General features: G+C 48.1%; 4 protein-coding genes and 1 pseudogene across 7 annotated transcripts; 3 read left to right on the top strand and 2 right to left on the bottom strand.

The window, feature by feature from the left end:
- The window catches only part of LOC136494100 (2-methylpropanoate--CoA ligase CCL4-like), a 2,146-nt pseudogene extending 819 nt beyond the window's left edge, over nucleotides 1–1,327 (top strand).
- An 18,716-nt stretch (nucleotides 1,328–20,043) lies between these two features.
- Nucleotides 20,044–25,831, bottom strand: LOC136492751 (magnesium-chelatase subunit ChlH, chloroplastic). Its single transcript, XM_066488760.1, has 4 exons — nucleotides 24,073–25,831; nucleotides 23,880–23,962; nucleotides 21,331–23,133; nucleotides 20,044–21,211 (listed from the first exon to the last, which is right to left on the bottom strand). Exons 1-4 carry the CDS (start codon nucleotides 25,475–25,477, stop codon nucleotides 20,357–20,359), a joined length of 4,146 nt encoding a protein of 1,381 aa, XP_066344857.1. The 5' UTR covers nucleotides 25,478–25,831; the 3' UTR covers nucleotides 20,044–20,356.
- A 14,243-nt stretch (nucleotides 25,832–40,074) lies between these two features.
- Nucleotides 40,075–40,635, top strand: LOC136494859 (cypmaclein-like). The gene is made up of 2 exons (XM_066491033.1): nucleotides 40,075–40,287; nucleotides 40,413–40,635. The coding sequence occupies exons 1-2, from the start codon at nucleotides 40,143–40,145 to the stop codon at nucleotides 40,592–40,594; spliced, it is 327 nt and encodes a 108-aa protein (XP_066347130.1). The 5' UTR covers nucleotides 40,075–40,142; the 3' UTR covers nucleotides 40,595–40,635.
- Nucleotides 40,636–41,229: 594 nt separating this feature from the next.
- On the top strand, nucleotides 41,230–44,646 carry LOC136494099 (probable metal-nicotianamine transporter YSL10). 2 transcript variants are annotated; one of them, XM_066490246.1, is made up of 6 exons: nucleotides 41,230–41,708; nucleotides 42,024–42,187; nucleotides 42,316–42,413; nucleotides 42,512–42,646; nucleotides 42,725–42,914; nucleotides 43,107–44,646. In XM_066490246.1, the coding sequence occupies exons 1-6, from the start codon at nucleotides 41,351–41,353 to the stop codon at nucleotides 44,145–44,147; spliced, it is 1,986 nt and encodes a 661-aa protein (XP_066346343.1). In that variant the 5' UTR covers nucleotides 41,230–41,350; the 3' UTR covers nucleotides 44,148–44,646. The 2 variants fall into 2 exon arrangements, with proteins under 2 accessions (XP_066346343.1, XP_066346342.1); XM_066490245.1 differs by having other exon boundaries at nucleotides 43,017–44,646.
- Nucleotides 44,647–63,597: 18,951 nt separating this feature from the next.
- Nucleotides 63,598–66,578, bottom strand: LOC136494097 (protein S-acyltransferase 11-like). Of its 3 annotated transcripts, none has more exons than XM_066490242.1 (5): nucleotides 66,384–66,578; nucleotides 65,353–65,587; nucleotides 64,907–65,214; nucleotides 64,319–64,820; nucleotides 63,598–64,236 (listed from the first exon to the last, which is right to left on the bottom strand). In XM_066490242.1, exons 1-4 carry the CDS (start codon nucleotides 66,420–66,422, stop codon nucleotides 64,329–64,331), a joined length of 1,074 nt encoding a protein of 357 aa, XP_066346339.1. In that variant the 5' UTR covers nucleotides 66,423–66,578; the 3' UTR covers nucleotides 63,598–64,236; nucleotides 64,319–64,328. The 3 variants fall into 3 exon arrangements, with proteins under 3 accessions (XP_066346339.1, XP_066346338.1, XP_066346340.1); XM_066490241.1 differs by having other exon boundaries at nucleotides 64,327–64,820; XM_066490243.1 differs by having other exon boundaries at nucleotides 64,327–64,820; nucleotides 64,916–65,214.
- Between the last annotated feature and the right edge of the window lie 4,110 nt (nucleotides 66,579–70,688).

Here is a 70,688-nt window from a genome sequence, read left to right as displayed (position 1 = left end):
CCCGATGATACTGAACTACACCTCCGGCACGACGTCGGCGCCCAAGGGCGTGGTGCACTGCCACCGCGGCATCTTCCTGATCACCGTAGACACGCTGGTGGAATGGGCGGTGCCGAAACAGCCGACGTACCTGTGGACGCTGCCCATGTTCCACGCCAACGGGTGGTGCTTCCCGTGGGGGATGGCGGCGGTGGGCGGCACCAACGTGTGCCTGCGCCGCGTCGACGCCGCCGAGGTGTACGCCACCATCGCGCGGCGCGGGGTGGACCACCTCTGCGGCGCGCCCGTCGTGCTCAACATGCTGGCCAACGCCCCGGACGCCGCGCGGCGGCCGCTCCGGGGGAAGGTGCGCACCCTCACCGCCGGCGCGCCGCCGCCAGCCGCCGTGCTGCACCGCACCGAGTCCATCGGCTTCGAGGTCACCCACGGGTACGGGCTGACGGAGACGGCGGGGCTGGTGGTGAGCTGCGCGTGGAAGGGGGAGTGGAACAAGCTGCCCGCGTCGGAGCGCGCGCGGCTCAAGGCGCGGCAGGGCGTGCGCACGCCCGGCATGACCGAGGTCGACATCGTCGACGGCGAGACCGGCCGCAGCGTGCCCCGCGACGGGTCCACGATGGGCGAGATCGTGCTCCGCAGCGGGTGCGTCATGCTCGGCTACCTCAACGACGACACGGCCACCAGGGCGACGATACGGGACAACGGGTGGTTCTACACTGGGGACGTCGGCGTGATGCACCCGGACGGGTACATGGAGATCCGGGACCGGTCCAAGGACGTGATCATCAGCGGCGGGGAGAACATCAGCAGCGTGGAGGTCGAGTCCGTGCTCTACAACCACCCCGCGGTGAACGAGGCGGCGGTGGTGGCGCGGCCCGACGAGTTCTGGGGCGAGACGCCGTGCGCGTTCGTGAGCCTCAAGGAGGAGGGGTCGGGGTCGCCGGGCGCGGTGACCGCGGCGGATGTCATCGCGTGGTGCCGGGACCGCATGCCGCACTACATGGTGCCCAAGACGGTGGTGCTCCGCGCCGAGCTGCCCAAGACCTCCACCGGGAAGATCCAGAAGTACGTGCTCCGGAACCTTGCCAAGGAGATGGGGCCAACCCGCAAGAGCGCCAGCAGCAGCAGCAGCACAGGCAAAGCCCCCTTACCGATTCTTGGAAAGGGTTTATGATAGTGATACACTGATACTACCGGTACAGCAGATTTGTCTCCATTTCATCTTCTGGTGGTCATTGATACGATGTGAAGCTTATCCGAGTTCAATGTATGAGTATTATGATACTAACATGACCAACAGCTCTTTTGGCTATATAGTTGAAAGATTGGGTCTATGCCCTAATAAAACTCTAAAAATTCAGTACTTCTGTGTCACTATGTGTGTCTTTATGGAGACGAAAGAAAACCCAGATTGTACTATTGAAGTTTAGATTTTATTTTGGATTGAGTTTATATGATGGTAACAGCTCAAAAATCACAATTATAAAAATGGAACATTCAAAAGTCCTCCTCAGATCTTTATCTAAAAAAAAGTCCTCCTCAGATTTTTGAAATGTTGTTTGTCTCTTAATTAATGCCTGTTCTTGATATATTTATTTACTCGTACTTTATTTTTGAATGGAAATCTCCGTCAGGAATTTTTTGACCCAAAGATGCAAAAACCAAATTAGCACACTTGGGCCTGTGTCCTTTCTGCTTGTCCTGGGCAGGAAAAACTCATGCAGTCTATCGTTGTCAGTAGAAATGCTCAACTCCAGATGTACGTACTGTAACATGCAGAGCATACCAAAAAAAGTAAATGCTAGGAGTAGGGAGCAATTATAATACTGCTCCCTCCAGTCATGTTCATAAGACATGCACAAGATTTAAACTTTATAATATCTAACTAATAATTTGGCCTATAATACTTAGGTCTATTTGATCTCATAGTCTAAATTTTGGACCACTTTAGTTCTTGAGGTTTCAAACAAGTGATCTAAATTTCTGTCTAAAGTTTAGACAGTCTCACAAAAAGGGCATTAGTTCATTAGACCACAAAAAAGCTAAAGTAATCTAAAGTTTAGCCCTTAACTTTAACCAAAACTATAAACCATGATATCCAAACAGGATCTAAAACTTTTGACTTATCTATATTGACAAAATAATTGTAAGAACTCAATTTTTATAATAAAGCAATACTATACGTATATAATTCTAAGTGTGGGTAGTTAGTGCAGACCAAAGGTGGATATGACATTCGTGGTCCTTGAGATTCATTTTGTATAAAAATTGATTTTAAGACTTAAATATTAATATCCTTTTGAGAAAAATGAGTTGTTTTGTTACGGAGCAGCCAAGGTTTGTGAACAAGAGTATACACAATTGTTCAGATGCAAGTTAGGAGGCCTTCCATTTAGGTATCTATGTATACCTATGCATCATAAGAAATTATCAAAAAAGGATTGGGTATTCACCGAGTAGAAATTTCAGAAAGAAAAAAACTATGTAGTTGGAAAGAAAAGTTGTTGTCGGTTGGAGGGAGGCTTGCCTTAATTAACTCGATGCTAACTAGTTTAGCCATGTTTAAGTTATCCTTTTTTTATGTTATCAGGTATCGTTATTAGGGATACCCAAAGTAAGGAGGTTAGCATCCACGCTGACTCCCCCAGATGGCTCGAGACGTATTAAAACGTCTCGACCGACCCTAACGCCATGGGCTCCGTCTTGCCAGACCCCTTGGGTTCGTGTTCTGTCTCGCCCGACCCCAAGGACGCAGGTTCCATCTCGTCCGACGGGGACCCATACCGCCGCCAACCATTCTAGGTCCAAGCGTATGGGCCTAGGTCAAAACTCTGACATCAAGAAAAGAGGCTGGCATGCCTCGATGTAACTCGTGGCCATGGACAAGCCATACCTGGCGATTCACATCAAGAACAGTGTTGGGCGTGTCGGTACTGTTCTGCCTAATCCTCGTACGGACGCTGACAGGCGCGTCAGTTCACTACGACGTCCGTCGGGACAGAGTGGAACGCCATGACCGGCAGATGACGCTTGCGCAAGGCGCCAGTGATGAACAGGGCCACGACGTGGAGCCATCCCTATTGACATCTACAGGATCGGCGGGGCCCGGATGAAGGAGAAGAAGGACCCAGCAATCCTAGAAACCTTCTTCTCTCTCTTCTCTCTTGTTCTTCTCCTTTTTCTTCGCTGTAACCCGCGCTTTCCCTTCGCCTATAAAAGGGGAAGCAGGGCGCCCCATGAAAGGGGGCCGGACCATGAGATAAAAATACAAGAGCACGGCACGATGAAGGGTCGAGATGGCGACTAGAGGGGGGTGAATAATCATTTCTAAAACTTAATCGCGTCGGCTAACCAAAACAAGTGCGGAATTAAAACTATCGGTCTAGCGAAGACTACACCTTGCAAAAATCCTAATTAATCAACAAAGGTGCCGGGCTAACTAGAGCTCACCTAACCAATTCTAGGAGCAAGGTCGCACAAACCAATACCACTAGTATTTCAAGCAATGAGGGAGCTCCTACACATGCTAGTAAGCAAAAGCATAAATCCAACTAAGCTCACTAGCAATGCTCAATAACAAGGCAACCAATGCCAAATTAGAGAGCGCAAATACTTAGCTACACAAACTAAATAAAGTGACCAACAAGGTTACACAAACTAAATTAGCCACGCAAGGGAGCTACTTCTATGCTACAAGCAAGAAGGTAACTAGTGAGCTACACAAGCTAACTAATTATAAGAGCAACTACACAAGCATAATGTATATAAAAGTAATAACAAGCTTGTGTAAGGGGATTGCAAACCAACGGAAAGAACAAGGTTGACACGGTGATTTTCTCCTGAGGTTCACGTGCTTGCCAACACGCTACGTCCCCGTTGTGTCGACCGCTCACTTGGTGGTTCGGCGGCTAATTGGCATCACCCGCCAAGCCCGCACGTCGGGCACCACAAGAACCTACCCCAAAAGTGAGGGTAACTCAATGACACGCTCAACTAGAGTTGCTTTCGCGGCTCCCGCGGGGCGAGCACAATGCCCCTCATAAAGCTCTTCTCTAGAGCACCGCACAAGCTTCTTACGGGCTTCGACGGAGACCACCACCAAGCCGTCTAGGAGGTGTCAACCTCCAAGAGTAATAAGCACCATCGGCTTGCAACTCGATCACCTAGTACCACTCGATGCAATCTCACAATGCAACACACTAGAATCACACTCACTCGTAATCGATTCACACTCTTGCAAGCACAAGTGAGTTAGAGGGCATCCCAGCACTCCTGCACAAGCCACATAGGCGTGAGGGTCCTAAGCTGCCAGCCCAAGGCTGGCCATACACTCCTTTTATAGCCCCAAGGGCTAAAATAGCCGTTACCCCTTGACTGGGCAAATCGCACACTGACCGGACGCATAGGTCATAACGACCGAATGCTGAAACCCAGCGTCCGGTCACTTACAGAGAGATTCTAGCGATGTTTTTTAGCGACCGGACGCGTCCGGTCATCACTGACCGGATTCTCCCAGTGTCCGGTCGCTTCTAGACATGCTAAAAATACTGACCGGACACTGTGACCGGACTCGCAGGTGCTGACCGGACGCTAGACCCCAGCGTCCGGTGGTTTTTCGCGCCAGCGTTCAGTCACAGACCTTTCAGCGCTAAAACGGCTATAACTCTTAGCTCCGAACTCCGATTTCGATGATCTTGAACATTTTGGAATGTTTACTCAGAGGGCTACACATCCCACATGCATACTTGATCCAAATCACAATGGATCAAAACAATATTCTAATATAAGAATCATCCTATAATTCGGAGTACACCAAAAACCCTTTTTATCTTCTCTAAGTTGATTCACGACAACTCTAACTTCTTCTCCTTTGTAAATATGCCAACACCACCAAGTGTGCACCACCATCTGTATGTTTGTTAGCTTTTCACAAACATTTTCCAAAGGATTGGCCACTTAACTTGCCACGCTACTCGATCATAGCGATGATGCAAAGTTAGATCACTTGAGTGGCATTAGATTACCGATATGCAAACAAGTTTGCCCCTCTTGATATTACGACCATCTATCCTAAACCCGGTCATCAACTTCTTTATACACCTATGATCGGTGAAATGAAATGCCCTAGGTTATACCTTTGCCTTGCGCATTTCATTCCATCTCCTCCAATGTCGATGCAACACATGCACCAACATGATCAACAATGATATGATCCACTTTATATCATCACGTGATCATATTGGTTCATCGATCTTGACTTCACTTGCTTTTCACCATTGCCTTCGTCCATCGGTGCCAAGTCTTGCTTAAGCTTCACCGCCACGCGGTCCATCGCTCCAAAGCCTCCGACTTGCCCTTCACGCTTGCAACCAGTCCATCAAGTCAAGTCTTGTCTTGATCTTCTCCACTTTGATCACATGACTTAATGTCATGTCTCATGTGCAATAAGCTCCTTCATCATCACATGTGTGAGCTTTGCAATATCTCCAAACCATTTTTACCTTCACGGCATATGTTGCTCACACACATGTACTTATGGACTAATCACCTGTGTATCTCACATAAACACAATTAGTCCACCTAGGGTTATCACTCAATTACCAAAACCACACAAGGATCTTTCAATCTCCCCCTTTTTGGTAATTGATGACAACTCTACAAAGATATAGAAATTAAGCTCTTTTAAATTAATATTGCTTGCCCAAGTAATTTTACCATGTGTAAATGATTTTGGACAAGTAACACAAACCCAAAATGGTAGTATTAGCTCCCCCTACATATGTGCTAGAGTGTTTGTTTTGAAGCTCGCACATATGCATAGATTGAAATTGTGGGTGAGTAATTACTACTAAATGATGTTGAGGTGTATAGAGTAAACCTTTGAAGCGTGATACCAATCAGAGTTGCACCTTTAAGTTCATCCTTAGCACCATGGTTAGCTAGATATCACTTGGAAATAAAATTACTAGATACCTCGTGAGATCAACATTAAAACCAATGTACTAGCATTACTTGAAAAGCATACCAAGTATCTAGCTATTATCCTATGCATGCTAGTTTTCATTTCATCAATCAAATTCTACAACTAGCATACTTCACACAAGCATGCATATTGAATTTAAGAACTTATGCAATGCAAGCAAGCACATGAATATGTATATATTAAATACAATCAATCAAAGTTTATGAGCTTGCTCCCCCTATTTGTGTGCTTCTCTTGTCCAAGAATTTTGATCTATCTCTTTTCTTCAATGTTGCTCCCTCTTTGTCCATGTCCATGTCCAACCTCTACTTCTTTGTTTCAATTTCTCCCAAAGTTTTCATTTCTACAATCTCAATCTTAAAGCTTTCATATCTTTATATAATCTCTCCCTCTTTGTCATCAATTTTCATAAACGGTGTGCTTCTCATTTATGCAAAGGTATCCATTTGGGGTAGATAGTTGAGGCTTGAATCTTGCGTTTTTTATGGACATCACTTGATTGTTGGAATGACATCACTTGAAGATACCACTTTTAACTTATACCGCTTGTATCTTGTGTAGGGTGTAACATCTCTGGTGTTACGAGCTTGTTTAGCACCGCGATTTAGGCCTAGATCAAATTTTTAAAATGAGTTTCTCAGAATTTCTTTTATTTAATATACTTGATGTGATAAGTCAATTGGTGACCTAGTTTTGTGGACTCGAATCAGCGCCCAAGTTAAATTACTCAGTGCATAAAGATATTTAGGAATGTCGAACGACGATGCTAGCGAACGGTTTGTCCTGTTAGATTAAGCATGAAAAACAATTTTTATAAATAAAATAAAATACATTAATAAATAGAACGATATACATATATATAGCTTTTGAATCAAATTTAAATTCGAGCTTTGTTGAAATTTTCCTGTGCCTAGATGTTACAAATTATCTAAATTAGTAAACTGTTAGATATATATACGTTACAACGATAACTCTAAAACAAAGAATTAGAAGAAAGGGCAAACATACTCAACGCTACTGGTAGCGATGGACTGTATAAGTTGACCGACTGCTCCTCGCTCTTTCTGTTCTCCGCTCGTCTACCTGCTGGTTACTGCGGCCGTACTGGATGTTGTTTCCTCGTGACCTCGCGCGCGTGGGCCTGCTGGCCTGGCTTCTTGCTCAATGTGCCACACGTGTTTGTTTCCTTGCGACCTTGCTTGAAGACCACCGAGCCTTCATCGCATCACCCTCTCTGTTGCCTGTCCTGCCTGCCTCTGTGGCTACCCTTGCGTGTCTTGATTAATTCTTCTGAATTGAGTACCGTCTAGATAGCGTCGTGTCGCCGTGGCCCACTCCTCGTGTCCCTCCTTTTCCTCTCCACGGCGCACGCCATGCGCAAGCCACAGCGCTGCCCTCCCTATTTCCTCCTTGTTCTGGAGCCGCCCATCCGAGCAACCAGCCAGGGCTGTGCCCGCCGTCGCCCTATCTCTCCACGTGTGCGCCTGTGCTGCCGCGGCTCCTCCTGTTCCCCTGCGCGTGCGAGCCCTAAGGTCATGCACTAGAGTCCAGTTTTTGCTTGCCCTGCCTCACTGCTCTACCCCCGCGTTGTAGCGTCCCATGCCGCCCGCCCATCCAGCACTGCTGCATGCCGTGGTCGCCATGCCATGGCTACCGCCGTCCGCGTCGGTATAGCTTCGCCGTCGTGGCTGTTTGTCTCGAGCCATGCGTAGCTCCATCGTGCCTCCTCTCCTTCGTGTGTAGCATTGGTGTCCCCTCCCCTTCCTCCCCGCGCCACGTTCCCGTCTGGCGCTCCCATGGCCCGCTGCTCCACGGCGCCCCCCTCCATTCGTGCCACGGCTGCGCCTGACGCCATGCACGCTGTAGCGCCCTGCTGCGGCTAGCCGGTTGCCTAGAGCCGGTGAAGCATCGCCGCGGAGCCGCTTCACCTCAGTTGTGACCCGCACGACACCTCTACATCCGTTGCCCAACGCCGTACACTGCCGCCGTTGTCGGTCACGCTGGGTTTCCGACTCCACAGCTCCAGCACCAACGCACGCACGTCGCCGTAGCCCCGCGTGTCGTCCTGCCATCCTCGCCTAGCCGGCACTACCACTGCCGGCATGCCTGCCTCCTCGGCTCTCATGGGCAGGCTACCTGGGGCTAGCTTGGGCCTTGCCGCGGCAAGGCGTGGTCGCGTGGGCTCCACGTGCAGCTCGCCGGTGGGTGGTCTGTCGCCTCCGTGCCTTTCCCCAGCCTCATCATGCTATTCCCGCCACAGGCAGATTGTTCCCCATCGTCCTCTGCTGTTGAAGATGATGTGAAGGGTATAAATCCAAGCAAAAGTTTTATACAGGGTCCTTATTGCGAAATACTTGACTCGTTAGAATAGTAAGCTTGATTGTAGGTTGATTAGCTAAAAATCGGGGGTCTTTTCTGCATAAACCCGCATTGAGACTGGGCCACGCTACGCTGGGCCGGCCTGCGTTGCCGCTTAGGCCATTGGCGCTGCTGGCGTGGACCTGTTGGACCGCTCGCCGTGCGTCCCGTGATAGCGGCCTGCTCCGCGCCGCGCTGGGCCGTGCATGGGCCTGCTGGCTGGGCAGCAATCGCCGCGCCTTGGCTTTCAGCCGACCTGCTCTTGTGCCACTGGGCCGCGCGAGCGCTGTGCGTCTGCGGTCCATGGGGGCTGCTAGGCCGAAAGGGCGTTGCCGCCGGCCTTTCCATTTTCTAAATGTTTTGCTAACATATGTTTCTAGTTAACTTGTAAAATCGATATAAATTTGTGTAGTTGTTCAAAAATTATAAAACCAATTTTGTTAGGTTTCTAAAATTATGATCTATCTGTTAGTATATTTTGTCCACATAGTTTGATAATATTCTTGGAAGGTATATAATTAATTTAAGGTACTTAATATTATAAAAATATAACTTGTAGGAATTGTTGTGATAAATTGATAACAGTATTGGATCTAAAATTTTTACAGTAGGCTCTTAGCAATATTAGGTACTCACTGTAATTTTTGTAGCTCTGGAATAATTAGTGTGCTAAATAAATAATGATGTCCTATTGCAAATAAAGATTAAATTGATAGAATAGAATAAAGAAACAACCTTGGTTTATATAACTAAAATAATTGTTGGGAAATAACACCTTATCCGACAACATATATATGTAGCCTAAGTACGGACGTCGTTAGAACTAGCTCGTTAGCTTAGTGCGGCATGATCGGGTTTCTAAGCATTCAGCTATCGTTGATTATTTACATCTATGTATTTGCATCAATGCATATCATATAGGTACGATGATGGGTCAACAGATCAAGTGAAGGATGACTGGGAATCTGCAGATGGTGTGATGGTATTATCTCTAGGAGATGATTCGATGGGCTTTCTATTCAGTTGATGGTGGATGATCTGAAGATGCATATACTAACTTTTTAATATATCTTACCTAGGCAAGCCCCGGTGCATAACCCCTACTTTTTTGCAGTTTAAATTATATTTGTGCATTATGTTTTAATATATCCTATGAGTCTTACTAGTATGACATGATCGTGTAGAATGCTATGCTACAGGACTCCGGTAGAAGTCGAGTGATTGTCTGTCACTCGCGAGAGATAGAAAATATATTATTGGATTATTATCACTTGAAAAATATAAAAATGGTGTAAAGGAAAATGGTGACCGGGCAGGGATATGGTTTAGGTATTGGTAGGTGTAAGAGGTTGTGTCGCCGTGGATGCGGGGCATAGCTTAGTTACACTGTTTTTCCTGTCTATGTCGGTTAAGGACCGGTCATTGCATAAGACTCTAGGCAAATCATAGACTTATTATTCTAAGCACATACTTGTGTATGGGCATTTGGAAGACTTGTTGCTCTCTTGTCGTGGGTTCCGGCTCTTTCCGGACCGACTGTCAGGGTGTCTTTTTGGTGGAAGAGGTCCTTGCACCGCACTGAATCCAGGACTTAGGGGCGGGGGCTTGGAGTCCCAGTTTGGACCCTAGGACAGGAGAGTGATGGGTTGGTCCTGCTTGTGCCCGAGGTATAAGCGGGACATGTGTTTTTGGGATACCCAGCTGAGGGCATTGATTCACGAATCATCGGGAAATTCAGTACGGCTTGTCTATGGTCTATCACCGTAGTAAGAACTGAAGATGAAAGATGGAAAAAGGAAACCTGATTGCTTACCACCTGGTTGAAAGTAACACAGGTGCTTATATAGAATGATTAGTTAATGAACCAATGTGGCTATTAATAAAAATCAAATATAAGGACGCACTCTTAGCAATGCTTCCTGCAAATGTAATAAACCCACAAGCCAGATAGCCTTGCATATCCTTGGAGTCTTTTCTTTCCTCCTGTCGGGTAAGTCTTGCTGAGTATAATTGAGTACTCAGGGTTTTATTCCCCCTGTTGCAGGTGGCAGATGGATGCTAGAGCTGACCCTTGTGTGTGGATACCTCCTGGTGGGCTTAGAGAGAATTCCTTTACGCCGCGATCGTAGTTTTTATTTACAACTCTCACCAAATGCTTTTATAAATGAAAGTTTCATAATCTGTTGTCGTAGTTTATTTATCAATGCTTCATCATGCCATGAATAGATGTTTATTTCCGCTGTAACTCTGTCCACATGTTTATATTCTGCTGTTCAAATAAATTGTTCATAAACTCTGATGAGATGATTACATTCTGTTGTTATACAATAACTATTATACTCTGATATTGTACTAAAAGTGATGTAAGAAATGGTTAATCATGATGTAAACTTTATTCTCTCATTTGTGATCCTGATGGAAAAATGTGGAATTTTAGGTTCTCCCCTAGGTTGTGCCAGATGGAACCGAGTAATGTAGTGTCCTCCTTCGAGTGCTTAGTGTCTAATAGAAGACAAGCACTCATGGAAGACATTAGATTAGGCGGTTCTGTCACATAGGGCTTCTTGAGATACCACACATAGAATCTTTGATCTTGATATCAATTTGTGTGACACCTCCCCCTATGTGATAGCATGGGTCATCCATTTGATACACTTGAGCTCTTATGGGTGAGGGGTGCATTCTTCATTTGATGATCACTTAAAGTTGAGGATCACTTGTGGAACCATCGTCTTGCATGATTGATGACATGTATAGATGTGATACCACTTGAAAGAATCTTCTAGTATAGAACCACTTGTTGAATTTATCAATAAAAACCATTTCTTGAACATTTGCTATTTTCATGAGTACCACTTATAGGATATCACTTGTGAGTTGATCTAGACATTACTTGTAGATTTTTGATGAAATACTTGAGTCTAGATACCACTTGTAACAAACAAACTAGATATCCATTTGTATTATTGTCTTATGCTTGTACTATTATCACTATCATGAGCTTCTATGGTTGACTTGAACTAAATTGATTTGCTTAAGCTTTCAAGTCCGGTTTGAACCAATGACAAGCTTCTTCACACCTCTTGTAAGGGTTATCTTGCTAATGTTGTACTTGTCACTTGTTAGCAATCCAAATTAAGTCAAGTAATTGGTTTTACTAGCTCATGAATAAATTCATATACTAACCGCTAGATCAATTTATCATTCAAGCAATAGTGGTAGGCTATGAATTTAAATATTTTATTTGTTATGCATGATCTTATGAAGCATGTACTATATGCACTAACTGCATACTAGTAAGGGATGAAATGATCATGCACATTATAATGATACATTTGCTATGTTGGAGTAGAGGATAGTCACATAGATTCTAATTCATTACTCCAATAGCAACGTGAAGTCCAATTATAAGCTTGGTGAAGACCAATAGACATCATTTTGAATTTCACTCTTTACCCATATGAAATGAATACCACTTATGATCAAGTACACTTTCTTGTTGTGGTTAGCTTGCTTCTTCTTTTCATCTTTACTTACATGAGAGCATCAATTTGAGAATACTACTTGAAATATCATGACTAGCTCTCTTTTGGGTGTTGCTTGCTTTTCTTGATCAACCCTTTTGATTGCTTCAACTAAGCATCTCAAATGTTCCTCAGATCACCACTTCCATGTTAGCCTTCCAAGTACCACACTTGGTTCACCTACACATAGGCGGCAAGCCCCTACACTAGGGAGAAGTGACCTCTCTCCAAGAACCATTCTTGACCCTCACTTAAAATAACTTGATTGATTGATTCAAGTGATGGACTTAACTTGATGAGTAACCTTGATTTCTTCTTTAAGTCCTTTTCTTTCTACTTGTTTAAGTCTTTTTCTTTCTACCAAATGATCTCCAATCATCACTTGAGCTTAAACTTCATCTTTAACTTGAGTTTGATCTTGATTTTCATCTTGAGTACCAAAAGTGTGCAAAGTACACTCCACAATTAAATAACCTTGTACTCATATCTTGTTATGCTTTTGGATCATCTCAAAACCAACAAAGGTACCTCAATTACTCTTAAACATGTTTTCAATTTGAGGACCTTTCAATTAAAGTGACTCTAGATCAATCCAATATTTGTCACTTTTCTGGCAGATTTTGTACCCTTAAAAAAAATAAGCATATCTCCCAAAGTACAAATCTAAATACCACGAAATTTGGTGGAGATGTGATTCACTTAGTTATCTAGCAGCTGTAAAAACTTGAGCTTTATTTGACTTCTAGATTGCTACTAGATTTCAATTATTCCATCAGTGCTATATGCTGAAAACTGCTGCACTATAGCTGATAAGTTTCACTCCAAAACTAAGGCATATCTTATCCAATTCTCATAAAATTTCTACAGAATCTCATAACATAAGTCTAGAGCATGTACACCAATTTTCATGCCAATCCAATAAGTTTTGATCACTCAAACATGGCTAAGATCACAGCTAGCTCAGATTTTCAATATAGGACAGATTTCAATCACTTGAGCTATACTTCATCAAGTATGAATCAAACTTGAAACCAACTTGTTTGAATACTTTCACAAGACATAAATCCATTTAATCCACTTACTAAATGTCATCTCATGAATTTGTCCAACACAAATCAATCCAAACTTGATTACTAAGCAATTATCCATTCAATCAACTTATAGCAAGCAACATTGCATATTTATCCAATTCAATCAACTCATATGCACCCAAATGAAATGATCAACAAGAGATATACCTTGGTTAGCTTATGATCATCCAATTATCAAGTTTCAACTCAAATATTTTTGCAAGCCATCAAATATTCTAATAAATTACCCCAACTTGAATATGACACTTGTATGTTGATAGCACTTGGACTTCACTCAATTTTCACTTAGCATTGGGTTTGGATGTGCACTAGGCTTCATATCTTGACTCAACATATGATGATCAATATGAAATCAATTGAATCAAGTCTCTAATGCCAATGGTACCTACAATCAATCATCTACTTTTTGATGGTACCCAAATAATTTTGGGTCCTCTCAAGTTAAGAGCAACATACTTAGGCATAGCCTTAGTATGAGTATCGGAATATTTTGCAATAAAAACCATAGAGGTACCATTACCATTCTTCCTAAGCATAGAATCATCATCAATTGAAATAATATTAGGAGTGTTACCTAGGGGACATGAATGTGCCATGTGTCCCCTTTCCCGGCATGAGTAGCACTTTCTCTTTGCTTGAGCCTTTTCTTCTTTGCTCATGTTGTGCTTCTCATTGCCTTGCTTGTCCTTATTTACTTGAGCTTTCTTCTCAAGCTTGTTTGGATAACCCGAAGCTAGGTGGCCCAATGTGTCACAACTATAGCATCTCATGTGAGCAATCTTCTCCATTTCCTCTTCTTTGTTCTTGCTCATTTGCTTTGCATCTTGATTCATCCTTGGACGCATTGCTCTTTCTCTTGCTTTTTCACCCCTTCTAGTTTTCTTCTTCTTTATCATCAAATCACCACCATTTTTATGGTTTATCTTGATTTGCTCTTGGGGTGTCTTCTCTTGCTCAACTTGTGGCTTTGGTTGAGGCTCTTTTAGTTGCTTCACCAATTGCTTGGTTGGGCATATTAAGGTAAGATGACTCCAAGTGCGGCACTTGAAGCACTTCACATGCTTGAGCCTCTCTTCTTCTTTTATCTTCTTGAGCTTCTCAATGCTAGGGCAACCATTTGCAAGATGTTCCACTTCATGACACCGGTAGCACATGGTATGAGAGAGCTTTCTTTGTTGTAGCTTCTTCATCTTTCTTTCTCTCTTTCTTTCGCCCTTTGTCATCTTCTTCTTGAAGCCAAGACCACACTTGTCACCATAGTTTCTTTGAGTCTTCAACACGTGCTCAAAGGTGACTTTTGAGTTGTACCACCTCTCTAACTTGTTGCTCAACTTCTTCACTTCACTTTTGAGCTCAATGTTCTCCTTCAAAATGTTAGTCTCACAAGACATAGAAGTAGAACAAGCATCTATATGTGAAGAGCATGGCATATCTAATAAATCATCACAAGAGGTGGATACATGCTTCTTGCCTACATCACAAGGGTTGGCAATATTTTGCAATTTATCATTTGATCCATGTGATGAGCTCTCATTATTTTTAAGTTTCTTTATAAACACTTTAATGAGAGAAGCATGTTGTTCTAATAATTCATCATGAGATGCAAGTAGTGTCTCATGATTCAATTTTAGCTCATCATGTGAAGATTTAAAAGCATCAAGTAATTTCTTACGTTCTTCACAAGAGTTCTTTAGAAATGAGTTTTCATTTTCCAATTTTATTGTTTTAGCTTTCTCATTTTCTAAAGACATGGTCATGCTAGCAAGTCTACTCACAAGCTCATTATATGAATCAACATGATCAACCACATTATTATTTGATACCTTGATGTCACCTTGTGACATGAAACAATGTGGTGATGTAGAAGAGCTTGTAGTAGCATGACAATCATGGCTCGAGCATGAACCATCATCACCAAGATCACCACCAAGTGTGCTTGAGGTAGAATCTTTATGTGCAACACTTATGGCATCATCATCAACCTTGTCAAGTGAACTTATAGTGGATCGATCATCATCATCACTTGACCATGAGGTGGAGCAATCTTCCACAATCACCAAATTGTGATTATGCTCAACACACTCATGTGTCTCCACCTTGTGATCATCCTCCTTCTTGAATTTCCCATCATCACTTAAGGAGGAGTCACCATAGAAGGCTTGGAGTGCCATCCACATATCATGAGCACTTTCCAAGTCCCACACATGTCTAAAAACATCATCATATAAAGCACACATTAGATAATAAAGAGCACGATGATCAAGTTGTAAGCAATCCTCTTACGTTTGGGTTAGGTTGTCCTTATCCAAAGCATCATGAGAAAAACCAACAACAATGATCCACCATGCCTTGGGACCCAATTCACAGAAGTGATTAAGCATGTGACGTTTCTACCGTGCATAGTGTATGCCATCAAAAATATGTGAGTCACAAACAACTTCTTGCCCAAAGTTTGCCATCCTCTCGGATCGGTAAAGACCACAAATGAGAGACCTCGCTCTGATACCACTTGAAGGGTCGAGATGGTGATTAGAGGAGGGGTGAATAGTTATTTCTAAAACTTAATCGCGTCGGCTAACCAAAACAAGTACGGAATTAAAACTATCAGTCTAGCCAAGACTACACCTCTCTATCTATGTTCTCTAGCACCTTACAAAGATCTTAATTAAGCAGCAAAAGTGCTGGGCTAACTAGAGCTCGCCTAACCAATTCTAGGAGCAAGGTCACATAAACCTATGCCACTAGTATTTCAAGCAATGAGGGAGCCCCTACACATGCTAGCAAGCAAAAGCACAAATCCAACTAAGCTCACTAGCAATGCTTAATAACAAGGCAACCAATGCCAAATTAGAGAGCGTAAATACTTAGCTACACAAACTAAGCAAAGTGACTAACAAGGTTACACAAACCAAATTAGTCATGCAAGGGAGCTACTTCTATGCTACACAAGCAAGAAGGTAACTAGTGAGCTACACAAGCTAACTAATTACAAGAGCAACTACACAAGCACAATGTATATAAAAGTAATCACAAGTTTGTGTAAGGGGATTGCAAACCAACGGGAAGAACAAGGTTGACACGATGATTTTCTCCTGAGGTTTATGTGCTTGCCAACACGCTACGTCTCCGTTGTGTCGACCGCTTGCCAACACTTGGTGGTTCGGTGGCTAATTAGCATCACCCGCCAAGACCGCACGTCGGGCACCGCAAGAACCTACCCTAAAAGTGAGGGTAGCTCAATGACACGCTCAACTAGAGTTGCTCTTCACGGCTCCTGCGGGGCGAGCACAATGCCCCTCACAAAGCTCTTCTCCGGAGCACCGCACAAGCTTCTTGCGGGCTTCGATGGAGACCACCACCAAGCCATCTAGGAGGTGGCAACCTCCAAGAGTAACAAGCACCATCAGCTTGCAACTCGATCACCTAGTGCCACTCGATGCAATCTCACAATGCAACGCACTAGAATCACACTCACTCGCAATCGATTCGCACTTTTGCAAGCACAAGTGAGTTAGAGGGTATCCAAGCACTCCTACACAAGCCACATAGGCGTGAGGGTGCTAAGCTGCCAGCCCAAGGTCGGCCACACACTCCTTTTATAGCCCCAAGGGCTAAAATAGCCGTTACCCCTTCACTGGGCAAAGCGCGTACTGACCGGACGCGCAGGTCATAACGACCGGACGCTGAAACCCAGAGTCCAGTCACTTATAGAGAGGTTCCAACGATGTTTTTTAGTGACTGGACACGTCCGGTCATCACTGACCGGACTCTCCCAGCGTCCGATCACTTCTGGACATGCTAAAAACATTGACCGGACATTGTGACCAGACTCGTAGGTGCTGATCGGACGCTGGACCCCAGCGTTCGATCGTTTTTTGCGCCAGCGTCCGGTCACAGATCTTTCAGCGCTAAAACGGCTATAACTCTTAGCTTCGAACTCCGATTTCGATGATCTTGGATATTTTGGAAAGCTTACTAAGAGGGCTACACATGCCACATGCATACTTGATCCAAATCACAATGGATCAAAACAATACTCTAATCCAAGGACCATCCTATAGTTTGGAGTACACCGAAAAACCTTTTTCTCTTCTCTAAGTTGATTCACGACAACTCAAACTTATTCTCCTTTGAAAATGTGCCAACACCACTAAGTGTGCACCACCATGTGTATGTGTGTTAGCTTTTCATAAACATTTTCCTAAGGATTAGCCACTCAACTTGCCACGCCACTCGATCCTAGCGATGATGTAAAGTTAGATCACTCGAGTGGCACTAGATGACCGATATGTAAACAAGTTTACCCCTTTTGATAGTACGACCATCTATCCTAAACCCGGTCATCAACTTCTCTACACACCTATGACCGGTGAAATGAAATGCCCTAGGTTATACCTTTGCCTTGCGCATTTCATTCCATCTCCTCCAATGTCGATGCAACACATGCACCAACATGATCAATAATGATATGATCTACTTCATATCATCACGTGATCATATTGGTTCATCGATCTTGACTTCACTTGCTTTTCACCGTTGCCTTCGTCCATCAGCGTCAAGTCTTGCTCAAGCTTCACCGCCACGCGGTCCATCGCTCCAAAGCCTCCGACTTGCCCTTCACGCTTGCAACCGGTCCATCAAGCCAAGTCTTGTCTTGATCTTCTCCACCTTGATCACATGACTCAATGTCATGTCTCATGTGCAATAAGCTCCTTCATCATCACATGTGTGAGCTTTGCAACATCTCCAAACTATTTTCACCTTCGCGGCATATGTTGCTCACACACATGTACTTGTGGACTAATCACATGTGTATCTCACATAAACACAATTAGTCCACCTAGGGTTGTCACTCAATTACCAAAACCACACAAGGACCTTTCACACGAGCACACGGTTGAGCGGCAATCGAGCTCTCTGCACCCATTCACTCCTTCTACCAGAGACTTGGGATCCTTTTCCTCTCTCGCCTATTTATAACCCCTACTGCAAACCAAGTGCCGGTAACACGAGCAGCAGCGAACTGGATGTAGGGACGTTCCGCGCCGAACCAGTATAAACCCTTGTGTCCTCCGAGCACACCATCCGAGCCAGACGTACAAATACAAATTTACTCGTCAGTGGTTCAAAAACACCGACAGAGGTCCCTAGAGGAATCCTTCAGAAATTAGATTACTGTCACTCGCGTTTCTTCCGGCAACGTGACCAGCACAAAAAGAAATATCGCCTTGCTAGATGGGGTGTTCTTTGTAATATCCTTTTGGGATTAGCGTCATTAACCATCCTAGATCTCACTTTAAACTCTATTGTTGGTTTTGAGCGACATGGTTTAGGTTTAAATGACTATTTATGCCATCGCAGTGCTTAAGACTGCAGTCTATGACATAAAATCATTAGTTTTGATAAATACAAAAGGAGATTTAATAAAAGATGCAATTAGCACAAGAGTTTTAACTAACTTAAGGATATAAAAAGAAATGTAATAATTAATGAGAATAAAATTTGGAAATTAATATATATATTAATGACATTATGAGGCATGGGTTGTAGAAATAGTCATCATAACTGAAGCTAAGGTTAATTCGCAAAACAAAAACAAAAAAAACTGAAGCTAAGCTTTCAACTATAATTATATATTGAAGATATACGAAGGTGCCATGCACAAAGCGAAAAGAAAAACAGTCAGATAGTCACAAAATCCCCAAGCCGATAGGTCGAGGAACATAGCCAAGCTGTTCGGTCTATGGTTTTTGCGGCTGATAAGCCGGCTGATGCTGTTTTATTGTGAGAGAAAAATATTGTACCATAATTGATAAGTTAAAACGAACAGGTCATTGCAAAAGTTTTTTACACTAGGTCGAGGTTCGATGCCATTGACTCTGCTTTTCGACTATAAAAGAACTATGAATATGAATATGGATGGAAAATAATATATATCAATGCTTGATAAGTTTATCATAACCGCATAGAGATTATAGTGTCTAATTTATTTTTATTAGTTATAGTTATTAAACGAAAACATCTGATGCTTATGTTTATGTCTGCTAAGATCGCAGCCAGTACGGGAGGACAGATTAATGGACCAGTACGCAAATCCAACTGCATCGATTAAAGATGATACTGACTTAATGAGAACCTTGGGAAAGATCAGAGAAAAAGCCAATAGCAGCAAATGCATTAGCAGGTTCAGACTTCAGACGTCCTATTCACCTTCATACCAGACAAGGCACCACTATGGAATGATCTTCTTAGATGTACTACTCTAAACAATTAAGCCATCAGCAATAGTACAAAACCGTCTTTCCGGGGGTGTTTGGTTCCACCTCGTGTGCCATGTTCGCTTGGCTGATAAGTCATGGTTAAAAGTATTGTTGATTGATTTTATTGTGAGAGAAAAATACTTAGCTTATTCGGCAGGCTGTATCTGCCTTGGCTTATTAGCCAGTCAACAGTGTTTTCCTCTCACACCAAACCAGCCGGCAGTACTTTCAGCCCATGGCTTATAAGCTAATCCAGCCGAAATGAACAGACTGACTGTTCGTTGACTGAAAAAGTACGGCTTATAAGCCAAGCGAACAGGGCTAAACTTTAGTCATTGTCTCATTGGATATTGGACACATGCATGGAGTATTAAATATAGACTATTTACGAAACTAAATGCACAGATTGAAACTGTTTTGCGAGACGAATTTTTTAAGCATAATTAGTCTATGATTTGACAAGGTGATGCTACAGTAATCATGTGCTAATGACGGATTAATTAGGCTTAATAAATTCGTCTCGCGAATTACTGACGGATTGTGTAATTTGTTTTTTATTAGCATCCGAATACTCCATGCGACACCTCATGTGACACCTTCTAAACTTTAGTCATTGAATCTAAACACCCTCGTAATTGGTTATCGAAAAAGTAGAAAACAATCAAAAGGAGAAGCTGCACAAGTTAGCCTGTTCGCTTGCTCGTAAACGATCGTAAATTTCCAGCCGGAAACAGTGTTTTTCTCTCACACCAAACCAGCCAGCAGTAAATAATCCACGATCGTTTACGGCCTCCCGAACATGCTATCAGCATGTGAACTGAAAGAACAAGTGATATTTCAAAGGCAGGTCATGAGGCTGATATATTCTCATCTCTGTGATTCGGTCTCTGTGAATAAAACAAGTTACAAGTGAGAGAAATAAACCCTCTCTACACAAAACATCATCGCTTTCGCTTCTTCAACTCGTGCTTCTTTCCAATTACCTCCACCCTCTCTGTTAAAGATTGTATCCTCCAGTATTGCATGTTACAAGTTTATATAAAAATCACACACATATTGTACAAGTGTCTCGATGAGACAGACGAGTTCCAAGCTCGTTATTGTTTGAACGCTGGAACCGACCGACCTATCTGGCAAATCAATTTACCTGTCAATCCCCTCAATCTTGTCTTCAACCTCCGAGTAGAGCTCCCGGAGCCTGTCCAGGTTCTCCTCCGATGTCTCCCAGTAGCCTCTGCCACTGGCTTCCAGGAAGGTCTGCACCAGCTTCCTAAACGAATTGGGGTTGGTCTCCATGAGCCTCTTCCTCATCGCCTCGTCTTCGATGAACGTGGAGTTGGCCTCCTCATAGACCCAGTTGTCGACCTGCCCAGACGTCGCGCTCCACCCAACGGTGTTGGTGAGCCGCTTCTCGATCTCCCTGACCCCCTCGTACCCACTCTTCATCATCCCCTCGTACCACTTGGGGTTCAGCAGCTTCGTCCTCGCGTCGAGGCGCACCGTCTCCGACAGCGTCCTCACCTGGGCGTTCGCCGTGGTAGTGTCGGCTATGTACGACGACGGCGCCCGGCCGTCCTTGCGCAGCCCCTGCACGAGCTTCGTCGGGTCCGAGTCGAAGTAATGGCTAACGTCCGTCAGCGAGATCTCCGACGAGTCGAGGTTCTGGAACGTGGCGTCCGCCGTCGCCAGAGCGAGCTCGAACGCCTTGCGCTTCTCCTTCATGCCTGCCCCCGGAGCGTCGCTGTCGAACGCGAACGACTTGCGGCTCAGGTACATGTCCTGGAGCTGCTTCTCGTCGGTCCATGACGCGTTCTCCACAGCCAGGTTCACATTCGACGAGTAGGAGCCTGATGCGTTTGAGAACACCCTTGTCGCCGCCTCTCTCAGCGAGACGCCGAGCTCCTCTGCCTGCTCCTGGGCATGCTTGCGCACGTAGTTCATCTCTGCTGGCTCGTCAAGTTCGGCGACCATCTTCACTGCCCGGTCCAGCAGGTTCATCTGCAGGCATCAAAATGCATTGTTCCATGAGTAAATTATTCGGTTCAATCAGTGCAGTAATGTATCGATGCAAATTGTGTACTGCAAAAGATCAAAGGCAGTGATGTTTGAATTCATACCTGGTTGATGAAAAGGTCTCTGAAGACACCCGAGCAATTGACGACGACGTCGATCCTTGGGCGCCCAAGCTCCTCAAGGCTGACAGGCTCCACACGGTTGACACGGCCGAAGGTGTCGGCAACTGGCCGGACACCAATCATCCACAGCACCTGAGCCAGTGACTCACCATAGGTCTTGATGTTATCAGTGCCCCACAGAACAAGTGCAACTGTCTCAGGGTACTTGCCGCCATTGTCGGCCTTTTGCCTCTCCAGGAGACGGTCCACGACGATCTTGGCGCTCTTCAAGGCAGCTGTGGTTGGGATGGCCTGTGGGTCAAGAGCATGGATGTTCTTCCCTGTCGGGAGCACCTTTGGGTTACGGATCGGGTCACCGCCAGGGCCAGGCTCGACATAGCTTCCCTCGAGGGCGAGCTTCAAGCTGCCCAGCTCATTGTCTTGCACGACGAGCTTCAAGCACTCCCCCAAGAACCCAAACAGAACCCTCAGCTTCTCTCTGTCTGCCCTGATGAACTTGGTCGTGGACAGGTACTGAACCCATGGCTCTGACAGACCAAAGCCAAGTATGTTGCTGAGGTTGTTAGCAACATTGACGACTTGCCCTTTGCTGTTTGTGGTCTTCTCAACAAAGGCGGTGATGGCGCCACGCGAAGCTTCAGTTATCTGCCTCAGAAGCTCGACATCAGCCAGTATGCCCTTGTCACTTCCCCTGTACACATCTTCAATCTCCCTGCCCACTGTAGCAGCAAGTATGCCGGGCAGCGAAGTTATGCCATCCTCCGGGCGGTCGAGGGCAGCTATGTTCACCAGTGTGGCCACTGCCTCGATGGCGCTTGGCGGCTCGCCGATCACATGTAGACCACAGGGAAGGAGCCGTGACTCTATCTCCATGATCTTGGCGTACACCTTTCCAACGACCAGGTCACGTTCATTTGGTGGGAGCTCCTCCCCCTCCTCGGGCAGTGGGACATCCTTGTCAAGGTTGCACTGCTTTGCAGTGCTGATGATTGAGCTCACAATCTGAGTACCACGCCCGGTGTCCTTGAGAGACTGGTAAGAGGAGATGAGCTCTGACAGCTGCTTGAGCCCCTTGTAGAGACCGGCATTCTCAGCCGGTGGGGTCAGGTAGCTGATGGTGTTTGCATAGCTCCGGCGCTTGGCGACCGTAGCCTCTGATGGGTTGTTTGCGGCATAGTAATAGATGTTGGGGATGTTGCCAATGAGACTGTCAGGGTAGCAAGCATCACTCATCCCAACCTGCTTGCCAGGCATGAACTCCAGGGACCCGTGTGTTCCAAAGTGCAGAACAGCATCGGCCTGGAAGATCTTCTCAACAAAGGTGTAGTATGCTGCAAAGCCATGGTGAGGGCTGGCAGACTTTGAGAACAGAAGCCGCATCGGATCACCTTCGTACCCGAAAGTGGGCTGCACTCCGATGAAGACATTGCCATACTGCTTCCCATAGACAAGGAGGTTCTCGCCATCAGAGTTGAGGTGCCCAGGTGGCTTCCCCCAGTTCTCCTCCAGCAAGGAGGCATAGGAGGTGAGTGCCTGGTACTCCCGCACATTCATCCGGTAAGCCACATTCAGGTTGGGGCTGTTGAACTGAGCCTCCTTGTCATGGATCACCTCCTCGATGAGGGCTTCAGGTGTGTCTGGGAGACCCTCAACGTTGTAGCCGTCCTTCTTGAGGTCTGACAGCACAGAGTAGATGGAGTTGAACACATTCAGATATGCTGCAGTCCCCACGTTGCCCTTGTCAGGTGGGAAACTGAAAACAGTGATTGCCAGTTTCTTCTCCTCCTGGAAACAGGCAGACAGACAAAAGAAAAGGTTAATTTTGGAACTTATGCATACAGGGACTGATTGCTCAGTATCAGTATTTTTCAGCTGATGAACAGCATGTCATGAAAGTGCAGAGCTTTTAGTCTTTCACTAATGAAATGGCCACATCGATGGAAACAAGAATTGCGCACCCAAAGTATAGAATTATGCCCTTTTACTATAGATTTTTCATTTTGATGGATTTGGCCTTGAGTAAGTTGGAAGCTATAGATTGTCATCAAGTATAATTTATTAATAATGGGCTGTCTTGAGAATATTATTATCATAGCAAGCTTGTGGCATTCCGTATCTATGAAAAACAAAAACTTCAGTTATGGTTTTCAGCTCAACAACTTCACTATCAAACTGAAATCTATGATATAGTAGCAGGATTGAAGCATTCGTACTATCACCGTTGGTTAATTAACATGTAACCTAGAATGACATTGGTCTAGAGTATAACAAATTCTTCGTTTCCAGTAGCCTTCAGCTTGATTAGTGAAGTAGCAGAGCTAGTATGTTCAGTTAACATGTAATCTACAAGTCATTTGTTTCAGCCCGAATGGTGCACTCAAGAAGTGGGGTGGGTGGGGGGGGGGGGGGGGGGGGGGGGGTGGCAAAATTAGAGCTGTAACATTTCTCTACTCTGTATTACTCCTAGAATTTGCAATCTGTGCAGAACTAATAAGAAGTATACAGTAACTTTATGGGAACCACAGGCACACCTTAGTTTTCCTCTTCAGTTTTGCCCATCTGATGGCTCTAGTGCAGAGCTGCTCCACTCTCTTGTGCAATGCATGTGATTTCCCTGCATCAAGTACATCACAATTCAGCTTAAGTACAGGTGTCCCAGAAATTAGAAAAATACAGACATTCAGGTATGTTGTCAGGGAATGAGAGAAATGGAATGGGGCTTGCCTGTCCTGGGGTCCCGGCCGGCGAATACGATGGGCTCCATCCCACCGTCGAGCTCCGGCAGCGCGACCTGCAGCGCCACCTGAATGGGGTGAAGCCCCAAGGTGCTGTTGAGCCACTCTTCCGTGGTCTGGAACACGAGCGGGAGCGCGACAATGTACGGCACGTCGAGCTTCTGCAACGCGGCAATGGCCTTGGGGTGGTCCTGCCTCGCCGGCCCGCCGACGAGCGCGAACCCGGTGAGAGACACCACGGCGTTCACGAACGACTTGCCGGTGACTGGATCGACCAGGTAGCGCTGGGTGGGCCCGGAGAAGTCGAGGCCGCCGGCGAAGATGGGAATGACCTTGGCGCCCCTGGCCTCGAGCTCCATGATGACGGCGACGTAGTGCCCGTCGTCTCCTGTGACAATGTGGCTCCTCTGCAGGACGAGGCCGATGACGGGCGCGTTGGGGTCCTTGAGCCTGTCGTTGGCGTCCCGGCGCGTGCCGTACCAGTTGAGGTACTCCTTGACGTCCTCGTACATGGTGGGCGCCAGCGGGTGCCAGATGCCGGAGTCGAGGTAGAGCACGGGGTCGTCGTACTTGATGCCGGCGCCCCTGAGCGCCGGCACGTAGGAGCCGGCGATCATCTTGAGGAAGTTCTGGAGGTTGTCCGGCGAGCCGCCGAGCCAAAACTGGAGGCTGAGGATGTAGAGCCTGGCGTCCTGCGCCTTGTCGGAGGGCAGGTACTTGAGCACCTTGGGCAGCGTGCGCACGAGCTTGAGCATGCTATCGGCGAAGTTGCTGGAGTTGGCCTTGTTGCGCTTGAAGAGCTGGAAGAAGGGGCTCTTGGACTGCCCCAGCTGCGACATGCTGAAGGAGCCGAGCTTGTTGAGGCGCATGACCTCGGGCATGGAGGGGAAGACGAGGACGGCGTCCATGCGGTCGCGCTCCTTCTCGACGGCGGCCTTGACCTTGAGCGCCAGCTCCTCGACGAAGATGAGGGAGCCGATGAAGACGTTGGCGTCGGCGAGGTCGGCGCAGAAGGTGGCGTAGGTGTCCTCGTCGCGGAGCTCCTCGACGAGGTATCCCACGACCTCGAACGCCGCGGCGCGGCGCGGGTCGGCGTTGAGCTGCTGCACGGCGGCCGTGACGGACGACTGGTACTGCGCCTCCAGCACGACGTAGACGACCTTGACCCGCGGCAGGCCCCGCGGGTCGGTCGGCACCACGCGCCGCACCTCGGGCTTGGTCTGCGTGAACAGGCCGTTGCCGCCGGCGACCGTGCACTGGATGGCGCCGGCGCCGGCACGGCGCGGCGGCTGGCGCCGGTTGCTCAGGAGGAACGAGTGCAGCGGCACGGGCGCCGCCAGGAGCTGCTTCTGCGCCGCGGCGGCGAATGGGGTGGACACTAGAGACGACGACATGGCGTCAGTTCACAGGACGGAGCCGGCGGACGGAGAAACACACGCCTGGACACGAACGCGACGCTCGAGCTCAGTCAGTGAAAAAAATCTACACTAGAGTAAAGGCAAGGAGAGTGGCTCGTGGCTGGAGGATTGTTCTCGGTGGCCGGCCGGCGCCTGTTCTTGGCGGCCGCCGTCCCTCGGAAACAGAGCAGGGGGTGGGAGAAGAGGAGAAGAAGCGAGAAGGCGAGCGCGGGAAGCGGGAGAATGTATAAGGTTGTCCGTGTCCTCGTCCGTCGTCTCCTGGCGGAGGAGAGGACAGGAGCGGCGGAGGGAGTGCCTCGGTGAAGGGGGAGGAGGATTTGGTGGCGGGAGCCGGGACACGTTGGCGCTGACGGGGCGAAGGGAGATAGATGCCAGACCGAGCGCGGGGGAAGTGGGAAAGGGGGATGGCAATCGCCCCGGGGGCGTGCTGTGATTGGCCGCGGGGGATTCCCGGGGCGCCCGCGGCCGGAGGGAGGCGATGAGGCCGCGGATAAGCGGCGGTGGCTGTTGCGGCCCTGCGCGTGGCGCCGACCGCAACCACAGCCGCTGCGAGGGCAGAGGCCGGGTTGCTTTTCGCTTGGGCCGTGATATTTGCGAGGGCCAGACCAGGCCTCGGGTTCGTGGACGTGGAGGAAGCCTGGTGCTGGGCTCGGGCGGTGGCGGGCAGACTGGGGGCACGCGCCTGCAACCTGCCCGTGAGACAAGCGGACAAAGCACCACCGTCGCCTGCGCTTGTTTCACTTGGATTTTGGCTGGTTTCGGTTTAATTTAGGCGAAATAACCATATTCGTCCTTAACTTTCATCCCAAGCTCAAGTTCGTACCTCAACTATTAAAAGGCCGGTTTAGTCCTTGAATTTATAATTTTAGTTCGATCTTGTTCTCTGTCTGACGTCGTCTACCACAATAGCTCACTCCGTTAACACACTTTGAGACGAGACAACACACTTGCAGATTTTAGCAAGTCTTTGGACATATCAGCATGTGTTGCAACCCGTGGAGCACGAGTAAGCCTGGCCAGTATCTTCAAATCCAAAGCCATTGTCTCCTAGAGTGAAGAAAGACCCTACAGAACAAGTGAAATCAGGCACCAAGCCAAGAAAAATCGGTACTATAATTAGATTTCAAAAATCACTGCATGATTATCCACAGGCCTACGACCACTTACAATGCAAAAGCACAAGTGGTATAGATAACTCTCTGCTCTGATCTGCTCCGAATACGAATTTTATGGATACGGAGAAGTGTTTTTAATATCCATGCGGATACGGATAATCCGAACCCGATTATATGTGGATGCGGTGTAGGATATGGAATTGGCGAAATCCGACGGATATGGATTAACCGATAATTGAACACGCGATGCTTATAATAATTGTAATATTTTAAAGCACCCAAGCGGCAAGAATACAAGTCAGCCTGGCCCATGACACAAGTATTATTATATTGAAGTCCATAAACAAAGCTCGTCAACTATAGGCTGATACATTGAAATTACAGGAGATAAAAGAATTATCATCTACCAAAGTGGAGGACTAGTACACGGCAAAGAGTGAAGGTAAAGTTTTGCCAAATTAAGAATATTTATTTTTTACACATTTGTTTTATACTCTTAAATTTAAACGGAGAACTTGTATTAATTTTGTGAGCTCTTAAATCGAAGTGGTGAATTGATGGTGATTATTTCGTGATGTATTGTCGCTTTATGACTTTGGTTAATGAATAGTTTCTCATCATAATATCTGATCCGAATTCGCATCTGAATCCGTATAATATCTGATCCGTTCTGAATCTGATAAAAAAATAGATTAGGATATGAGGTGTAACACCCTCGATGTTACATTGTACAGTTTTTGCTAAAATCATGTTATGAGCATCATGTTTATGTATTGTTGCATGTGGTAAAATGAGAAATTAAATTTTATTGCGCTAATTCTCAATTTGAGCTCTAATTTATTCCTTGTCAAATACTCTCCAGCACAGCTCAACTCACTATTGTCATCCTGATCCAACTCCATCTCTCGCTATTTCATCTCCTTCTTGATTCCCGGAGCACGCCCTCAGCACACTCGTAGAGCAAGCCCGCTTAGCACGCTTGCAGTACACTTCACTGGCAAGTTTCGCTATAGTGTCATTACTTTGCCGTGTCATGAATGGCGAGTTACGCAGCAGCCTCTAGCGTGTTGCATGCGCTCTTCAGCAAACGAAGATGACCGAACACAGCAACTCGTAGAAATTCGCGTGACGTCCATTAATGCCTTGCTGTAGGGCTGCACGTTCTTACCCTATGCTAGCTGACCATGATGCTCCTCTCTGCGCAAGTCGTCTTCTCCACAGGCTCAGCCCGCTGAGCACGCCACTCGCTTGCTACTCGCGCAACACGTTCATGCACCAGCAGCACCTACACATTAAGCCCAAAACACACTCCTCAACTAGCCACGTGCATGCAAGTCCAAGTGTGACTAATCCAAAAACTTTTTCTTTTCTCAAAAGTGGATTAGCACCCAATATTAAGACCAGCAATATCTCCATCAATCTCGCGATGTGTCACTGTCCTCTCTCATTGTTCTAATCACACACGCCTTTACTTCGCTTGTTAATCGCCTTGCAAAATTATAAGCGCACGTTGCGCTGCCGTTGCCATGGTGCGTCGCGCACGCCAGGCATTTTTCCCAGTGCCAGCTCCACCTCCAGCCGCGCGTCTCCTGCCTATAAAGGACACGCCACGCAACCCTCCCATCACGTCGAGCCTCAGAGCTGCGCTCCGCCGCTCACCATCTTACTCCTCAAATCGAGTTCCTATGTTCTTGCCTGAGAAAGCTGCGCTCTATCGAACTTCCTTCCTAAGCTGCAATCGACTGAGGTAGCTAGCCTGTAATAATTCCCTCATTCTCCAATATTTTTTTGACCCGTGGTCTCCTCCTCCATTAATTCCTTGACCTGCATAAATGAACCAGCACCCCCCTTCATCATGTTAAGGACCAAAGACTCATAGTCATGTGCTGGTCAACAAGTCTAATAGCATGATTAGCTTCCTCCAATAATATCATTTCTTCACCTCTAGAGCTCATTTGAATTTATTTATTTATTGTGAAATAAATTTTGTTAGATTCCTAAATTCATGATCTATCTGTTAGTGTAATTAGTTCGTATAGTTCAGTGATATCTTTAGGGTTACTTTATTATTTTGAAATACGTATTATTATTATGGTTATTTAGAGAATGAATTTTTGTGATGCATTGGTAGAAGTGCTAGCCCTAAAATTTTTTTACAGTAGGTTCATTATATTATTATGTGCTCACTGTAATTTTTGTAGCCTTAAAATAGGTTGATAAATATGGTAGCTAGTGCACCTTGTTTTATCATATATATAGTAAATTGATATTAACAATAAGGATGCCTTTAGTTGCTAAGATAATACATAAAATATTTCATACCTGTTTAGTGGGAATAATAGGTAACTTTACGTATTAGTCATTAGAGTTAGCTTAGTAGCTTGGTAAATGTATTCTTATTTTAAGAGTTGTTGTTGCCATATTACTAAGCATTGCATCATCATTTCATGCATGTAGATAACGAGTTGGTAGAGTTTGTGACTACGGGCGAGCAGGAGTACGAGGAGGTGATCGAGGAGTACGGGGAGGAGGTTCTCGTGCAAGAGGGAGTACATGAGCCATCAATTGCTGACTTTGCTGACACCCCGTCTGCCCAAGGCAAACCCCGATGCATAACCCCTATTTTTATCACTAAATATATATGTATATGATGTGCATTTAAGTTACAGATATTTTATGGAAACTACGTGCATAAATATATCCACCCATAAGTCCTACTAGTATAGGTCGAGTAGCTGCTATGCTCAGGATATTGGTAGCGTGAGTAACCTACCGTTACTCGCAAGTAGGTGATAAACTATAATCACTCATGATAAAATAATGAAAAGGAAAATGGTGACCAGGCAGGGATATGGTTTGAGAGTGGTGGGTGTAAGGGGTTGTCCTGCGGCCAACATGGCATAGCTCGGTTACACTTTTTCGCTGTCTGTATCAATTAAGGACCGGTCGTTACAATGGACGCGAGGCAAGTCACAGATCTATTGTCCCGAGCGCATACTTGGGTATGGGCGCAGGGAAGACTTGTTGCTCTCTTGTCGTGGATCCGACTCTTTCCGGACCGACTGATTGGAGGTGAAGATGGTGGAGGTCCTTGCACCGCACTGAGTCCGGGACTCAGGAGTGGGGGGCTTGGAGTCCAAGTTTGGACGAGGACCTGGACACCCAGGATAGAAGGGTGATGGGTTAGTCCTGCTTGTGCCTGGGATACAAGCGGGGCATGTATTTTCAGGGCACCCAACTGGGCATATTGGTTCACGAATCACCGTCGAGTCGGTACGACTTATCTTACCTCTAGCATCGTAGTAAGAACTGAAAGTTGAAAGAAGAAGAAATGGAACTGATTGCTCAACTCTTGCTTGAAAATAGAACAAGTGCTTATATAGACTGGATAGATAATAACTTAATATGGCTGGTAATAATAACATAAATAAGAACTCACTATTAGTATTACTTTCTACTAAAAGAAAACCAGCAAACCATGAAGCTTATCATATTCCTTGGAGTCGGGAAATTATTCCCACTAGTCAGATAAGTCTTGTGAGTACATTGTGTACTCAGGGTTTATTTACCCCTATTGCAGGTGATGCATGAGAAGTACCTTTATGTGGAGGATTCTTTTGGTGGGCTCAGACGAATCCTCGTTCTTATCGATAGATGTTTATTTTAAATTCCGCTGTTTATCATTCCACACTCTGACATTTGATAATGTAATAATAAAATTTTTAAGAAACTCTAATGTATGAAATGGACCTATATTATGACTTGTTCTCATTATTGGATCCTTGGGGAAAATGTGGATCTTTCAGGTTCTCCCTAGTGGTGTGCCCGATGGATACCGCTGTTGTAGCTTACTTTTGGGGTGTTTAGTGTCTGGTGGAAGATGAGCGCCTCCGTAAGTGTGCTATTTTGGACGGTTCTACCACATGAGGAAGCCATTATCAGCTCCGATCTGATCCATTTTCATCCCTACTGTAAGGGATCGTGACATCTAAGAGAGGGGGTGAATTAGGCAACTTAAAACTCAAACTCTAAACTATGGCCTCCAATTTCACCTAGTCAAAACTTATATAAAAGATAAACTATCTAAATGTGTAACTATGATTTTGCTAGGTGTGTTGCTATCTCTACCGTAAAAGGAGTTATGCAACCTAGGTTCCAAACCTACCAACTAGCCTATTACTAAGCTAGGAAAGTAAAGCACACACCAAGATTGCAATGTAAATGCGGAAGCTAAAGAGTAAGGTAGAGATATACAAACTCCCATCGATGACTCCAGTATTTTTACCGAGGTATCGAGAAGAGCGTAAGCTTCCCCCTAGTCCTCGTTGGAGCCCCTCGCAAGGAATCCCTCGCAAGGGCCAAGCTCCCGGTCGGGTAACTCTGTGGATAGCCTTGGGCCTTCCCCATACGCAAGTGGGTCTCCGACGTGTCTTTCGACAAGCCTCTCCCGGATGTTTTCCACCGTCTTCACTATCAAGCTTCTAGCTGAACCGCCATGGGCCTTTTCCCCTTCGGTACACGGTGCCGGCTACACCACAAACGTGATTGGTGTGATCTTGTAAGACTACAAGCCCCTCCAATGTATAACAATGGTACACGCAAGCATCGAGTGATAAGAGGTATGCAAACCTCACTAAACACTAGGCCTAAACCTAGAGCACACGCATAAGCGGTGGTCTAATCAACCTAAGCACCTTGCAAAGTACCTACACTAATCACCTAATGAATCACTAAGCACTATACAAGTGGAGATCACTAAAATGGTGTATCAACACCCTTGGTATGTTTTCTCAACTCTCCTATTCTCAAATGGCCGGTTGGAGGGTCTATTTATAAGCCCTACCGAGAAAGTAGCCATTGGGGGCGAAACCCAGCTTTCTGCTACTGATCGAATGCTGCTGTCATCCTGACCGGACGCGTCTAGTCGTCCCAACCGTTAGAGCACGCACGTTGATCGGACTATGGGCTGAGTCTGGTCTCACTCGATCAGACACATCCGATCGTGCTGGTGCTGCTCTGGAACCTCTCTAGACTCGATCAGACGTTGTACTTTGTGCGTCCGGTCGTCCAGTGCCGCTGTGTCCGGTCATGCTGAAAACATTGCCATTACAAAAGAACAATGTCATTGGTGCGTCCGGTCACTGCTTCGCTCAGCATCTAGTCATAGCTCCTAACGCCTACTGTTGTTGAGCAACTGATCAGCCGCATCCGGTCCCTATAAGGGCTGCGTCCGGTCACCTCTGCCGAGCTCGTTTCTTCATGATCTTGCGTCCGGCTTGGTTTTCATCTTCATGCTTGGACTATGCTTGATATCTTGGGTCTTCTCTTGTGCTTCTAGGGTCTTGCTTATGGTGTTGATCGTGGGATCATCATGTCGTCTTCGTCCAAGTGACGTCTTGCACCATATTGAACTATAAAACAATTACTTGCAAATTTATTAGTCCAATTTGGTCGTGTTGGTCATCAAACACCAAAATCCAAAGTAAATGGGCCTAGGGTCCATTTTCCTTACAATCTCTCTCTTTTTGGTGATTGATGACAACACGACCAAAACAAGCAAATAATAAAATTTTGGAATTTAAAAACTATTTACTTGCTAGGATGCAATGCAAATGGCAAGGTTATATGATGCTAAAAGATACCACATGTAAGCACATTTAAGCTAAAGATACCATAAGTAAGCTAATGCATATCACATGTAAATATCTTTGGAAACTTATCTTGCCCTTGCAAATGTCCCCATGTGGCATTATGGATTTAAGTCTCCCCCTAACTCCATAATCCACTATCCTCCCTTTCTTAAACCATTACCGCTTATAAATTATTATCATTACCACTTGTAAATTATTATGATCGGGCTTTCTTTTGGTTCTACAAATTCTCCCTCTTTGGAATCAAACACCAAAAAGGAAGACATTAGTAGCACAAGGGAGGGTCAAACTTTGTGATCCTTTGTATGTGGAGTGGAATAGGTCATAAAATTTGACTCTCATATTACATAGACTAAGCTCCCCCCTAAATATATGCATATATATGATGGAGAATGTAGTTTATGCATAATTGGCAAATTAATGCTCATGGGAGTTTAATCTATATAATGCATGGAGAAAGCATATAAATACCAAAGTGAAATCAACATGATGATATCGGTTTAGAAATACCACACGTGGAAACCAATTTGATTTATACCACTTGCAATAGGTGGTGGATATTTGAAGTATGATGCTTAGCTCCGGGGACTCTATTTTCTTTGCAATGAGACTACTACACACATGATAAGGTTGAAAAGGTGTTAGTCTCAAAGCATCCAACTTGTAGAGTAACCTCCCCCTAAATTTGTGCTCACTAGTATGGAATACTTGTAGGAAACATGCATATTGATTTTAGAATAAAAAATACCACTTGAAATATGACATCACATGAATGTGAGAATCATTTTTGAAAGTGATATTCGGGAGAAATTATCTACAATTTGGACTTTGGCACATATTAGATGAACAATTGTAAAACAAGCTATGTGTCATGCTCCTAAACAATTTAAACCATGTAGGTTTGCTCCAAGGGTTAAGAGTGAAATCGAGCAAACCTACCATAAGATATACCTAGTGTATGCAAGACAAAAGATTAAACATGCAAATGCAAACCTAGGCATGAAAATGAACTAGATGCTAATTGAAATTGCAAGAAATTAAATCTAGTTACATGGCATAGGAAGGGGAATTACCTTGTCTATAATAATGCACCCCATGAAATGCACCCATACTTTGCCAAGTCTCCAAATTCTCCGAAGTCCATCGAGCTTCTCACTTCCCTTTTCAAGATCCAAACTTTTTTGGTGCTCTTTATGGGGGATATACCCCCAGGTACCACAAGATGGTACATGGGCCGCACCATCCGAGGTGGCCCGGCCCGTAAAATCAAGGCGTGCACAGCAAGATTATAAGTTGTACTAGATATTGTAATAATACCAAATATGATACTTTACTTGTAAACCCTCCTCCTCCAGACTATATAAGGAGAGGCAGGGGTCCCCCTCAAAGGGGACATCTCCATCTAGATCTCAATATAATACACCAAAGATACAGGACGTAGGGTATTACGTCGATCAGACGGCCCGAACCTGTCTAAATCGCTGTCTCTGCGCCTTGTGTCATCATCTGGTTCCTGATTACACGCACCGTCTACCGACAATCTACCACCACGGGCACCCCTCTCGGTGGACTGTCGACCATATTTCATCGACAGTGGCGCACCAGGTAGGGGCCCCTTAAGGGGTCATGTGCGCTGATCCTCCGGTGAACCAGATGGGATCTTTCTTCAACAACGACATCCATGGCAACTTCAGCTACTATGGAGGACGCTTACTCGTCGCGAGGGCCTGGACCGGCGATCGGCGTGCGATCAAGGCTCCAGGCAATCAACAAAGAAAGGCGTATCGATGTATCGAGCTACAGCTAGCTCCATGCAAAAGACGATGTACAAGTCATCCTCAACCAACAAAAAGGACATCCAAGCTAATTGAATACAGAGGTTTGCGTGCGTGTATACACCTACACGTGCATGATGTGGTACATCCATGGAGTAACAAAGCAATGATCATCTACGTTTCACAACACGAGATCAACTTTGATCCAACCACGTCAAGCTGACCAAGAAGATAACAAAAAAATCCAATCGAGCAAACCAGGGAGGCCTACGATCCGATCTACAAGACCATGCAGTTTGTTATGGATGGTCATGATCTTTCAGCCTGCATGCTAAAATGCACATGCATGGGTCGCGTCGCCTAAATAGACAAGCTAAGTTATATTTTTATTATTACAATATACATAGTATATATGTATTTCTGGATCTATTTCTCCATGTATCTATTCGTTGGCAGGAATTCATCTCCATCAGCACGGCGTCGTCCTGCTTTGTCAATGCACTGTCGCCACCGTGAGAGAATTCGACTCTGCCTCCGCCTGATAGTGTCGACTCCGACTCTGACTCCAATGTGCATGATGTGCGTCATCAAGTACAAAAGAAGCTAGCTATTGGGAACCTACACTACGTCAATACGAGATATACATCTAGACGACTTCTTCGGTGACTTGGACATCAAGTGAGCCGAAAGCGAGCTAATTGGTGAGTGATAGTCACACACCAAGCGAGCCATCTGAGCCCACGTCGAGTTGTCGGCAGACCACGTCGACCACGTCCCGAGTGGCTCCACCGAGCTCCTACCACCAGACCACCAGACCACGTCCCGAGCGGCTCAGCCGAGCTTCGACCACATCGACCACCAGACCACGTTGCAATGATGATCGCTGCAAAGAATGGCGCTACGACAATCGCGACCACAGTCATGACGATAGGTCAAAAAGCTCGAGGACCGAACGACTTCATCGCCACCGATCAGATTTCTATCAAAGATAAGTACACTTCTAATATTTATATTTAACACAATTTTCATTATGACGTTTCTCCACAACGTCCTTGTCATGATTATTCTTCAAATAATGTTTGTCCATGTATACCATCTTAAATATAACATACAGCTATACTTAATGCAAATCCTCGACCAGTCATGTTGATGCTCGATGCCTCCAGAGACGGCCCTGTCTCTGGCTTCTCCCTACATGTACACGAGCGTCTACCCTCTGTGTTATGGGTGGTCGGCAGCGGCTCCTTAGCGACGCTTTGTTCTTCCTACACGTGCACGGGCTCCGCGTTATGGTTAACGGGCTAGCTAGAGCTGGAGACTCAGCTACATACTAACTGGTTGGGCGGTTTATATTAAGTATAAACACAAACTTCATATTAACACTGATGTTTACAAAGCACCAACTGCTTTATCACATCATTTGCAAATGACTGTTGAGCATTGTTTCTTCACTGCTGATTTTTTCTCCATAATTTATTATTTTGTACATCATGTACTACCATTCTACATATTTATATTGTAGGAATTTCGAGCTATGCTCGGGGACTTAGTCGCTCGCTCCTCGACCTGTGCTCAGGGCCTGCCTCGACCACTCTCCGACCACAGCTCGGGGACTTCGTGGCTCGCTCCTCGACCTGTGCTCGGGGACTGCCTCAACCACTCTCCGACCACAGCTCGGGGACTTCATGGCTCGTTCCTCGACCTGTGCTCGAGGACTGCCTCGACCACTCTCCGACCATAGCTCGGGGACTTTGTGTCTCAACTACATGCGACTAGCGACTCGCATACAGTTGGGATATTCTTTCTCGTTTAGACCTTGCTACAAGGCTCATACCTCGCCTTCCAACAAGCTTGGGGACTACATCGGTACGATGCACCTGCCGGTGCATCTCGTATCGCCTGTACGACGATTGGATTCTCAACTTAACTGGGAATTCTTTTTAGACCCTGGCACCACGTGTCTGCGTCACCTACTACTAGGCTCGGGGACTAAGTGGACACACTTCACCTTGCGGTGAATGTTCTTGTTTTTCGACCACTTCACCTCTGATGATCAAAGACGCTACGTTTCAAGACGCACTTACATTTATTTTTAGAAATACAAGTGGGCACACTTCCCAGGACGGAAATCTTTTTCTTTCTTCTTAAGAGCACCATACATTCTTAGGACAACCTACTTCTCCGGCGACAACGGTGGTCGGAGATGTCAAGAACTCAAGCCTCACTGTTCGGAGAAGGTTAAAATGGCGTGTCGCATCAGAATACATGGCGCTCGGAGACTAGCTGTGGGGGATATACCCCCAGGTACCATAAGATGGTACATGGGCCGCACCATCCAAGGTGGCCCAGCCCGTAAGATCAAGGCGTGCACAGCAAGATTACAAGTTGTACTAGATATTGTAATAGTACCAAATATGATACTTTACTTGTAAACCCTCCTCCTCCAGACTATATAAGGAGAGGCAGGGGTCCCCCTCAAAGGAGACATCTCCATCTAGATCTCAATACAATACACCAAAGATACAGGACGTAGGATATTATGTCGATCAGACGGCCCGAACCTATCTAAATCACTGTCTCTGTGCCTTGTGTCACCATCTGGTTCCTGATTACACGCACCGTCTACCGACAATCTACCACCACGTGCACCCCCCTCGATGGACTATCGACCATATTTCGTCGACACTCTTCATGTTGGAAATGATCTCCTTTGGCACCCAAATGCGTTTGGCTCCATTGTTGACTTGCTTGTTCACCTTGATGGCCATATTTTTAGGTGCTCACTGTAATTTTGTCGCTCCATAATAATTAGTTTGCTAAGGTAGCTAAATGAGCTCTATTTCGAAAATATATGTTTAATCGATAAAATGCTGAAACACATTAGGATTTTAGAACTAAAATATTTTTCTGGAGGCGAAGCCTTACTTGACGACGTAGATACGTAGACCAGTACGTTAGTCATTAAAGCTAGCTCGTTAGCTTGTGGAGCATAATCATATATTTAAGAGTTGTGGTTACCATTGATTAATTGCGTCTCTGCGTTGCATCCACGTATATCCTAATAGGAACAATGATGGATCAGGGAGTCGACTGAAGTAGCGGAAAAGATGGTGCCTTGATGATCGTGTCACCATGATGAAATGCTAACTTTTGGTCGTATCTTACCCAGACAAGGCCCGGTGCATAACCCATATTATTCTGCACTTTATTTTATGCTTGTGCATTAAGTTCTGAGGACTTGAATGAAACCCACTTGCATATATATATATATATATATATATATATATATATATATATATATATATATATATATATATATATATATATATATATATATATATATAGTAATTATCATAGTAAACCGGAGTTACTATAATCTCGTAAATGTTAATTTATGAGATTATAGTAACTCCTTACTAAGTGGTTTACTATAACATTATGGTAAATACCTCCCTGTGTTATAGTAACCCAACTATCATAAATGTGTATTGACCTTATCGTAAATTAGTATATGAAATTATCGTAAATGGAGATGGCTACAAAATAACTTATTTTGTAGCTGGCTACTGAATATACTCTCCATATATATATATATATATAGAACTACTATCCTGTAGCTGGCTACAGAATAACTTATTCTGTAGCCACTTTGAGTTATGATAATTACTATGTTAATTTACGAGATTATAGTAACTCCTTACTAAGTGGTTTAATATAACGTTATGGTAAATATCCCCATATGTTATAGTAACCCAACTATCGTAAATATGTATTGACATTATAGTAAATTAGTATATAAAATTATAGTAAATGGAGGTGGCTACAAAATAACTTATTTTGTAGCCGGCTACTGAATAGCCTCTCCCTATATATATATATATATATATATATATATATATATATATATATATATATATATATATATATATATATATATATATATATATAGCAAGTGGGTTTCATTCAATGCCTCAGAACTTAATGCACAAGCATAAAATAAAGTCTAGAATAATATATATATCCTTATCCTATGAGTCCTACTAGCATGTCAGAATCGTGTAACTTACTATGTTATAGGATCCGGTAGAAGTCGAGTGATTGTTTGTCACTCGTGAGAGATAGGAAAGATATTATTGTTGTTATTATATTAATATCATATGGAATATATATGAAGGATAATTGGAGATCGGGCGGAATGGTACTTTGGATCTGGTCTTGGTTAGGCATTCGAGCGAGGCTTGGATTGCATTGGTTCCGCTTGTGTCGGTTGAGGACCGTTCGTTGCTTTGGATGGTAGTCAGGTCACAGACTTATTATCCTAAGCACATACTTGCTTATGGGAGCGAAAATACTCATTATGCTCTTGACGTGGGTTCCGGCTCTTTCCGGACTGACTGAATGAAGGAAGGGAAAGGTGGAGGTCTAAGCACTATATTGAGATCGGATCTCAAGTGTAGGGGCTTGGAGTCCAAGTTTGGGCGGGGATCTGGACCCCTCGATAGGAGTGAAATGGGTTGGTCTTGTTTGTGCCTGAGGTACAAGCGAGGCTTGTGTTTCGGGGTACCCAACTGGGATACATTGGTTCATGAACCGCCATTTCTGTGAGATGGTATGATTTGACTATGGTCTAGCACCGTAGTAAGAACTGGAATATGAAAGATGGTAAAATAGTTCTGATTGCTTACCACTTGCTTGAAAGTAGCCTAGGTGCTTACATAAAATAGTTAGTTAATGAATTAATGATGACAGCTAATAAAGTTGAATATGAGGACGCACGTTTAGTAATGCTTTCGTAGATACAATAACCCACAAGCCAAATAAGCCTTGCAGATCCTTGAAATCTTTTATTTTTCTCCTGTCGGGTAAGTCTTGCTGAGTACAATCGAGTACTCAGGGTTTTATTTTCCTGTTGCAGGTGATCGGATGATACAAAGAGCTGACTCTTGTGTGTAGAAACCTCCTAGTGGGCTCAAAGAAGATTTCTTTTTCGCTACGACCATAGCGTTTATTTACAACCCTCACGAAAGGTTTTTATAAGAAAAGATATAAAATCTGCTAGTATATCTTGTACAAAAATGTCCACTATGTTAATGCTTCATCATGTCGTTAAATTAATCATGCTTTCTCTGTAACTCTGATAACATTGTGATATTCCGCTGTTATAATAAATTAAGATAATATTCTGCTACTGAAATAAAGTGAGGTAAGAAATGGCTTAAGAATGTTGTAAGCGTCATTCTCTCATTTACGATCATAATGGAAAAATATGGATTTTCGAGTTTTCCCTTAGGGCGTGCTCGACGGAACTGCGTAGTTTAGTGTCCTTTCTTAGGTACTTAGTGTCTAATGGAAGACAAGTACTCCTGGAAGGCATTAGATTAGACTGTTCTGCCACAGAGGCGATTAGCGAAGGTCGGGGCGGAGTGGAGCGGCACAGTGGATCGGGCGCGGCCGGCAGACGCCGCGGTGGGGGCGTATGGTGAGCGGGAACTACGGGCGGCGTGGTGGAGGAGGGTGGCGCGCTGGAGGCCGGCGCGGCGGGCGGATAGAGGATTCCGCGGCGCGGTGGAGGATTCCGCGGCGAGGTGAACGCGGCCGTGACCGCGGTCGGGTGAGGGGAAATGCTGATTCAGAAACTCGTCGCGAGTGGAGAACAACTGATACCGTTATGTGAGGGCAGCCGCCCGAGGCCGCAGGCCCAAGAAGACGTCCGGACGGCTGCGTCCAACACCGAGCATTCCCGTAAGAACAACCTCGGCCGTAAGCACGGCGCGGGCAATGGGGCAAGAAAGCCTGCGCCGCACTTTGCATGCCTTGAAAACTGAAACCGCAGGACGTATCGTACGTGTGCAGCCGAGCCAAGACGTCCGGACCCATCACTGCTCCAGCTGTTGTCTGACGGATCAACGGCGTCGTTTCCTTTACACCTCACTCCCTACTGTGTGCCACACGGCCACGGCCAGGCCTTTATATGCTGGGCTTGCACCTGGCGTCGAGAGGGCGAGAGGCGATTCAGTTTAAGCTCTCTTGCGTGCGCTCGGCAGACTGCAGTTGTTGGCATCGAGTTGTCACTCGGCTCGCTCAGACTCTGCCAACTGCCATGGCGGCGGCGTCCGGCCAGGCTCCGGCTGCCTGCGCGCTCCTCCTCCTGCTTGTTGTGGGTGCCGCCGCCGCCGTTGATGCCAGCCACGAGGAGGTGTCGCCAGGGAGTCCTGCCCCTGCACCGTCCCCTGCGAGCTCCATAGGTAAACAGTAAACTCCTCTTCCCGTGGATGCTGTACATACTTACTTCCTGTACAAATCACCATCGTCTTTCCTCTTCTCTGCTGAATGACTAACAGAATGCTACGAACGAACGTATCTACTGCAGACTGCGGGCGCGCGGGCGCGGCGCGGTGCGCTCTGTCGTCGCGGCAGAACCTGTGCCGGAGGGCGTGCGGGTCCTGCTGCGCCCGTTGCCACTGCGTGCCGCCGGGCACCGCCGGGAACCACGACGTCTGCCCCTGCTACGCTGCCATCACCACCCGCGGCGGCCGCCCCAAGTGCCCTTGAGCACCCTTGACGCATGAGGCCGCCGCCGCGCCCCAACGCCACTCTTGTCTTGTGTACCAGTAGCAGTACACTAGGAAGACGAAAGTACGTGTACGAGCAATAATGCTATGGCTGTGTTCGGCTGGGAAAGAAGCCGACTTGTTCGGTTTATTTTTTCAACCAGAGCAGTATTTTTCTCTAACAACATTTCACTATAAACGGTGTTTTTCCGCGTGAACCGTGGGCGTACGTAACACCTGCAATGCAACACTGAGCCGACCGTTTGTTGCCTGCCTGGTTCTTGTTGTTTCTTCGTTTATTACTACCTGTCTGTCAATGTGGCTGGGATGCGAGACCGCGACGACCGTGCGAGCACGAAACGTACATGCTGCGAGCTTGCGAGACAGTGGCCGAGAGAAACGGATCCGCGACGAACTCCTCCTCCAGTTGCCCGAGCGACCCGGCACAGGTGTCACTGACCAACTGACCCTCCCGCCGAAACCGCTCGCGCGCAGTGAGGAACTCGAGGCGACCATGCGGGCGGGCGGGCGGGCGTACCCACTGACACGCGGGCCCTGGCACTCCAGCTTCCTTCAAGGCCACACGCACGCACGTACGTGCAGCTGCTGCCACGATCACCACGCACGGGGCACGGGACGGGAGGGGAACGGTGGTCGGACGTCGGAGAGCGAGGTCGAACAAACCGCCGCGGCAGGAACGGACTGACACTCTCTCTGACGCGCGCGCGCGCGCGGGGGCGCGGCCAGGTGGGCGACCATGGCGAGGAGAAGAGCACAGGAGGAGGAGGACGACGACGACGACGCGGAGGAGTCGGTGGAGCGGGTGTTCGAGGGGCGGGAGGTGCCCAGGTGGCGGGAGCAGGTGACGGCGCGGGCGCTGGCGGTGAGCGCGCTGCTGGGCACCATGTTCAGCGTCATCGTCATGAAGCTCAACCTCACCACGGGGATCATTCCCTCGCTCAACGTCTCCGCGGGCCTCCTCGGCTTCTTCCTCCTCACCTCCTGGACCAAGCTCCTCGCCAAGGCCGGCTTCACCGGCGTCATGCCCTTCACCCGCCAGGAGAACACCGTCGTCCAGACCTGCGTCGTCGCCTGCTCCGGTATCGCGTTCAGCGGTATGCAGTGCACACCTTGTCCATCAACCGTCAGTACGTATTCTGGATCGGGACTTCCTGATCACCAAGGATTGCCAAACCGCATCCATCGCATGGCCTCGAATTCGCGACGCGACAGTTCGTCGTTTATGGATCTAGATTGGGCTTTTCCAGACTCTGAATTCTGAATTTCATTCGTCGGCGTCGCGCTCTCTGGACTTGTTTCTTTCCTGCTCTGCTGTTCGGGGCGTCAGTGACTTCATAGTCCTGACTCCTGACGCCTGACGGCTTCAGATCAAAATCTGTTGCTGACGGACGCGTCAATTAATCCGGCAGGAGGATTCGGCAGCTACATGTTCGCGATGAGCGAGACGATCAGCGAGCAATCGGGGGAGACCTGGGACCCGCACAACATCAAGAACCCCGGCCTGGGCTGGATGATCGGCTTCCTCTTCATCGTCAGCTTCCTCGGCCTCTTCTCCGTCGTGCCCCTCCGGAAGGTACGCACGCACGCACATCCACCAACTCTGTCTCTGACGCCGCCGCAGTTCTTTGTTTCTTCAGCGTTGGATTCATCCGTCACTGTAACTCGGTTGATTCATTCCATCGTGGTGCCGCCTGTGTTCAGATAATGATCATCGATTACAAGCTCATCTACCCGAGCGGCACTGCGACTGCCCACCTCATCAACAGCTTCCACACTCCGCAGGGCGCCAAGCTCGCCAAGTACTCAACTCACTGCTCTCTGACGCAGACGCTGTTGTTCCTCCGATCCTGACAAATTGCATGTGTCTGAACTCTGAAACCTGGAACGTTCGCTGCAGGAGACAGGTGAAGACGCTGGGGAAGTTCTTCGCCGGCAGCTTCGCCTGGGGCTTCTTCCAGTGGTTCTACACCGCCGGCGAGGGCTGCGGCTTCATGTCCTTCCCCACGCTCGGCCTCGAGGCCTACAGGCAGAAGTAAGCCAGTAGCTTGATGCATTGTGCTTCAGAGTTCCGTCAGCGTCGCAACTGAATTGCTGTTGCCTGCACCTGCAGGTTCTTCTTCGACTTTTCGGCGACGTACGTGGGCGTCGGGATGATCTGCCCTTACCTCGTCAACGCCTCCGTCCTCCTGGGAGGAGTGGTGTCGTGGGGCATCATGTGGCCGCTCATCGAGCAGAAGAAGGGCGACTGGTACCCGGCCGACCTCAAACCCAGCAGCCTCCGTGGCATCGTCGGCTACCGGGTACGTACGTAGGTGACGGTGGGAGAGCTCCAGGGTTCCTCCAAATCCGTCCATCCATGCATACATCTCGAGTGTGGTGATGCAACGCAATCGTGCCTGCAGGTGTTCGTCTCCATCGCGCTGATCCTGGGCGACGGCCTGTACAACTTCCTCAAGGTTATGACGAGGACCGTGACCGCGCTGGTGGTGCAGGTGCGCGGGATGATGTCGGAGCCGACGCTCCCCATCTCCGACGGCGGCGGCGAATCGCTGCCGGCGGCAGAGGAGACGTTCGACGACAGGCGTCGCACGGAGCTGTTCCTCAAGGACCAGATCCCCAACACGCTGGCGCTGAGCGCGTACCTGGTGATCGCCGTGGTGTCCATCGCCACGGTGCCGCACATCTTCCACCAGCTGCGGTGGTACCACGTGGCGGCGTCGTACGTGATCGCGCCGGTGCTGGCCTTCTGCAACGCGTACGGGTGCGGGCTCACGGACTGGTCCCTGGCCACGACGTACGGCAAGCTGGCCATCTTCACGGTGGGGGCCTGGGCGGCCGCCTCTGACCCCCACGGCAGCGGCAGCGGCGGCATCATCGCGGGCCTTGCGGCGTGCGGCGTGATGATCGGCATCGTGTCGACGGCGTCGGACCTGACGCAGGACTTCAAGACCGGGTACATGACCCTGGCGTCACCGCGGTCCATGTTCGTGAGCCAGGTGATCGGCACGGCCATGGGCTGCGTGGTGGCGCCGTCCGTGTTCTGGCTCTTCTACAACGCGTTCCGCGACATCGGCTTGCCGGGGTCCGAGTACCCGTCCCCGAACGCGCTGGTGTACCGCAACATGGCCATCCTGGGCGTCCAGGGCCTGGGCTCCCTGCCCCGGCACTGCCTCGACCTCTGCATCGCCTTCTTCACCGCCGCCATCGCCATCAACCTTGCCCGGGACCTCGCGGGCGCCCGCGCCGCCGCCTACATCCCGCTGCCCATGGCCATGGCCATCCCCTTCTACCTCGGCCCCTACTTCGGCATCGACATGTGCATCGGCAGCCTGGTGCGCCTAGTGTGGGACCGCCTGGACCCGGTCAGGGCCAAGGCGTTCGCGCCCCCCGTCGCGTCGGGCCTCATCTGCGGCGACGGCATCTGGACGGTACCGCAGTCCGTGCTGGCGCTCGCCGGCGTCAAGCCGCCCATCTGCATGAAGTTCCTGTCCCGCACCGCCAACGCCAAGGTCGACGCTTTCCTCCACAGCTAGCTAGCTAGCTAGCTACCTCCTGATGGAGCAGGAGACTGAAGACCTGCTGCTTGCTGATCTGACACCACCGACCAACACACTGCTCTGCCGCTCCTGCTGCTGCTGCTGTTGCCCTGCCATCTACTGAGTAGCTAGTACTAGGAACGTAGGGGCCGCCCGGGGCTCGTGTCTTGTTGTTGGCTCGCTTTAGAATCAGATGCTTTTCAATGTGTCACACACTGCTGCCGCATAAATAGCTGCTGCTAGGAAGTATAGGAACTACTTACTGCTACTAGGAAGGAAGGGAAGCGAAAGCCAGCAGTAAAGTAGCGGCAAGTACTACGAGCAGTGCTGAATTTGGGGCGGTGAAGCGAAGCAAGCAGCTAACTAGCCAGCTCTGACTGAGCTTCCGAACTGAGAAGTGCCATTCCTCTTCTGTAGCCTGTAGTATGTAGGAGAACTGAATTTGTGCTTGCATTGCATTGCATGTATGCATGGATTTGGATCCCTGGTATCGCAATGGTACGCGCCATGTTCGGTTAGTTTATAAACCGTACTTTTTCAGCCAACGAATAATATTTTTCTCTTACAATAAATTAATCAACAGTTACAACTCATCAATCACCTCGAGTAGAGTAGGAGCATGTAGCTAGGCTGCGCTATAGGTAGGCACAGGCTCGTGTGCGCGGGCAGGATAACACAGCGAGAGGATAGCAGGAATATCTCGTATGCCCCGTGGGAGATCTGGTTGGTCCCCGCCCCGGCCCCCGGCGGCCCCTCGCCTGCAGCCACCCCCCGGCGCGCCGGGACAGGAAGGCTCTGGATCTGCACAGACCAGTGTCAGTGTGGGGTCAACCGGCCGGCCACTGCCAGGCCTCCCTCTGCCCATCATTGCGGATCATGTGATCCGTATATAAGGGCACGTTTGGTTCATTTAGTATCTACTAAATTTAGTAGTTTTTAATTACTTTAGTAATTTTTTAACTAAACATTGTAACTAAAAGTTACTAAAAAAATTTTTAGTCCTCTCTAGTAACTCTAAAATTACTTAAAGTGACTAAACCGTTTAGTAGTAGCTCGATCCAAACACCCCTCGCTGGCTCGCCCGCTCGCTCGCCTGGCTCATCTAGCTCACCTGCACTCCACACTCGCATCGCTGGACCGCAGTGCAGTGTCAGTGTGCAGCGCGCTGGCAATACTAGCAGCCCGCCGGCGCCGCCCGCCGGCAGCAGGGCAGGTGACAATCTCCATCGTGTGAGACCACGCAATGCAAATGCAGTGCCCAGCTCGGCAGCTCTTTTTTGCCTTGTCCTCGGGAATCGCGCGAAATCACCCTCGCTTTCAAAGCCTGATCGGGTTGTTGCAGATCTGCAGTGGAGAGTGCAGGAGCAGACGCCGTACTCGTGCAGGGTAAATGGCAGCGCGGGCCGGCAGATGGGCGTGATTTCACCTCGGTTTGCTGGGGAATGGATGGATGGATGGATGGATGGATGGAATCGCTGTCTGTCACATGGCTTTATGCCAGGGATTATTTTAGGCCTTTGGGATGTTGCCATGCCAACCAAACCAAAGAGCCTTTTGCTGCTTTTCTGTCCCTCGCCCTCGCCCTCGCCCTCGCCCGCCACCAGATCTGTTGCTGCGTGATTTCCACCAGGACAGCAGCAGCCAGCAGCCGAGGCCCGAGGGCGCCAATTCGCCAAGCACCCACACCTCCCTGGCCTGGGCCTGCAAGGGACTCATGCATCAATGCCGCTGCATGGCATTGGCATTGGCATGGCAGCGTGCGTTACCAGTGCTGCTGCTGCAGTGGTGTGGAGTAACAGTGACTGATGTGTAGGCCAGCAAACACCACCACACCTAAACCGAACTGTGACTCATGCTAAATTTCGCAGGTCCTGCAACTGGGAATTGCTACTAACTTTAACTCCTACAGTTAGGTTTGGCAGAGGGCCTTTCTGTTCATTCAGGAAATAAATAAAATAGGAAGAAAAAAAACATGGAAGCTTGGCTTCGGGTTGTGTTGTTCTGAATGCACAAGCAGCCCCGGGCCTGTCAGGTTCAGATTACGGCGAGCAGCGCAAGCGCAGATCTGGCGGCGTTTTGAATTTTGAAAACATGACAATTGCACGGCGCAGGTGCTGAATTGCGCTCTGCGGACACGGATCGTGGCTGCTGTGGCTCTGCAAACCGTCAGAACGTTTTCTTCAGGTATGGATCCTCACTGGAGTTGCTGCAACTGCAAGAGAAAAGCCACAAGACTGCTTCAGTGAAGCAACACGAAATAAGCCTGAAGATTGCTTCGCTTCCCTGGTACGATGAATTCTTTTGAATAGAGTACATCTTCACAGTGAAGTTTCATAGCGGCGCAGAGCAAATTGTGACTAGAATGAGAATTGCTCAGCACCAAATTTATTTAGCTGCAAAAGAATGCTCAAATTCGGCTCGAAACAACCACTGCAAAACATCCAAATTGTGCAAGATCCAGGCAAGGAAACATCAAGCGAAGAAATCTTCAGCGAAACAAGCATCTGGGAAGAAGGCGAAATTCTCATCCAAGCGAAGAAATCCGTACCGAAACAAGCATCTGGGAAGGCGAAATTCACATTCAATCGAGGAAATCTGCACCGAAACAAGCATCTGGGAAGGCGAAATTCAGAAGGCCAGAACCATCCCAAACCTGAATTCAACCAAAGTCAACCCGCAGAAAACGATTTGAGCCACAATTCTCGTCCACACACACACACACGAGAGAGAGAATTCAAGCGTAGAAGAAGCACCCGATGTCGCAAGAACGAACTCGTTCTCAGCGAATTCCCCCAAATTCCCCAAGAATTAGCCCCCGGCGACCCACACGGAGCCGAAATTCAGAGAAGGAACACCTAAATTCCCTCGAACGAGCACCGCAATCGACTGAATTCTCGGCGATGCTAGCCAGCCAGAACACAAGAGGGAGGCTGCATGGTTTCCATGGGCTTTCTTGAACCATCAACAGGTAGAGCCGGCCGAGCGAAGCGAGAGCCCCCGCAATTCAATTCACTCACGGCCGGGGAAGAATCGCTGGGAGGAGCCAAGCATTCCATCCGACATGGGAACCAAACCCAGCAAGGTTTCTACCCCCACGAGTTCACAGTTCAAGAAAGCCTGTGGAAAGCATGCCCGCGCGCCTTTTTCCACTTCCCCCCGTCCGGCGAGGGACACGCCGACCACAATTCTCGGCTCGTACGCCGCCCGCCGTCACCTCGGCAGCGACCGCCCACGGAGAAACAGAGGGAGGGGCTGTGGAGAGAGAGAGAGAGAGAGAGAGAGTTGCTTTGGAGTGAGAGCAACGGCCCACAGAGGCCGGGGGATATAAATAGCTGCGGCAAGTAGCCAACCAAGCTGGCGGGTGGTGTGGCAGTGGCAGCGGCAGCAGCCAGAACTGCAGAGGCACGGGCCGGTACCCAGCCGTAGCCCCGTAGCCGGGTACTCTCGGTCCTCTCCTCTGACCTCCCTCTGCCCATGGATGGGCAGGGGGCTCATGGCGGACGGAGGCAGCCAGGCTGCCAGGCCCTCCTTTTCCGTGCGCCTGCCGGCACCGGCACCCACTCCTCTCGCGCTCGCCATTGATTTGGCCTCGTGTGCGCTAGCTAGCTAGGAGTAGTTCCCTTTCTTTCTTCTTCTGCATTTTTTTATCCTCGTAAAAAACGAAATGGATACTGCTCCGCAGAGGACAGAGACGAAGCAACTGTAGTGCTGGCCGGGCCAGCTCAATCGATCTATCCACCGATCACATCGCGCACCTACTACTGCACTGCTTGCTTGTCCTGCCTGCCTGAGCTGCTGCTGCTGCTGAACCCTACGCTTTAGGCGAGGGTCCAGCTCTATCGCCGATCGATCCCGCCGCTGCAACGCTAGCCTGCTCTACTCTACCTAGCGGCTAGCGTTACCCTAGCGAGATCGACCTAGCTAGCTGCCTGTTCGCCGCGTTGGCAGCGCAGGTTTATTTCACCGCGGCTCGCATCGCCGTGAAATGAATCCATGCATCGTGGTGTGGCAGGTCGATCCACCAGATCGGCAACTGAATTCGGGGGTCGGCATGATGATGAATGCGATGATCTGCTCATCAGGCAGGGATTCAGGGTCCAGGCGTGAAGCTCGTGGACGGCCAGCGCCAGCCGGATCGGAGGAGTCGCCGGCGACACTGCACACATGCCGCTTATCTTCGGCGCGGCACAAGGCGTACCTGATCCGCATGTCCGCTCTGCCAAATCGGCTGCGCGCGCTACTAGCTAGCTACCTAGCAGCCCATGCTGCTTCCCGCGCATTATTGCTCGAATCTGGGAGCTCGGTATCGATTGAGACGCCGATCTCTGAAGAACGCCGGCCCCGGCCCGGCCGTATCGAGCTCGCTCGCTCGCAGGCCTGAATATCTCGCGCGCCATGACTGATGGCCATTGCAGTGTGCAAGAACTGAGCGAACACAATTTTGCCAACAACCACAAAAGAAAAACTGCCAGTTGCATTGCAAGCTTGCAGGAGACGACGACGACGGAACAGGTCGGCCACCAACCCCGGGCCATGCAAGCCACCGGAGCAGACGATCGAGATCAAGGAGCACGAGCAGCAGGCAGGGCAGGCAGGAATGCACACATGCTCCTTCCATTCTTCCAAAAGCGATTAAAAAAGAGGCTTTGTTCGCTTGCTCCAGTTGTCTAAGAAGTAAAAAAACCCAAGCTGTCGTGCTTCGGTGTCGCTCGCGCGCGTCCATGTCCCTCCGGTGGCTATCAGACAAGGCGCTCCGAAATTTTGTAGCCCGTCTGAGTGCATAGTGTGAAATAATCTGCTGCTCTCTCTAAGTAGGTAGAACAGGGGCATGCGTTGAAAGGGCTTTTCTGCCGCTACACTGTACCTACAGTGGAGATAGACGTAGGAAGGCTCTTCTGTCGCGCTATAGCTACAACAGGGATAGATGTCAAAATCAGTCATGTTTTCATATTTAGTCACTGTAGTAGCATGACAATCTGGTATGTCTGTGTACTAGAATTTGATAGCACTGCAACTCAACGAAGAGAGTTCAGTTTGCCACTTCCAGAAGCAGAGCTTTCGGCCAACGCTCGGATTGTGTTGTGTGTGCGTGAGCTATTCTCAATATCTTCTTCTATCTCTAGCCACAGTGAGTGAGTGTGCTGTTAAGCTTACTGCTTACCTGTGTAGGGCAGCCGAGGGACCAATAAGTGGTATCAGAGTCGTACAAGCGACATCGTCGGACTAACCGCTGGCGATGACGGATGGTTCGAAGATGGACGACAGCAGTGGTGCTACTGTGGCGCTCAGCCACGACAGGAGGTCGTTGTGTGCACAGTGTGGGAGGTCAACGGTATCAGTTGGCCGACGTTGACTCGCACCAACTATGCGCGAGTGGGCGGTGACCATGAAAGTCAAGCTCAGAGCTCGATGGCTCTGGAATGCCATTGACAAGGACACCGACAATGAAGAAGACGGCATGTCAGCGTTGGAGACTATCCTCGCTGATGTGCTAGCGGAGTATAGGGAACTGTTGAGGGCGAAGAACTCTGCTAAGGAGGCGTGTGAGGCCATTGCAGCGATGCGCGTCGGCTCCGACCGCGCAAAGAAGGCGACAGCCTAGCTGCTGAAGCAGGAGTACGCCAACCTCAAGTTCAAGGATGGTGAGTCGGTGGAGAACTTCTTCCTCCGCCTACAGTCGCTCATCAGCAAGCTGAGGAGCTACGACATCACCATCGACGAAGAAGAGACGTCTCCAAGTACCTCCACTCCATACTGGTGAAATACATCCAGATCGCTCTCTCCATAGAGATGATGTTGGACATGTCCACCCTCATCATTGAGGATGTGATAGGCCGTCTGCGAGCGGTGGACGAGCGTATGGAGCAGGCCACAACAATGACGGACAGCGGCAAGCTGCTGTTGACAGAAGAGGAGTGGACTGCCCGGATAAAGGAGAAAAAGTCCGAGAAAGCCTCCTCCAACCGCGGTGGCGATGGCAAGCGCCACGGTAAGGCTTTTTCAGAGAAGAAGAAGAAGGTCGACCCCAACGCCTGCCGACGCTACAGGAAGATAGGTCATTGGGCAAAGGAGTGCCCAAATCGCAAGCAGGAGAAGAAGATTGTGGCTCATTTAGCGCAGGTTGATGAGGATGATGAGGCTACTCTTCTGATAACGATGTTCTATGCATTGCACGATGTTGAGATCAAGGAGAAGGGAGAGGTGATGGTGGCGGAAGGGCACGACAAGGCTATGAAGGTTGTTAACCTCGACAAACCGTGCGCCCAAGTCTACCTCAGACGTGTGGGTGACAAGAAGGAGCAGCGATGGTACCTAGACTTCGGCGCCAACAACCACATGACGGGCTCCAAAGAAGCCTTCTCTAAGCTCGACGGCAACGTGACCGGCACAGTGAAGTTCAGTGATGGCTCAAGGGTGGCGATCTGAGGGTGCGGAACCATCATCTTTAGGTGCTAAAAAGGCAAGCACCGTGCGCTAACAGATGTATATTATATCCCGTAGCTGCGTTCAAGCATCATCAACATTGCCCAGCTAGATGAGCACGACAGCGAGGTACTGATCAAGGACGGCGTCCTCAGGATTAGGGACCGGGAGCAGCGGCTTCATACCAAGGTGAAGAAGTCCCGAAACCGGCTGTACCTACTCTACTTGAAGATGGAGCAGCCTATCTGCTTGGCTGCAAGGCACACGGAGGAGTCATGGCTATGACATGTCCGGTATGGCCATCTCAGCTTCGACGCTCTTGGTCGGTTGGAGAAGATGGTGACTGGGCTGCCTCACATTGAGCACGTCGGCGAGTTATATGACAGCTGCTTGGTTGAGAAGCAAAGGAGGCTGTCGTTACCAAAGATAGCGAAGTACCACGTAGCAGAGGCCCTCGAGCTGGTCCATGGTGACCTCTACGGGCCGATCATGTCAGCGACGCACGGCGGGAGCAAGTACTTCATCTTCCTGGTGGATGATTACAACAGGTTCATGTGGCTGCAGCTTCTGACCAGCAAGACCGATGCAGCGGAAGCGATCAAGAAGTTCAAGGCACGTGCGAAGACAGAGAGCGGCAAGAAGCTGCGTGTGTAGTGGACTGATCGCGGTGGTGAATTCACTTTGGTGGAGTTCGTTGCGTACTGCGTGGATCAGAGTGTGGTGCAACACCACACCGCACCGTACTCACCACAGCATAATGGCATGGTGGAGCGACAGAACCAGACGGTGATGGCGATGTTCTATGCACTGCACGACGTTGAGACCAAGGAGAAGGGAGAGGTGATGGTGGTGGAAGGGAATGGCAAGGCTCTAAAGGTTGTCAACCTTGACGAACCATGCACCCAAGTCCACCTCGGACATGTGGACGACAAGGAGCAGCGGTGGTACCTGGACTTCGGCATCAGCAACCATATGATGGGCTCCAAGGAAGGCTTCTCTGTGCTCGACGGCAATGTGACCGGCACGGTGAAGTTCGGTGATGACTCAAGGGTGGCGATCCGAGGGCGCGACACCATCATCTTTAGGTGCCAAAATGGCGAGCACCGCGCGATAACGGATATATATTACATCCCGTAGCTACGTTCAAGCATCATCAGCATTGGCCAGTTGGATGAGCACGGCAGCGAGGTACTGATCAAGGACGGCGTCCTTAGGATCTAGGACCAAGAGCAGTGGCTTCATGATAAGGTGAAGATGTCCCAGAACTAGCTATACCTGCTCAACTTGAAGGTGGAGCAGCCCATCTGCTTGGCTGCAAGGCACACGGAGGAGCCATGGCTATGACATGCCTGGTATGGCCATCTCAGCTTCGACGCTCTTGGTCGGCTGGAGAAGATGGTGACTGGACTGACTCACATTGAGCACGGCGGCGAGTTGTATGACAACTGCTTGGTTGGGAAGCAAAGGAGGCTATCATTCCCAAAGATAGCGAAGTACCAGGCAGCAGAGGCCCTCGAGCTGGTCCATGGTGACCTCTGTGGGCTGATCATGTCAGCGACGCACGGTGGGCATAAGTACTTCATCTTCCTGGTGGATGACTACAACTAGTTCATGTGGCTACAACTTCTGACCAGTAAGACCGAGGCAGCGGAAGTAGTCAAGAAGTTCAAGGCGCTTGTGGAGACAGAGAGCAACAAGAAGCTACGCATGCTGCGGACTGATCGCGGTGGCAAATTCACTTCGGTGGAGTTCGTTGCGTACTGCGTAGATCAGGATGTGGTGCGACACCAGACCACACCGTACTCACCGTAGCAGAATGGCATGGTGGAGCAATGGAACTAGACGATGCTCGACATGGCTCGATCCATGATGAAGGCCAAAAGCATACCGACAAAGTTCTAGGGAGAGGAGGTGACCACGGCGGTGTTCATCCTCAACCGCGCGCCCACCAAGGCTCTGAAGGGCAAGACACCATTCGAAGCTTGGTATGGGCACAAGCCAAGCATGTCCTTCCTCCAGACATTCAGCTGCATCGGCCATGTCAGGAAGACGACACCGATCCTCACCAAGGCGGAGGACAGGAGCACACCGATGGTGCCCCTGAGCTACGAGGAAGGTACCAAGGCATATGTGGCAGAACCGCCCAAAATAATACACTTACAGAGGTGTTCGTCTTCCACCAGACACTAAGCACCCCGAAAGTGAGCTACAACGGGCGGATTCCGTCAGGCACACCCCAAGGGAGAGCGCGAATAGTCCACATTTTTCCCCAACTATCCAATAATGAGAATGAGTTACAATACTTAATCCATTTCATACATCCAGAGTTCTTAGAAATTCATTATTATATTGTCAAATTCAGAGTGCGGAATATTAAACAGCGAAATGATAATAAACATCTATCGATAATGAATAAGGATCCATCTGTGCCCACCAGCAGAATCCTTCACACAATGGGTACTCCTCAAGTTTAACCTGCAACAGGGGTAAATAAACCCTGAGTACACAATATACTCGCAAGACTTATCCGACTAGTGGGAATAATTTCCTGACTCCAAGGGATATGCAAAGCTTTAGGGTTTACTTGGTTTCTTTTTATTAGAAAGCAATGCTAATAGTAAATCCTTATTTATGTTATTATTAGCAGTCATGATTGATTCTTTATCTAGCCATTCTATGTAAGCACCTGTTCTACTTTCAAGCAAGGGTTGAGCAATCAGTTCTATTTCATCATCTTTTATCTTTCAGTTCTTACTACGGTGCTAGACTATAGACAAGCCATACTAGATCGCCCAGCGATTCACGAATCAATGCCCCCAACTAGGTAGCCCAAAAACACACGCGCCCGCTTGTACCCTAGGCACAAATAGGACTAACCCATCACTCTCTTGTCATGGGGTCTAGGTCCCCGTCCAAACTTGGACTCCAAGCCTCCGCTCCTAAGTCTCAGACTCAGTGTGATGCTTAGACCTCCACCATCCCTGCCTCCAATCAGTCGACACAGAAAGAGCTGGAATCTACGACAAGAGAGCAACAAGTCTTCCCTACGCCCATACCCAAGTATATGCTCGGGATAATAAATCTGTGACTTGCCTAGAACCCAATGCAATGGTCGGTCCTTAACCGACACAGACAGGGAAAAAGTATAACCAAGCTATGCCTTGTTGGTCATAGGACATAATCTCTTACACCCACCAATACCCAAACCATATCCCTGTCCAGTCTCCATTTTTCCTTTCCACCATTTTATCATGAGTGATCATAATTTTCACCTATTATGAGTAACAGTAGGTTACTCACGCTATCGATGCCCTGAGCATAGCAGCTACTCGACCGATACTAGTAGGACTCATAGGTAAGTATATCGATGCATGTAGTTTTCATAAAATGCCTGAAACCTAAATGCACATCATATATATATATTCAGTGATCATTCAAAAATAGGGGTCATGCATCGGGGCTTGCCTTGGGCAAGCGATGTGTCAACAAAGTCAGCAACGAACGGCTCCGAAGCTCCCTCCTATACGAGAACCTCCTCCTCGTACTCCTCAATAATCTCCTCATAGTCCTATTCGTCTGTAGGCACGAACTCTACCAACTCGTGATCTACATGCATGAAATAATGATGCAACACTTAGTAATACGGCAATAACAGCTCTTAAAATACGAATACATATACCAATCTACTAAGCTAGTTCTACCAGCTAAGGTGCTAAGTTACCTACTATTACCACTAACAAGTATAAAACATGACATGTACTATCTTAGCAACTAAAGGTATTCTTACTCCAAATACCGATTTTCTCTATATATGATAAAACAAGGAGTACTAGCTACTCTATTTATCATCCTATTCTTATGCTGCAAAAATTACAGTGGGTACATAATAATCTAATGAACCTACTATAAAAATTTCATAGCTAAAGCTATCATCGATTTGCCACAAAAATTCCTACAAATATTAAGCTAAGTAATACTAAGCTTTCTAAATTGAATTTATGAACCTCTCATTACCATAGATAACTATAAACTAACTACACCATCAGCTAGATAGTATTTTTGTGAACCTAACAAATTTGTTTCACTATTTTGGACATCTACAACATTTACTATCATTTCCCAAAGATCAGCTAAAAACTGAATTGAATAAACCTTTACTTATTCACTGGAAAAATGAAAAACCGAATTTAAACCGTGGCCCACTACTCGCGGCGTGGCCCACATCCACGCGGCGCGTGCGTGCTCGTGCTCCACCGGTGTGGCCCACGAGGGGGCGTGGCCAAGCTGAGCGATGATGGCCCGCGACGGGAAGGCCCGCGTGCGCCGGTACATTTGCTAAAACGTCCTCTCTCTACTATCGAATCCAACCAGGGTCCACAGTACTATTCCATCAGTCAGCTATCTTATAATTCTGCCCCTCTCTCTTTCCTTCTTTACCACGGCCATACCCTCAGCCCCCCCGCGCGTGCACTGGCGCGGCAGTGCTGGCACTGAGCGGTTACGTCGGCCAGACCAGCCCCTTTCCACCCTAGCTAAGAAGCCAATACCTACCTAGGCACAAACGGGAAGCACTGGGCGAAGAAAGCACGAGCTGGGACGCTGTAGCAAAGCCGGTCCACGGCGGTGGAGCTCCTACACTGAAAACGGTGACATTCCGATGAGCTACAACAACGCTAGAGAAGTTGGGGTAGCAAGTCAGCTCAAGTGACTCACCACGGACACAGATGAGGTGGTGGTTCGGCCGGAGGCGGCCCGAGCCAAGCTGGTCACGAACGCACGGATGGTGCAGTGGTGCATCGCAGTGGCAAGGCTATGTTAGGGGTGGCTAGAGGGTGGTAGCAATTAGGCAAAGGTGCGTCGGGTGAAGGGTAGGTGAAGGCGAAGTTGGCGGTGCAACGAAATGAATACGAGCAGCACTGGAGAGGGTGCCTTCCGCCGATGCATGCTGACACGGTCTTATTGACTGGTGGGAAGGAAAGCTCCAAATTGGAGCATGGCACAGCAAGGCTCACATCATGATAGGGATGGCTGGCTGGCTGACTACGCAACGGAGCCATGGGCAAAGTTAATTGGACCGAGGTGACTCTTCCAAGGCGAATTGAAGGCGCGGGTCCGGCGACCATGGTGACAGAGGAAACAGGGGACGGCCGGCATGGCTTGGCTTGGCTTGATGCTGCTGTGGCAGGACGCGCTGTCAACTCGTAGCACAAGCGCGCACGTGCTACAGGGCGACGGGGAAATAGCCAAATGTGCTCAGGGATGGTTGGTCGTATCACCATAAATAGCAAGCCGACGGTAGCTCGGCCCTTTGCGCCGCGGTGGTATGGCGCCGGTCTGGGGGAGAGGCAGCAGCATTGTGTCGCATCAAGTGCTGATATGGTGGCAAGGCAGGCGGGGCAAGGCCACATGCGTGCAGCCATGAAGGGTCAGCAACAGCAGTGACCGCGCGCCAACGGTGGTCGGAGCGCAGCACGACGCGACGGCGAGCAACTATGGCACCGCGCGATAGTAGTCGGTACTGGCCAAGCCACAGGCTAGTCGTGGCCAGACTGAGGATGGCGATGAACATAGGCACGTGGTGATGGGATGGCAGCGCCATGACGCAGGCGGACGCAACATTGGCGGTGAGAGCGCACGCGGGCGACTCAGCGCTCGCGATGTAGGCTAGCAGTCACACGAGGACCCAGTGAGGTAGACGGCAGCGACGGTACGAAGCCCGCATGACGGTGCATACAGGTGCACGCGTGGGCGTGCGGCGTCGCCGGCCGAGGCATGGTGACCGCGTCCAGACGCTGCAACCGCCCAGAAACGTGTCATGCATGCTTTTTAAAGCGTCCCAAAAATCCAACTCAAAGCTTCAATTGCTAAACCACCTATTCCATTCTCAAGAAGACATGTCAAGCTACTAAAACAAACCCTAAGACCATACCACTACTTAGCCCAATTCTTCTATAAAAATTGTCAAACCTAGCTTCGTCAAAGCGTTGTCCAACTTGGGAAATTCGACTAAATCTCAAACGGTTTTGCGTTGAATTCAATTTCCAAGCTATTCGATACGCTAGCTAGTGAATCTCGTTCTCGACCGCAAGTATTTCACCGCCACCTAAGAAGTTTGTACAACAAACTTTATTAAAGTTTCGTATACGCGTTCTATAGCATTTTCGTTTAATAAAAATTCATTTAGAACCCTAAGTGATATAACGCAACATGAAATATAACATTCATTTTGCGTTTCCGATGAATGTTTTGAGTCACAGAAATTGATTTACACACTTTATTTTATACACTATCACATCACATGATGCACATGCAATGTTTTAGCAAAAGATTTATAGTGTAACACCGAGGGTGTTATAGCGTACCGGCTCTACGACCCACGCGGAGGCAAGGTGGTTGTCTCACGCGATGTCGTGTTCGACGAGAAGGTGGCCTAGGACTAGGACAACCAAGGCATGGGGGAAGCTGGCGGCATCACCAGCACCTTCGTCATCGAGCACTGGTCATCCACGATAGTGGAGACGCTGGAGAGGAGGTGCCGACCACTCCAGCAATAGAGCCAAGCACTCCTGGGGCGGCGCCGAGCACTCCGAGAGGGGTACCGAGCACTCTAGGAGTGGTACCAAGCGGTCCTATAATGGTGCCGACTACTCCAGGACGGGTGCTAAACGCTCCCATAGCAGAGCCGAGAGGTTTTGTGGTGATGCCGACCACTCCAAGACTAGTGCCGAACACTCCTGTAGTGGTGCCAACCACTCTAGGAGTGGTGACATGCGGTCCAGGAGTAGTGCCAAGCACTACAGCTGGGGTGCTGAGCACTCCAGGTGTTGTGCCGACCACTCCGACGAAATAGGGGACTCCATCGACGTCGATCGAGTTCGCCTCACCTGCAAGCAACATCACCAAGTTCGTGGATGCCTTCCACGACGGTGAGAAGGTGCGGTTCCACAGGTTGGACGACATCGTCGGTGGCATAGGGTCTTCTGGCCTAGCGAGTCGGCTGCTCAATGACCCAGAGCTGCTTCTCATTAGTGCAGAGGAACCACCCACGTTCGCGCTAGCTGAGCGCGATGCAAATTGGCGACGGACGATGCTGGAGGAGATGAAGGCAATCGAGGAAAAGAAGACTTGCGAGCTCATCGATCCACCTCTAGGATGTCGTCCGATCGGCCTAAAGTGGGAGTACAAGGTCAAGCGGGACGAGCGCGGTGCCATTGTAAAGCACAAGGCGTGCCTTATCGCCCGAGGCTTTGTCCAGCGCTAGGGCATCGACTTTGAGGAAGTCTTTGCGCCGGTAGCGGGCATGGAGTCTATCCGGCTATTGCTGGCTTTGGCAACAGCGAAGGACTGGTGCGTCCATCACCTAGACATAAAATCGACCTTCCTCAATGGTGAGCTAGCGAAGACGGTTTTCGTCAGGCAACCTTCGGGTTTCACCGTCAAGGGAGCGGAGCACAGGGTGCTCCGACTGCGCAAGGCGCTCTACGGGCTGCGGCAGGCCCCGCGAGCTTGGAACGCCAAGCTTGAGGCCACGCTGTGCGAGCTTGGGTTCACGCGGTGCGCAACCGAGCATGCGCTCTACACGCGATGACAGGGGAAGGAGGAGCTCATCGTTAGCATGTATGCGGACGACTTGATCGTCATCGGTGCGCCTGCGGAGGACATTGACAGCTTTAAGCGCGATATGGTGACTCGTTTTTGAATGAGCGATCTCGGCGCGCTCTCCTACTACCTCGGCATTGAGATGAGACAGGGAAAGGAAGCACTCATGCTCGGTCAGAGCGCGTACGCCTTGAAGCTACTGGAGCCGAGCGGCATGACTGAGTGCAAGCCGTGCGTGACTCCGATGGAGGAGCGACTGAAGCTGACGAAGGCCAGTACCGCGGCGAAGGTAGATGCAACACTCTACCAGAGCATCGTCGGTGGTCTGCGCTACCTAGTCCACACGAGGTCAGATATTGTGTTCGCCTTGGGCTATGTCAGCCGCTTCATGGAGGATCCCCGAGAGGATCACTGCGCCACGGTGAAGCGGCTACTGTGCTCCGTTAAGGGGACGATGGATCAGGTGATCGTCTTCCCTAAGACCGACGAAACTAGACTGTATTTAGCCGATGCAGACATGGCGGGGGACATCGACTGACGGCGGAGCACCTCTGGTGTGCTCGTTTTCCTCAGGTCGGCTCCAATCTCATGGCTGTTGCTGAAACAGAAGGTGGTGGCGCTGTCCACATGCAAGGCAGAGTACGTGGCGGTGGCCACAGCGACGTGCCAAGCTGTGTGGCTGCGTCGGCTGTTGGGCGAGCTAACCGGTGTGGAAGCTCACCCACCAGCACTGATGGTGGACAACCATCCCGCCATCTCCCTCGCGAAGAATCTGGTTCTCCACGACTAGAGTAAGCACATCGATGTCAAGTTCCACTTCCTCAGGGACTGTGTCGATAGAGGGCAGATCGTCATCGAGTTCGTCAAAACTGGTCGGCAACTCGCGGACGTCCTCACCAAGCCGCTCGGCCGTCTTCGGTTCACGGAGCTCAAGAAGATAATCGGCATGGTGGATATTCTAGGGTTAGCAGCAGGATTAGGGAAATAATTATAAAGTAATCTGTTGCTCTTCCTCTGTACGCGCGGCAGGGGCAGGCGCCGAAAGGGCTCCCCTGCCGCACCGTAGCTACAGTAGGGGCATGCGTCAAAGTCAGCTCTGCTGTCACACATAGTCACTATAGCAGCATGGCAGCTGACATGTCTGTGTACTAGGATTAGATATGTATAGTTATATATATATAGCTTCTCACTGTAACTCAGTGAAGAGAGTTTAGTTTGTCACATCTAGAAGAAAGCTTTTGGCCAGCGCTGGGTTTGTGTTGTGTGTGTGCGTGAGCTGTTCTTAGTATGTTCTTGTACCTCTAACCATAGTGAATGACTATGCCGGTAAGCTTACTGCTTGCCTTGGTTTTCTTTGTCATGGCCATATGTGTTGCTGCATGTGAGTGTGTATATATATATAAATATATATAAACCTCTTCATCTTTCCTGAAACACAAGCGTCTGCTACGCATCTCCAGAGTCCAATCGGGATGGAAATGGGATGACCAACCGGCAGCACAGGACAGTAATAACCCTGTGTTGATGCAAGGCAAGGCAGGCAGCGCTTGTGTATGTGTACTACTGCCGTCCTAGGCACTACAATAATGTAAAGGTCTCGACCACAGGTACTGCCAGGGAAATGGATGGGCCGGACATGGACTGTTGTGGTCTCTGCTGTGTTGTCTTCTATGATGAGTCGGGGGGGGGGGGGGGGGGGGGGGGGGGGGGGGTTGATTTGGTGAAGCCACTGTTGAAAACAGCGTTTTTCTACATGTGGAAGTACACTGTTAATCTGCTATTGCCATGAGGTCCGGTGAATACTTGCTTGCTGGAATGCTGGCTGTGGCATGCACACACCGACTCCTCCCCTTCCCCAGTGGCCGTCGCTGTCATGAGCATATGACACCACCATGCATGCAACATTCGCCATATGATTGACTAACAAAGCCTGCTTTGCTGCAAGGATATCATTGTCGATTTGTCGTCGTCGTCGTCGTCGCGGGAAAGAGGTGAATGATCAATGATGGCAGAAAAATGTGTGCTTTTACAGTCAGACAGCAGCAATGGGCTGGTGGCGAATGGCGATGCCAATCGAAGCACGTACGTACACATGGCGTGAGGTGAGGTCATTACACATATGTCCTGTTCGCTGTTCCGATTTTGCCTTCCATCAGTGTTGGCTGCTTGGCCAGGGTGGCTACCAGTACCATCAACAGCGCCCTAATACAATCTGCGTCCATCGGTTACCTGTTCTGTCTTGGCATTATCTACGTGTAAAAGGAGTAGTGGGTGGGGGGCTTTGTTTGTTACAGGCGGCGGCATGCAGCTTCCAGCTCCAACCTGACTGACTGACGGCAAGTGCACGGCAGCAACAGCTTATCAGTGGCATGCCACCATTTAAACCCTGGGAAACACGCAGCAGCCAGCCAGAGGAGAGCAGGGCGAGCCGGCGCATCCTATCGGCGCGGATAGCTAGCAGAGCACAAGCGCAAAAGGGGCCAGGAAATAGCTGCCGGCACCGGCAGCGGTACGGTGGAGCGGGCCAAGCCAGGCCAATTCACGGCACCGATCGGAAAGCGGATTTCTGTTGGATCTGAAGCCGATCGATCCATCGGCGGCCAGCCAGCCGGCCGGCATTATTAGTTATATTCCCCCTGCCGGCCGGAGGTGAGCCAGCCCAGCCAGGGGGGATGGCGTCGGCATGCATGTGCCATTTGTGAATCTTTGAGCTGTAAAGACGAGCGGGGGTCTCGCCCTCCTATCCTGAGTCTCGCTCGGCTCTCGCCCTGGCAGTGCAGTGCATTGCAAGTGCAGACTGCGCAGCCCACACATGTACAACTACCCAAAAGAAGATTCACATGAACCGCCGGCGCCGACGCAGGCAGCTTTCTGCCTTCGCCACAAATGTAGTGACGCGTCGAATTTAACCGCTAAAATATGAGGATTTGTCTGTCGGTACACCGTACACGAGCTGGACCTGCTAGTAGGCTAGGGGATTAGCAGGAGCAGTATAGTTTGCGCCATGCCGCGGTGCTGCCGGGCGAGGGCGAGCGCGGCGCGGCGCGGCCGGCCGGCCAGCCTTGCTTGTTCCTCGCCGTCCGCCACGGCCGGATTTTGTTTCGCATGCATCTACCGCCCGTTGACATGGCCGCCAGCCGCCGGCGACGTAGGGGTCGTCGATCGGCGCATGGCCGCCTGCGATTTATGCGCGTCACGTGCCACGTCTAACCATGTGCTGACGACGATGATGCGCGTCCTACACTGGCAGTGCAGTGCAAGTTGCAGGGCGGTAACTAGCCGCTCCCTCCGTCTCTAAATAACCGTCACTTTTGGTTTCCATGCGAAAAAATTGACTGAATTTATAGAAAATATATGCAACATTTGTTTCTCCAAATAAATTTATTATAAAAATAGATTCAACGATTTATCTAATAATTTTAATTTTGTACCATAAACATTAATATTAATATTTATATATTTAGTCAAAATTGTTCCTCAAAAAATAAAAATGACAGTTATCTAGGGACGAAGGGAGTAGCTAGGAGCCTAGCACATGCAATGTGGCCACAGGAACGGTGTGGATTAGAGCTTGTGGGGACCATAGACTAAACTTTATTAGCCACTTAAAAATTGAGTTCTAGATCATTTAGGTCCTGTTTGGTTTCCCCCTCCTAAACTTAGTCACCTAAACTAGGGACCAAACTTTAGTCACTATGTGTTTGGTTTGGGTGATTAAAAGAAACTAAGGGCCTGTTTGGTTCGTGACCAAAACATGTCATGCCACAGTTTTTTTGGCAGCTATTTGATTGGCTGCTACAACTATGGCGTGCCACACTTTCTTAGCACCCTATCCCACACGTTATAGACTTATTTTCTTGCCACACTTTGTCACAAGTGTGGCTTCAATTTTGTTCGTCAAACTTTCTCTGGCAGCCACAGTTTGCCGAAGGTTAGGCATGGCCGTTTTGATCACCAACTAAACAGGCCTTAAAAGAGGTCTTTTAGTCCCTTTTAGTCAGGGTGTTTGGCTCTAAAGTGACTAAAAGGTGAGGTTTAGTCTCTTTTAGCAATAATTTGGTGACTAGTTGGTTAAATCTCATTTAGTCCCATTTAGTCATAATGTTTGGACGAAAAGTGACTAAATAGAACTAGATTTAGCTGAACTCTAGGAGGGGCTAACCAAACCGGCCCTCAAATGGGTGGACTAAACTTTAGTACGTCCAGCTCAATTAATTGTATGAAACTAAACTTTTTTAGTCGCCTAATAAACTTCAATTACCTGAATTTTATAGTAGAATTAAGAGCTAGTCCAGGTGATCTCTTACCTCGCTCTCTCAGAGAGATCGGTTGGACAGGTCGATCTGTCATGTGTTCTTGACGTCAGGACGGGTTCCGGGAACAACGGGGCATGCAAGGGACCGACGGCCAATCAATCGGCGCAAGCAGTCTCGCTTGCGATGCAAGGAAACCATGTGCCGGACACACACGGACACGTACCTGTGCCCGCGCGCGCGCCGCTCGCGCGCGGATGCCGGCAGCGGTACGATCGATGGATCATCTTCTTCTTCCATCCTCGTCCCATCAGAGATCGATCCATGCGCCATGCTTGGTCCTCCATCCATGACTTTGTTCAACGTCGCGTTTGGTACTGACGTACATGCAGTGGAGACTGGCCGGAGGTGAGGGTGTGTCGTCGTCGTTCGAGAGAGGCTGTGGAGAGCACGGCCACGATCGTCCCACGTCCTCGCTACATCAGCTTCTTCCTCCGTTAGCCACTAGCATGCCTGCAACAGCAATTGCTATGGCAGCCTGTACTGCACGAGCCACGATCGATCCATATATAGCAAGGAGCAAGAGCTAATGGGCGATGGCGGCGCGCGTACGTGCGCGCTCCCGGAAAGCCGGGCCGGACCCCAGCACCGCACGACGTGACAGGACAAGACAGGATGAGAGAAACCTTAGCTTCTCAAGTTCCGGTACGTGAGTACGTAACGTGACGGGATACGGATATGTTTTCTTTTCACGCCTCCGTGCTGATAGAGACAGTAGTCTGTGCATGCACGCTGTACTCGTGGCTCGTATACAGCTAGTATGCTCAGAAGATTTCGTAATTCCGTCCATGCAAAGATCGACAGAACCTACCAGGGCACAGGAAACGGCGGCTGCAGGCAAAGGTTTTTTTTTAATAAAAAATGGAACAATTTTTAATACTACTAGTAGTATATCAGAATAACAACAAAGTGAACTGATGACATGAATGCAGTTGCGTGAGTCGCTAGTCACAAGAAACATTCAACGAACTGGTGCGTTCACGCTCAGAAATTCCAAGCTGCTGATTTCATGCAAACCCCACAAAGAACAAATAAAAATGCAGTCTAATGGTTGCAAAGTCAACTGAATACGTGAGCCACTTTTGTTGGGCGACCAAGCCCAAAATCCCGGTTGGATTTGTATACCATCAGGCATCAGGACAAAAAAGGTTGAACCGTTGAAGAAAACAATGAATGCCACAGACATGTACATGGTTAATCAACTAATTTACACCGAGTGAATGATACAATGTTTTCCTATATACATGTCAGTGTATTAACATCAAAGAGGTATTGTAGTATACATATTTTCTTTTCAACATCCTAGCATCACTCAAAACCACTGTCAGATTTAATCATGATGACCATTTCTTCCGCAGCAACACGGGTGAAGTTTCGATCTTCAACTCTGTCGAAAAAGGCAGTGATGATGCAGGATTTCATATACTGCAATTTATTGCATGACCATCAGCACCTTATGATTGTCTGCAGGCAATGAATGCGCAGGCCACATGGTATTTCAGCATCTGCCAAAATTGTTCTACTTAATCAATGTGAGTGACATCCTCATGATCAAGTAATAATGCTTCCTCCAGAACATGGATTATCATGAGTGTTGCGTCCCTGAACAACTTCAGTTATTCAAACTAATCTGTCGATGGTCAACTGAGGTTCACAAATCATGATTCTGGGTAACAGAACCATCTTGAATTGGAACAATTAATTCCATACATGTCTCAATTGCTGGAAAAGCAAGAGTGTATCACTGAAACCTACATGTAAATGAATCTATTTGTTAGGTCATGACTAAGAAGGGACATGAAAAATGAAGGACTTAACTCTACTGATCTATACCTCATTACCTCTAAAGAAGTTTTGACCCTGAATTATCCTGCATCTTGCCAGTGTTCGAGTATCGCAACAGAACTCTGGATATTGGATAAGGGCACCCAAAAAATCTAACAATGTTCTGCAAACCCCTCTCTCCATGCAAGGGATTTGGTGAACTTAGATGGTTGAGATATGTGTTTCCTTCATAGATATAACTAAGCTGCTGGCACAGTAATACACCTATACCAGCATTGACTGATAAACTAGCGAATGCTAGATATACCAGAACTAGACCCCTTGCTGACAAGAAGAAGGCAGAGCCTGCAACTGTAGTAATAATCTCCAACAATATTTTACAAAAACTCATTGAATGACGGTTTGATGCTAGGTTTGGAAAATCAACAGAGGGCCATATCTGATAACTCGCATATATGGTCATCCCAGCAGCATAAGAACAACTAATAACCACAGAAATAAGAAAAATGACAAACACTTGATGATTTGATGCTCCCACACAGTTGCCAATCTGCACTTGAACAGAAGGAGGGGAAATGAATAAACAAGTGAAACCTAACAATCAACAAAAAAAAAAATGCAGCAGAATGCAATTACCATACTTACAAATGGGCAATGGTGATCCATGTCCACCACGCACATTTTACAAGATCGGCAGTGATGTGCTCTGGGGGGCTTTGGTTTATTACAGTATGTACAAAAAGTATAGTTCTCAAGATCCCTTTTCCCAACCATGGGATAGCTGCCCCACCTTATGCTTGTTGGTGCGCCTGCAGATTTAAATGAGGCCAAGCAATAGCTTGTGATGGTAAATAACGCCAACACAGCTGTTACCATGCAGTGAAAGATGCCACAGAAGTTGCTGATTTTGAAAACAATAGGATATACCGCCCAGACCCCACCACCTGTGTTAAACAAAATAACAGGCTAAATAAACAACTGGCCAAGAAACAAAATTGTTAAATAGCAGAACTACATGAAATAAACGAATAACTGTGGCAGGTTATAAATTATGCTGAAGGCAAGAGATGGTGAACACATACATATAACAAAGAGCATGAAGAGGATGAGCACAGTGACAAAGAATCTGTCCCGTAGGCGCCTCCAGTGGGAAAACCATATACTATCAGGTTTCCTTGTGGTCTGGTTGCTTTGCGTAATGGCTCCACACCAGCCACACATATAGATAGGTGAGTAACTCGTGAAAACAAGCCGGAGCCCACAGCCCCAACATGTGGCTTCATGATCTTCTGGTATGGATGTGACAGATTGCTCTACCTGAACAAAAGGAGGGTCGCAATTAACACAATGCTGCAGGAGATACTACAGTTATGCACCAATAAGGAATACTATACTTGCAGCTGAGCAAAAGCACCAAATTTATACATGGACGGTGTTTCTCAACCATCCTTCCCACCAGGACTCGATGCCAAAGTAATCCTGAGTATAACTTCCAACCCATACCTACAGTTACTTCACTCAATACTAAATCTAACATAATATTTGCAAGTTTCACTTATGACAAACAGCATATCTGCATTTTTTTTCCAATTCTGCTACCGTTGCAATTCACAAGTAGCTGATCAATTATGTCTTGCCATACATATACGTATCCATCAAGTCTAAGCCTAAAGTCTTAATTGGAGTAAGGTGTCCATAAAAGGACCTTGTGGTTAAGGTGTCCATAAAGGGACCTTGTGGTTAATCCCTGGTGCAAAATCCATCCTAATCAATGAAGTAAAGCTGTCACAGACTGCTTTTGCTATGGGTAAGCATCCAGGCTAATCAACCGGGAAGGACTGGTTAATTCCATATTCCAACACTAGAGACACATGAAGCAAGAAAACAAGGGTAACCACATCAGACACACTAGACGGCACTACTATCCGAGGCTATCAAATCTCCTGTTGCGAAGAAAAGCACCGGGAAGGACTGGGCTCCTAGTCGTTGACCCAATCGGCGCTCGTCTCCTCCTCCCGAATTCGAAATGGTACGTGGAGGGCGTGGGCGTGGGCATGGGACAGGCCCAGCGAGTGAGGGAGACGCACGCTTGGATGAAAAGAAAGGCACGAACCTCCAGCAGCGGGCGCTGCTCCCGCTCCGGCTCCGCCATCGCGCCCGCCGGCCGCCGCGCAGATCCACGGGGCGAGGCCGCGAGGGGGTAGAGAGCAGGAGGCCTCCGGATCGGCGCGGACGGCGGGGACGAGGCGCGCTGTGGTTGGAGACTTCGCAGGGGGGTTTGCAGCTTGGGGCCGAGGCGGAGAATGTTTTTTTTCCCTGTGGATATTTCAAGAGACTTTTCCCGGTGTGCTATTATAAAAGATCGTAATCCCCTGTATGCCTCTGAAAAAATTCAGCGGTCTTCAGCGCCACTACTTCAACTTTTTTATGTCATCCATGCCACTTCTGTCAGTTTGGGCTCTAACACCGTCAAACTGCAGGTGTGAAAAGACGAAAATGCCCTTAAGTTCAAATATGTTATTAATTTTTTTGAGCATCTTAACGACTTCAAATGAAAAAACTCAAAACTAGAAAGTTATAGATCTCGTCGAGATCTATAATTTTCATATAATTTTTTTTTCATTTAATTTCGCAAAAAAAAATAATTTTTCTAAGATATATTAATCGTATCAAATCATATTTTTTTTACGGAATTAAATGGAAATAATTTTTATATGAAAATTATAGATCTCGACGAGATCTACAACTTTCTAGTTTTGAGTTTTTTTATTTGAAGTCGTTAAGATGCTCAAAAAAAATTAATAACATATTTGAACTTAAGGGCATTTTCGTCTTTTCACACCTGCAGTTTGACGGCTTTAATGTCCAAACTGACGGAAGTGGCATGGAGAACACGAAAAAGTTGAAGTAGTGACGCTGAAGATCGCTGAATTTTTTCAGAGACACAAAAAATTACGATCTTTTATAATGACACACACAGAAAAGTCTCTTATTTCAACGACGAGCAAGGGCGCTGCCGGTGCGGTAGCAAAAGCCAAAGGGTACCCAAAGCCAAAGGAGAGAGGGGGCGGAACGGAGCGGGGCCGGCACGGCGATGCAGACGCGAATTTGTGCTGCGACCGCCGAAGTGCCGAGGCAGCTGAAGGGTTGGATTGATCGGAAGGAGGATACGACGAGAGCCGGCGGACGCGTCGCCGCGGTCCGAGCCTCCAAGGGCGGTTGATGGCGACTTGGGCCTGTTAACCGTGGTTAACTGCTTATTACTTGATACATTATTTCCTGTTTTATTTGGTGATGATGACGATGATATCGAGCACTAACATACAGTTCGGATCCATTCCGCAACTCTCGATGGTCTTCCACCATAGATTTTTTTTCTTTTTTTTTTTTGGATAAATTCCACCATATTGGCTATGTTCGCTTTTTTTATAATCCGTCTTTTTCAGCTTGTTTTTTTTAGCCGGAACAGTATTTTTCTCTCATAACAAAATCAGCCGGAACAATGTTTCGGCTTTAACGAAGCGAACGGGGTCATTAGATCATTGATATTGGGTACTAGCTCGGCCAGACCATAGCCGACCAAAATTTGGCCATTGACTGTGGATAAGGTTGGCGTTTCGATATTGGGCCAAGATTTGACGTCTAATTCCTCGCAAAAAAAAAAAGGATTTGACATCTAATTAGAGTTCCCGGTGAAGCCACTGCCCAGCATGGTGCGCTCATCATCTCTGCCTATTAGTGATCTCACCACGTCTAGAGGAGCGGTGACCTCTTTCACTTTCTATGAGAGTACGCTTGTCAGGTGTGCCTTTCGGTGATATCTCTCGCTCTCTTTATCTCATAATATCCAATCTGGCTGCGGTAAGAGTATGCTTGTTACATATGTTTTTTAGGGGACTTGTCACATATGTTGATTCTCTTGAGTTGTTGTTTGGTGTGTTTACAAGGAGAAGCGGTCGGTTTGCTTTTTGATGCTATGATTTCAGTTCCTTCTTTTGACCTGTTCCACGGAAAGTCCAAATTGTCCAACAATTTATTTTCATGATGAAGAATTGTGAGCCTACATCTCTTTTTCATTGATAACATCGATCCCCTCCATCGATTTCTCTTCAGATGTATCTACATAAGGTTTGAAATCCCTCGGTCTTATTTTTCATCTAGACCTCGCTACCGAAGCTAATAGCTTTGCAATCTATTAAACTTTACAACACGGGTATTGTTAGGTGTCTATTTCCCTAGCTCCAGATAGAAGGAATAAGACGACCATTGATTTTGATGTACTCGCATATCTTAGACCATTTTATGTTAAGTTATCGTTCTTTTGTACTAGTTAATATCGTATCCCAATATTATAAATATCATATGTAAGGCACTCTTTTTAGTGTTCCGCTAAAAAAAGTTTGGTGTTGTTTGGCCTGCTTGCTCATACATAGGCCCCGTTCGGCTTGCCCAGAAACCGGCTTGTTTTTTCAGCCGGAACAGTGTTTTTCTCTCACAACAATTCAACAAGAATAGTGTTTTCAGCCAGTTTCAACCAAGTTTCAGCAAGCCAAACGGGGCCATAGTTTATTTTCTAACCAAGCGTTGATCGCCAAGATTTGGCGGTCCGATGTCTTCAACAAGGCAGATCACGACAACAACCCAACTTGCCCTGACTTCGACAAAATGGTGCCCCTGAGAGCATGAAATCGGCTCAAGGAAAACTTCACTTTGGTCTATTCTTACTAGAATAGGTTTGTGTCCGTGCATTATAACAGGACAATATATAGTTGTGATTTGTCCAAGAGATGCCTTTAAAGAATCAATTGAAACATATTACATCATCCGACTGTACAAATGTGTATATAATCATTAAAAATGAAAGTGATTCGATAGTGTCCTCAAAGGTTATTTTCATGGTTTGACATTGGACAAGTCAATCGGCACTAGTGTTCTACCATCACATAATTCAGAGCATAAATAAGGATTTATTGTTCGTTTATCTGATACAAACATAATGCACCAATTCCAAGAGCCTGTTTGTTTTAGCTCTCTGTTGGCTTCTGCCATTGAAACAAATAGCTCAGTTGTTGAGCTGAGCTGGCTTTTGCAAAGATAATAAAAAACTGGTTTCTAAAGAAAATAAACCTGTAAAGTATGTTGAGAGGAGTTTTTCTGGCTTTTTATGTGATGAGAAGTTGAAATTTATTACAAATGTTAATAGCAAAAACCAACAGTCCAAAGCCAAAAGTCAGCTTTTGAGTAAAGCTCAAAAACAACAGCCCAAATAAATAGACGCTGCATCACTAAACATGCACGATAAATATCCCACGGCTCAAAGGTTTGTCAACAACAATGTCAGGTTTGGCATGTTGACACTTTTCCGTACTTCGACATGCTGACACTTGTTCCGTACTCCCGTAGGTCGCCTGAAGGTATTCTAGCTTCAACTTGGTCTGTTCACTGGTATTAAAGTCTGGCTCCGGCTGAAACTGATTTGTTGTGAGAGAAAAATACTGTAGATTCTAGCTGATAAACCGGCTGATAAATTCAAACGAACAGAGGGACACGTTAAGAGTAGTGCGTACTGCAATTGTAATTTTTCTAGCTTCTCCCTATTCCCTCTCTCTGTTAGCTGGGAAATGTTTATTCAGCGTGTAACCCTGTTGTACCTTTTCCTTTTCACCTCTACTTAGACTGTCTCCAACGATAAAACGCAAACACGAGACCTATTCTAAGCATTTGAGTCACGTACAGGCAAAGGGTCACGAACCGAAAACCTGCCTTCTCCAACAGCGACCCCAAAACAAGACTCCAGTTTCCTCCGTCTTCGTCTTCCCCGCGGCCGGCCACCGAGCTGTGAGCTCCGACACGAGATCTGACGAGAAAATCAAATAAAAGATTTGAGCAAGCAGTGAGCAGCGAGCAAGGGCAGATCCACGAGTCGTGGTACCTTTGGATGCCAAGATCAACGAGCTCCTGGATGGCGGCGCGTAGAGGTGCCTCACGGCGGCGTCGATGGCGGCCTTGGCGGCCTCCCCCGTGGCAGTGTAGACCTCGGCGAACCGGCGCACGGCGCGGTGCCTGAGCTCGCGCGCGTCGGCCGTCCGCGCGGCGGTGAAGAGGCAGTTGCCATCGGCGTCGACCTCCCCGCCGTGGTCGAGGCGGAAGACCACGGGCGCCGGCGCAGCCCCTTCGGCACCCGGCGAGGAGGGCTTCCACGCGACGCCGCGCTCCCAGATCCGGTGGAGGCGGCGGTGCTGCTGGTCCTCGAGCGCCCAGACCGTGTCCCAGCCCGTGGGCGAGGTGGAGGGCTCGAGGGAGGGGGCCGGGGAGGACCAGGCGGGGAGCGGCAGCGGCGGAGCGGGGGCTGTGGACGGCGTCACCGCTTCGGGAGGGAAGGGAGAGGGGAAGGGAGAGAAATGGAGGGAGCCGTTGG

The sequence above is a fragment of the Miscanthus floridulus genome, chromosome 11, assembly GCF_019320115.1.
Source record: "Miscanthus floridulus cultivar M001 chromosome 11, ASM1932011v1, whole genome shotgun sequence".
Lineage (NCBI taxonomy): Eukaryota > Viridiplantae > Streptophyta > Magnoliopsida > Poales > Poaceae > Miscanthus > Miscanthus floridulus.
This window is presented reverse-complemented; position numbering and strand designations above follow the sequence as displayed.

Excerpts from the sequence above, each read along its gene's own strand:
- LOC136492751 (XM_066488760.1), bottom strand. The coding sequence starts at position 25,477 with ATGTCGTCGTCTCTAGTGTCCACCCCATTCGCCGCCGCGGCGCAGAAG. Across the intron at positions 23,134-23,879 it reads AACTGAAGAGGAAAACTAAG|GAGGAGAAGAAACTGGCAAT; the intron begins GTGTGCCTGTGG and ends GCCTGTTTCCAG. Across the intron at positions 21,212-21,330 it reads GAGACCTTTTCATCAACCAG|ATGAACCTGCTGGACCGGGC; the intron begins GTATGAATTCAA and ends TGATGCCTGCAG.
- LOC136494859 (XM_066491033.1), top strand. The coding sequence starts at position 40,143 with ATGGCGGCGGCGTCCGGCCAGGCTCCGGCTGCCTGCGCGCTCCTCCTC. Across the intron at positions 40,288-40,412 it reads GTCCCCTGCGAGCTCCATAG|ACTGCGGGCGCGCGGGCGCG; the intron begins GTAAACAGTAAA and ends TATCTACTGCAG.
- LOC136494099 (XM_066490245.1), top strand. The coding sequence starts at position 41,351 with ATGGCGAGGAGAAGAGCACAGGAGGAGGAGGACGACGACGACGACGCG. Across the intron at positions 42,414-42,511 it reads CAGGGCGCCAAGCTCGCCAA|GAGACAGGTGAAGACGCTGG; the intron begins GTACTCAACTCA and ends CGTTCGCTGCAG. Across the intron at positions 42,647-42,724 it reads CTCGAGGCCTACAGGCAGAA|GTTCTTCTTCGACTTTTCGG; the intron begins GTAAGCCAGTAG and ends CTGCACCTGCAG.
- LOC136494097 (XM_066490242.1), bottom strand. The coding sequence starts at position 66,422 with ATGGCGGAGCCGGAGCGGGAGCAGCGCCCGCTGCTGGAG. Across the intron at positions 65,215-65,352 it reads CTTCATGCTCTTTGTTATAT|GTGGTGGGGTCTGGGCGGTA; the intron begins GTATGTGTTCAC and ends TGTTTAACACAG. Across the intron at positions 64,821-64,906 it reads ATTGCCCATTTGTAAGTATG|ATTGGCAACTGTGTGGGAGC; the intron begins GTAATTGCATTC and ends GTTCAAGTGCAG.